The sequence below is a fragment of the Thermobia domestica genome, chromosome 12 (genome assembly GCF_964235325.1).
Source record: "Thermobia domestica chromosome 12, izTheDome1.hap1.1, whole genome shotgun sequence".
In the NCBI taxonomy this organism is placed as follows: domain Eukaryota; kingdom Metazoa; phylum Arthropoda; class Insecta; order Zygentoma; family Lepismatidae; genus Thermobia; species Thermobia domestica.
In genome coordinates, this window is record NC_137465.1 from 104580001 (window position 1) to 104650665 (window position 70665).

General features: G+C 36.7%; 1 protein-coding gene across 1 annotated transcript; it reads right to left on the bottom strand.

The window, feature by feature from the left end:
• Positions 1-30275: 30275 nt before the first annotated feature.
• On the bottom strand, positions 30276-60637 carry LOC145665766 (uncharacterized). The gene is made up of 4 exons (XM_081732893.1): positions 60490-60637; positions 44265-44458; positions 42596-42703; positions 30276-30925 (listed from the first exon to the last, which is right to left on the bottom strand). The coding sequence occupies exons 1-4, from the start codon at positions 60610-60612 to the stop codon at positions 30778-30780; spliced, it is 573 nt and encodes a 190-aa protein (XP_081589019.1). The 5' UTR covers positions 60613-60637; the 3' UTR covers positions 30276-30777.
• Positions 60638-70665: the final 10028 nt, after the last annotated feature.

Here is a 70665-nt window from a genome sequence, read left to right on the forward strand (position 1 = left end):
TGAAGAAAGAAAGTGGGAGGAAACGGGAGAACCCCGAGAAAACCCACGAGCACGGTGTTTGTCCACCACAAGGTCCACACGGCGCGAACGGATCGAACCAGAGACCCCAAGAACCGGAGGTGAACGCTCTACCACTAAGCCACCGCTTTACCACTGAGTCTTCTACTTGTTCGATTCCTGTGACTGCTTGGTGGACAAACACCGTGCTCGTGGGTTTTCTCGGGGTTCTCCCGTTTCCTCTCACTTTCTTCATTCCACCATTTCACTCATTTCTCATTATCACCGTCTCCTTTAGCCTAACCGGCATATCGTGGGACGTAATGAATGGTTTTGGAGTATTAGCGTACGATCCTGAGTGAGTGCGTGCATTCTTAAAAAAAAAAAAAAAAAAAAAAAAACAGCGCCCAAATTCAGATTTCATAATATCGTAATCGTATTAAGATACAATTGGATTATTTAAAGGTTGTTGTTGAGTGACACCATTCAGCTAATGCTATCCGACATCGAATGAATAAATTGTTTAATAAAGAATTTTCACAAACCTTTTGGAAATTTATGATTTGTAATTTATGTATTTATTCATTGTTTATATGCATTATAAGAATTTGGATGTGTAGTGGGTTGTTTACTTTTGAGAGTAGATCATATAGTAGTGGTTTTGGTGTAGATTTCTTAAATTTGTCATATTTCAATGAACCTTATTTTGTATAATTTCTATATTTGTTTGTTATATTTGCCTTTTGCGATCAACATGTCATACTCAGATTTATCGGAAGGTACGGCTTATATGAGTCTAGAAGATATTCCTGAATATTCGGTGGTTGAAATAAGAGATATTAATGATCCACGTTTAAGACAATTACCTGACGATGAAGTGATAGCACGAATTAATGCTTATAGGGTAGAATCATCATCAAGTTCTAGTAGTAGCGCATTAAATCCTTTAGAATTTAATGAAAGCGAAGAGTTTTTGCGAAATATGGCGGAAACTTCGTATGACTTGGTATATCCGAGTACTGTACGAGATCAAACGAGTGGAGCGACTTCTGACGTAACTAGTAATAGGCCAACTGATGTAAGTGAATTCAGAAGCATGAAATTTTCGGAGTTAAGGATTCATGAGGATAATAATGATGCAATTTTAGGAAAATTAAATACTATTCGTCATGGTACGTCTGAAGATCGTAAATATTTAGTTCAACCTAACTTTGTAGAAAAACTTAAGCAAAGACCAAATAAAATTGAACCTAGAGATGTTCAAGAAATATCGGTTGCTTTATCTGATTCCAAAATTAGCGATACAGAATTAAGATCTAGAATAGACTTGAATGAGCCTAGTAGAATGGTAAGTGTTGCTAAGCCAGGAAATAGGATGCCAGATTCTTTTGTGTGTGATAAGGTAAAACTTGAGAAAACTGAAGCTAGTAAGCTGGAACAACGTAATAGTCCTAGGGAATTTTTGAATCGAATGCCAAATATGAATAATATGGGGTCAGTTAATCCGTACTTAGAATTTTGGTCCGGAAATTTAAATCAAACTGAAACTTTGAAAATAAAAGGGGAAGACCCCGAAACTTGTCCTTGTTTGGCATGTAATAAAGAAGGTGTTCGAAATAGAGAAGGTAGCCCTTTAACATATTCTAATCTTTTGGGTCATCAGAACGAAATTGATTCTGGGATGGAAAATAATTTGAAGAAAAAATATGATATTAAAGGTAAATATGGAAATTTAGGTGAAACTAAGAAAACATCTCAGTTAAGATGTTTAAATTGTAATCAAGTAAATGATTATCAAAATAATGTTAGGGTTGGAAACTCTTCTGAATCAATGAATATGTATATAGATAAGTACATTTTTAATCAAATAAGTAAAATTGTTGATAAAAGACTGGCTCGTTTCAGCGTCATTGACGGCTCAAATGGTTTTCAAGTTTTCGAACTTTTATTAACGATTAATGATCTCATTTTTCATTATAATTTTCCGTTGAGAATGCTGCTATATGCTGTTTCAGTTAAAACTACTGGTCGCTTATATACAGAAATTATGAATGGCATTGGTAGTCAACTGTCTTGGATTGAATTAAGACATCGTCTGGTTTTCAAGTTTATTTCTATGATATTACGTAGTCATTTGGTGAATACCAGAGTTTATAAGATAATGCAAGCAAATGAAGGCATATTGGATTATATTGATAGAGTGTTTAATGCTGCTAAGGTTTTAGAAGTAGGACATTCTGAAACGGAAATTATTCAAATTTTATGTCATGGTATGAACCCGGAGTATAGGTTCAAGTGTTTTGGATACATGATGCCGAGATCAATTGAAGAAATGAGACAATTAGTTGATAATTTCGATCGGTATAAGGCATCTAAAAAGGAATTTGCTGAGCTTAGTGCTATTAAAAATAAAAATGCTAGACCTTTTGCTGCTATTAATATTCAACCCACTATGTCCAGAAATTCTAAGGCTACATATAATGGTAGATCTAAATATAATCCCAGCAATTGTAATAATATTAATGCGGTTAAGCATGAGGGAAAGAATAATACGTGTTTTGGTAATGATGGTAAGAATTTTGGAAGGCATGATACAGTTGGGAAAAAATATTTTTCTGAAAGGGGAAATAAAGACTTCAAGTATGTGAATAATACACTGGATAAACATAATAATGGTAATGAAAAGCGTGTTAGTAATGGTGGAAATAATTATCGATCTTCGAAAGATCCGGTCAGTGGTTCAATCGGTGGTCGGACTTTGAAAATTCCTTCAAGTGATTCGAATGCCTCAGCAGCTTTTGTATTGGGTGATATTGGACGTAATTTAGTTGCTGTTTGTGTCGACAGTGGAGCTAGTTTGTGTTTGGTGTCCTCAGACTTGGTTAATAAATTAGGAAACTTTATAATTAAGCGGAAAGACATTGAACCAAATTTAATTCTATGATGGGTCAAAGTGTATCCCAACCTATGGAAGTTACTATGCCGTTACGAATGGGAGGTCTTAAATTCGAAATTGATCTGGTGGTGGTTAGTGGTCTACCATGTGACATTATTTTAGGCACTCCATTTTTACAACGTTCGAAGGCTGTCTTGGACATTGGTAACCATATGCTGAGATTTCTTGAATTGAAGAGGTATGTTCCCTTGCGGAGTAATGAGGTGGTTCGAGAAATTATTAATAAATCTAAGGTTGAGTTGTCATCAGGCAATGAACAGGTTGTTAATCCGGTGTGGATTTATTTGATTGATAATCACGATACCTCGTCATCAAATAAAGGTACTGGGTGTGAAGGAATATCTGGGACATCGCCGCTTGCGTCAGACTTTAAAAACTTACCATCTAAACAGGCAGTGTATGTTCATGGCAGTTCTGAACTGATTGATGCAGCAGTACAGTGTAAATTGTTAGCTGAAACTAGGGAGGTTGGTTTGCAGTGCGATATTTTTTGGGAAGAGGAAGAGCAATACTCATCGGGAATTAATGAATATATTTTAACAGAACAAACTCATAATTCTATTGATCAGTGTGGCGGACTTAATTCAAATTTAAATTCCAATGATATTTCGGAAGTTTGTGGTAAGACTGGGGACCGTAATAGAAAAGATGAGATCAAGCGTGAAGATCCGTGTAATGAAACCGATAATAATTGGACTGAGTCATTTGAAGAGGAGTTTGGACGAAGGTTTCAGAATTTGAAAAGACAGTCAGGGATGGATAGTTCAAGTGATATAGTCATCCAAGGTGAAGAAATTCAATCCGAAGGTATTGGAAACAAGGAAATGAAGAAAAAGGAAGAAAATTTGGAAGTTATGGAAAATGATGATTATTGGTTGGATCCTGACTCGGAGTCTTTTGTTAGATCGATAAAGGAGGAGTATAAAGATGTGATTAATAATCGGGTTGGATGCTTAAAAAATTACAAATGTCATTTGTATCTTAGAGAACAGAAATACTTTAACCCTTAACTAGTCGCGTGAAAAAAGTTACTTAATTAGTCGCGTGCGGAATTTTGTTCCGCATAATAACTACATAGTAAAACTCGTGTAATATTTGTTTTTTTAAAATTTGTATTTAATTTTAGGTTAAAATATTTGTTTTAAAAGTCGTCTTAAGTTATTTTATGCTATTGACTAATTATCCTCCTCCTGCAAGTTCAGTCCTCCTGCAAGATACAGAAGGCCCAGCAAGGCCTTTACTTCTGTATATTAGTATTTTGAGCATCTCTTTCTCTGCTATAAGCGTCCCTATGTGTTTCAATGCACTGGTTTGTAAATTCAACGATTCTCTCTAGCATAGACGTACTAAAGAACAAACTCCAAAATTCGCTCGGCGTTTTCGCTTCTTTAGCATGTCCTTTGACTCCTGGTAAATGAGTCAAAATATTCTGACTTCTTCTTCGTATAATTTGCCGTGGAGCATGTGCGTACCATTTAGTGACATTGTCCTTTCCTAGAAGATATGGTCCCCGTGCAGTAGTATTTGAGAGTGATTTCACATGATCTGCTTGTGGCAACACTTCACCTTCATCTGCTAATTCTTCACTGGCAGAGATATGGTCGCTTTCTTCAATGATATCTTCATCGCCATCTTCCATATCCGGAACATCTAAATTGTCGTCTTCAGCCAGAACTTCCAGCAACATGTTTCTAATTCTGTCCACATCACGTTCATGATGATCCATTTTGAAAGAAAAGACTAACTCTCTTCTCTATGTATTTATTTTCAGAGCGCACAATGCACATATAAACCGCTTATAACTTCAGTTGCTTACAAATGAACTGTATCTGAAAATATATTTTTGTAAAATAAATTTTAAAAAATAGTGGTGGTGGCGCTTGCTTGTGATATGTTTCGTAGTCACCGAATCGCTTAATTGCTGTCGTCTAAAAACAATAAACTGAAAGAAAGCGTAGAATTTGTAGGAGAAAAAAAAGGGTAACTTATTTAGTCGCGCGCGGAACTTTGCTCCGCAAACTGCATCACTCCAAAATAAATAACAAAATATTCACTAGTGGCTTGGGCAACAATTCAAATATGTATTGTTGTTTAATCATGAAACTGTAAAAGACAGCTAGACAAAAGTTCAAAAGCATACGATCGAAAGTAAGGAAAACAAAAAGAGAAATGTAAAAGTGCGGAACAAAATTCCGCATGCGACTAATTAAGGGTTAATGATAAGCCGTTTCCAATTCCTAGAGAAAAGAGAAAAATTTTTGAAGATGTTATTAAAGATTTAGTTGAACAAGATGTTTTAGTTGAATGTGATCATTCTAGTTATGGGAGTTCTTGTTTTATAGTTAAGAACAAGGATGGTTCATATAGGCTTGTAGCGAATTATGTAAAATTAAATAGTTTGTTGGCTGACTACGTTTTTCCGACTCCACATATGGAAGAGTGCATAGGTAATTTATCTGGATGCCCTTTTATAAGCTCCTTTGATTTAAAGAAAGCTTATTTCCAGTTGCAGGTGGACGAAAAAAGTAGAGAATTAACCACTATAGTGACCCCTATAGGTATTTATCAATATAAAAAATTACCAGCTGGTATTAAGATAGGTTCAAGCATTTTAGCTAAATGCATGAAGGAGGTGCTAGGAGATCTTGAACAGTATGGGGTATTTTGTTATTTTGATGACATATTGATAGCAAATAAAACTCGTAAGGAGCATGAGAGAGCTATAAGAATGGCGTTGGAGAGACTTAGGGAAAATGGTCTTACTATTTCTCCAGATAAGTCTTTCTTTTTTAAAAAGAGAATTAAGCATCTGGGGTTTATAGTTGATAAGGATAATGTCTGTATGGATTCTAAAAGAGTTGAAGCTATTAAAAAACTTCCACCTCCCAAAACTAGGAAGGCTGTTCAAAAATTTTGCGGAATGTTAAATTTTTATGCTCGTTTCATACCAGGTTTTCAAGAATTAATTGCTCCGATTTCTGAACTGAGATCTACAACAAAAAAAATTTGAATGGGGTGAGGAGCAAAATAAGGCCTTTGAGGAAATTAAGAAAATGTTTAGTGAACATGTGATATTAAAAACACCAGACCTAAATAAGCGGTTCTTAGTCCATGTAGATGGGTCTAGTGTTGGTCTTGGAGGGGTAGTGTCACAAATTGATGAGACAGGAGAGATCAGACCTGTTGGGTTTTATTCCCGGAAAATAAGTGAAGCAGATCGTCACAGATCTATTTATGAAATAGAGTTTTTGAGTTTAGTTAAAACCATTGTTAGGTTTAAACATTATTTATTTAAGGAATTTGAGATATACACTGATAACAGAGCGCTTACTTGGGTTATTAATAATTCTAGAAGGCTTCTTAAATATGGCTCATTAATAGAACAGTTATCTCAGTTTAGCTTTAAAATCCATCATATTAGAACTACTGATAATAAAATAGCTGATTTCCTTTCTAGGACCTATGATGTTATGAATTATGAAATTAAATGCGATCTTAGTGATAGGGAAAATAAGGAACATCTTGTTATGGTGAATTTATGGAAATTGCCCTTTATTAGTGAACCATTGGCAGAATTGCAAAGAAAGGATCCTGAACTTAAGAATATAATAGATCAAATTGAAGAAGGTAGAGAAATTCCGAATTTTGAAATAAAAAAGGGATTTTTGTTAAAAAGAACTAAGGCCAGGGTAAATGAATTAAAAATTGTTGTCCCTAAAGATCTAAGGAAGAACATAGTGGAGTATTATCACCTTGAATATCTAACAGGTGGACATTCGGGAATTTATAGAACTTTGCATAAAATAATGAAAAAGTTTACATGGGAAGGGCTAGTTGACTACGTGAAAGAGTATGTCAAAGGCTGCCCTGAGTGTCAAAAGGCCAAACCCTCAAATCAGAGGAAAATGGGTAGATTAGGATCGCAGGTAGTCGAGAGACCTAATGCTAATTGGATGGTGGATATCATAGGGCCCTTACCGGTGAGTGATGGTTTTTCATATGTACTAATAGTTGTAGATAATGCAACTCGTTTTTGTATGCTTGAAAAGCTGAGACGTTTATCTTCTAAGAATATTTGTGATAAATTATATGATCTTTTTACTAAATTTGGATTTATTGAAAGTTTGTCTAGTGATAACGCCTCTGTATTCTCCTCTGATTACTTTAGGAAATTTTTGTTCAGTGTTGGGGCTAAACATTAAATTAAGCCCATATCACCCTCAAGCAAACGTAGCTGAAAGATATATCAAAACGTTGAAATACGGGCTTAAATCCTACTTTGCAGAACAGCAAAATAAGTGGAGTTCGGCTATAAAAGAGTTGCAATTTAATTTGAATCTATCTCAGCACGAGGGAATGAGATCAGTCCCTTCAGAATTGTATTTAGGTAGATCTTTAAATAGTCCGTTGGAAATAAAATGGCAAATTTGTAATGCTGATTTGCAAGGAGAAAAGTCTGAAGAGTTATGGAAAAGAGCCATGCTTAACATGAAAAATTATTGGGAAAAAAGAAAAAATTATTTGAAAATCAAAGAAGGGAAGTAAATTTACAATTAGGAGATAAAGTTTTGGTAAAAAATCATGAAAAACCATCACTAAAGGATAAAATAACTAAAAGTTTATGTTATACGTGGATTGGTCCTTTCATTATAGTTAAATTTTTGACTTATAACTCTGTGTTATTAGAAGAAGTAGGAAATGAGCAAAATGTGAAAAGAGCACATGTAACGGATATTAAAAAATATTGGGATCGTAGGAATGTATAAGTTGTTTAAATTAATTTGAATTGTAATATGAAACTGAATTTGGACACTTCAAAACCATATCATTGAAGGATAGTTGAATTAGCAAGAATTAGTGGTAAGGTAGTATTAGAATTAGTTTAGGGATAGGTTAAGTTAGGTTAAATATTAGGTTAAGTTACGCTATCATGTTCATTTTTCATTGTCATTGTAACATTATCGTTTCTAATGTAAGGACTCTTGCAATTCAATTATGTAAATAGATAATCTAAATTGAACTCTTCATTTCAGGAAGAATTGCTGTTTTATATAAGATGTGATAGCTTTTGTATATTTCAGGTTTCTCTAGAGGGTTTATCACAGTAAAGTTGTCCAAATCGGTAAAATGTAAGAAGTTGGTATTGAGGCATGATCCATGTTTGTTATGGTGGAGATTGGCGAAGATTTCCAGGACAAAAAAGCTGCAGCGAATTACATCTGTGATGTGGAAATCTCACCGGAAAAGGACTTAAAGAATGGAATATAGAATATAAAAATTTTTTTATGTGAATTTTTATATTTTCTGAGGCTTCGAGATTTGTAACGTGTGCACGTTCCAAGTTTAAAAAAAAAAGAAAATGAAATGCAATAAATCATGGACTTAAAATAATAACAGAAATGGAAAATAATGAAAAATCTAAGGACATTCAAGTTACATTGAAATGGTCGTTTATATGAAAATTTAAAAAAATATTCTTTTTTTTTACTTTTTAAGATTGTGAAAATAGCTTCTTTTGCTGAGTTGTTCTTCGAAGTAAAGGTGTTTTGTAAACAACTGCTCTGGAGGCAATGAGGTGTACGCGTGATGACATAGTGTCGGTTGCGCTGATCTGGCCTTGGTGGGTGGGCGGAGTCTTCCCTCCCTACCAGGCTTCGTTCATGCGAGCGAGCGACGGCTGAGTCATTACGCATGGAAAAAACATAGCAGTGAAGTTGTCTTCTCGGCTGGATTTGTGCCTCTAGTGCGAATTGTGTGATATTGAGTTTGAAGGGATTTGACTTTACGAGTTAAAAAGTTTCTATTACGGAATCTATAATATTAATTTTGATACTAAATCGGAGGTTAATTGTCTTTAATATGCTTAAATCAGATGGGTTAGTTTCCTAGCTTAAATAATTCGTGACTGAAAGTAAAAAAAAAAGGGGGGCTGTGATTCAATGTTCTTACTACATTAGTAGTTTAAAAAAAAGATAGGAATAAAAATTTAGTAGTGAATATCCGTTTAATTTGTGAGTTAAATACACTAAAATTAGCTGGTAATTTAATTTATGTAGGAGAATTGTGCCTAATTGGAGTACTCGGGAGGGGAGTTCAGACCCTTTGACCAAACTAAAACAAGCTTGTAAAATTCGGTTAAAACAGATAGTTATGTCGCTTTGTTACTTAACTAACTACAGTAGATGACCTGTTTGACTATCATAAATTTAACTTTAAACAGCAGTAATTTTGTTTAAAATTGATAAAATTGTGTTGAATTATTGTAGTAATACTCAATTTAATGCAGGTTATAAAACTTACAATTTCAAGAATTAATTGATCTTTATAAAATGGTTTGAATTAATACCTAAATTAAAAGTGTATAATATTCTATTGCGGTAAAATTCAGTAATTAAAATCCGGAAGTTTGAAGTCAATTATAAACGGAGAGCTCTGAATTGTAGCTATAATTCCTAGCTTAAAGTTTCAAATATTTTTTTTTTAATCCAATTAACTTTTTGACTCTAGAATGAGCTTGTAATTAAATCGTGAAATTTTGCAATTAATATTCTATTGGGGAAAATTGGGATTCATTCATTTTTGTATGGCAGTTGGTTTTTAAGTAGAGAAGGTCAAATTCCAATCCATGGTGGTGATGTGGAGTCTCTGGATAAAGGCGTAAGAATGTTTTTATATTAGATATTTGAATCTGGTGAGTATTACAGAGTATTTAATATTACTGGGTACGCTTGAGTAGAGTAGTGGTAGAGTAAGTTTTGGTAGAATTTCATCTCTCTCATTACCCAATTGCGTTAATAGTATTCATAAAAATAAACGTAATAGATTGCTGTCTGGTTGAAATAAGTAAAATATAAATTAAAATAAACTAAAACCGATTAGAGTCAAATCATCAATCTCATTTTCCGGGTGATTAAAATTATAGATTACGAAGAATTAAAATTGGACTCACAAAAAATTATACTTTATTCCTTCTAGAGCAGTCTGTAGTGTTTTTCAAGAAGCTATTGTAATTAAAGATTTGATGATATTAAGCTTGCTTCAATCCAGAGTTACGACCATTTTCCATTTTTTTTAATCTGTGATAATTTCCTTAATTTATTAAATTCAAGAGATATATTTAGTTAATTTTCAACGAAAAGTTTTGATTGGAATTTTTGTATATAGAAATCTCAATAATTATTAAAAGTCTTGAATTGAAAATAAAATTTTATTTCTACCTGAATAATTCAATCAGTGTTTGAAAGAAACGGGTAATGTTAAATGGAAGAGGCGGAAGAGTTTATTTTTGTGGGGGTTTACAGGTGCAGCTGAGAGGTACTGCTTCGGCTGAAGTCACTCGCACTTTAAATAATCCAACCAAAGAATTTCTTTTTTTGCTTTATTGCGAATTATGGTTGTAGTAAAGTGTGATAGCGATAATTGTGACAAACTGAAAGATTTCATTTCATTTTTCCTGTGACTGCTACAATTCCAACTTTCCGGAGAAAAATTTGGATTTTCCACCCATTGCTCCGTAAAGTAATCATTGAAGACTTCGACTTTTCGTCTAATCGGATAGCCTCCATGTTGATCAACAAACCATCAGAAATATACTCTACGGGTACTAGTGCCAGTGTTGCACACATCCAGACGTGACTGCGAATCTCTTTAATTTAGGGGTGGCCACATTTTTCGGAAAATGGCTTTTTCGGAAACGAAAAACGAAAAATTTTTCAAAAAACAAATTTTTTTTTCGAAAAACGAAAAACGAAATTTTTTTTCGAAAAAGCGAAAAACGAAAAATGAAATTTACGAAAATCGAAAAACAGATTTTTCGAAAAAGGCCATCCCTAGTTTTCAGGTATCCAGCTCTCAAGAGAATGTATAAGAAAATATCCGCAACTATGAACGTATTCTTTAAAACGTCTCTTCTCAAGCATTTCTCATTTCATAAACTATTCTGTTTAAACAGTTCACAGAAATTAGGATGGAAAATTGACAAAAACAGTCTACCAACATTTCAGATAGAACATCATCGCCATACACAATTACTTCGGAGAAAATCGCATCACCGTTCGCTCGTAACAATAGGGATAGAGAAGTGGAGAAATATGTAGAGGAGGAGGCCTCCCCACGTGCGTCACGCAGCAGCTCAATAGTTAATTGACACCTGAAGTTCCTTTATAGCTGTTTTCTTCCGCTGGTCATAAAGCAGTAAGGCGAACAAGAAAGACTGGTTGCAGTTTTCAGTAACAACTGCATAGGCTGAGCTCTATACAAACATATTTAAAGCTGAGAAAATATGTAGAAGCCCTAGACTAAAAGACACACATCATTTGAAATATTACATAATTACATGTATATAGAATAAGAAATACATATTACTCAATGATAATTAAATAATCCAATGTAACACCACTCTACAATATATCCAATATTTCAGGAACACCATCAATAAGACTGTTATATTACTGTTTTATTTATGGTTTATTGGCTCACTGGTAATTACACTGAAAGGAGAGGTTCCAGGGACGGCGCTAAGGGTGGGCAGGGGTGGGCAACCGCCCACCCGATGGATGGCCTCGCCCACCCATCCGCCCACCCCAACAGAACAGGGGTGTCATTAAAGGGGGACAGGAGGGGGCAATTGCCCCCCGCAAGATTTTGAGGAATACATATACTTTATCGATTGTCTACTAATATACTAGTGCAAACTGTGAAAGTCTTATGTTGTTGGTGTTCTTGCCCCCTCAAGCGAAGTCTGAAATGACACCCCTGCAACAGAAGAAGAAGAATAAAGGTGACCAGTGCCGGATTTCGGTTTGATGGGGTCCTAAGCTATTGAAGATAATGGGGCCAATTTATTTCTAGCATTCTTTTTCAGCGACAAAATTTCGCCTTTTCTGTTTGAATATATGCTATATGGTAATTTATGGACCTAATACATATCTATTAAGTAAATACGTTTTCGTGTATATTTCGTTAACTTAACTTACTGTTTTGAATACATTACAGAAAAACTGTAAAATTTGTAAAATTAGCGGTAGTTTAATTTGGTACCAATAAAGTCCCTTGCCGATCTTTTTGCACCAACTATGATCCACGCTCCACGCCATGCTTCTACAATATGTGGAGACCGCATCATTTCTCATTTCAAGTTGTTTCTATTTAGTTTGGTAAAGTTTGAAACGTTTCCAGGGATCCGTGTAAGTAAATGCAGTCTAAATATCATCCAGGGTTGGTAATTACTGCCTGAAGCTCAACTAATCGTGTGAGCTTTTTCCAGGTCAGGTTACTGGAGTAACTCAAAATGGAATGCAACCCTCGAAGATTACACAAGGTGTAATACGACACAAATTCGCTGGAACCAGAGGCGAACTTAGAAGGTTTAAACTGGAGAAGAGGCAACTAAAACCCAGATTATGATAGATATATCGTGAGTTTACTCTAAACTTTCAAAAATATGTAAGTAATGGCTTCAATTATTTTTGTCACTCAAAAAACTGGGATCGTAGACCTCTCCGCACCTGGATCCGCCCCTGCCTTTAGTGATCCATTATCGCACTCTATAGATCACTATATGAGCTCCTCCGTGGCTAAGCGGTTAGCGTACTCACCTTTGGCGTGGGAGACCCGGGTTCGATTCCCGGTGGGAGCTCATGTGGTTTGGATTCCACGTTAATCAGTAGATCCCGTCTCATGTAGCCTCGCTGCTGAAAGGGACGTTAAACTCAAAATCAACTCAACTCTATAGATCACTATGAAAATCAGTGCCAAGTTCTGAAAGTTATGAAAATACTTCTGCAAACTACTTTTCATACTTACGTACAGCGAAATAAAATAGCTATAATTTCGCGATGTAAAGATTATTGCCGCTTAGGGCTGTAATTCCTTTATATTTTACTATTATTTCGCGAGCTTGTCGTTTTATGCCTTCTTCTTAAGCATCCACTGTTACCAGACTCAATTTCTTGTCGAATTCCAAATAGTACAAGAAAGGATAGCACTAGAGTTCTATCCGCATACAAGACACTGTATCACTTATGCTGTGAAGTCTTATTAAAGTAGCTAAGTGTAATGGCTGGAAAACAGGGTCCCGATTACAAATGGGGCTCTGAAACAAAATCCCCATTACAAGCGGAGCTGGGAAACGAGGGTTCCATTATAAGCGGGACTGGGCAACAGAAATCCCATTGCAGGCGCGTTGGAAAACAGGGCCCTATTACTTGCTTCATGAGAGCTTAATACATAACAGTACAGAACACCGTTGTTGTATGTGCGTTTTATCTTATTTGCTTTTTCTTATTATTTGGAAATGACATTACAGCCACTTTTTCTTTAAAATTTTTGGGGCCCCCAAGAGAGCTATAGCTTGTTTAGCTTATACGCAAATCCGGCACTGAAGGTGACATCCTGTACTTCACAAGCAATAGGTATTACTTTTGATTGTAATGTAATAGGTTCTATGACTCTGTTTAACTCTGCAATGGACAATGATTTTAAGACAGATACTTGTAGTAATATAATGGATGCCAAAAGTCGTGATTAATGAATTGAAGTTTAACACACACGCACAATCGTGCTATTGAAACGCCAGTGTTTGTATGTGCTGTACTGAAAAAAAAAAAGTGCTTTCTAAAAAGCCAACTAAATAATGGACAGAGCTGGCCAATGTTATCTATTGTCTCATTTTGAGAAAGAGAGGGAGGACAGTAGTGCTTTGTGTCAAGGGCGCCGATCCTGGGGGCCCAAGGGGGCCCGGGCTCCCCCAAAGCCCATGTGCGCCCCCGCATTTTATTTATGAATATACAATATTTGGCATAATTTGAATTCAATTTGTCTTAAAATCCTCATGCATGCCTTCTGCATCTGAATGCCCCCCCCCAAAAAAATTTACAGAGAAATCGGCGCCCTTGCTTTGTGTTGGCGCGATAGCTTCTTATAAGAGGGTTCCAACTTGCAATTGTTTACAGCAATGTACCACATGTCTTACCCGTGTGGCATTAAACAGATTTGTAAAAACCCTTATTATAGCATTGTTGAGTTAATCTCTGTTGCGTTCAGAAGTCTTGGCGGTCGGTGCTTGTTCAGCTAATATGTCGAAAAAATTTAGCGATTTCTTCTCAGGCTCGGTGTCTTTCTCGTGTTCAAAGAAGCGCGATTTTCAATCCGTTGATGTTAGTGATAATCCTTCTTCTTCAATGGGGAAAAAGACAAAAAATACAAATACATGTGACAACCAGGATTCGCAATTTGAAGTGTTCGATTTCGAGGAAAGTGAAAATGAACTAGATGTTGGAGAGAGCGAAGACGACAGCACTGCTTCTGAAGTTACTCATTTATATTTTTTGCCTCTTGCTTTCTTGTAATAAATACTTCAAAGATAAAAATGTTTGCAGCAGCCTATTTTATCCTTGTTTTACTTTACCTACTTATTGTGTATTTTATGTTATTAACGAAAAGTAGAGTATTATCTGTTAGTCTGCGTTGTTTGAACCTTCTTTTATTTCTATGCATTCATGTGCATTCTTGGAGGGAGAGGAGTTAAAGCAGTCTTGAACTTCTTCGACTACACAGAACACACCGTTATTATTATTTAAAAAGCTGAAAGTAGAGGTAGTGTGTGTGCCACGCGGAATTCGGTAGGTCGAGCATATTGCCACGAACTCCCACAGCCCATCCTAAATCCTGCATTTCTTCAGTCTTACCAGGTGAATGCTGGAATGGCACCTTCTATAAGGCCAACACAGATGTTCCACATCCTTGTTTCTCCCCTATTTCGGTCTGAGCCTTAGCTAACTAAAGAGTATAAAAATTGAAATTTAATTATTGTCAAAAAATGTCTACATTGCCCAGTTCTCATTTTCGTTGTCCGCCCACCCAGCAACTAGGTCCGCCTCTTTCCGCCCACCCCATCAAGCGTTCCTGGCGCCGTCCCTGAGAGGTTCCGACTTCATCTGATCGCATGTAAATATTTTATATGGTTTCTTGCCTTTCACTCCGTACATTGTGTCGTTTATTATTATTATTATTAGTGAGTTGAGTTGATTTTGAGTTTAACATCCGTTCCAGCAGCTAGGCTGTATGAGAATTGGACGTACTGATTAACATGGAATCCGAAACACACGAGCTCCTACCGGGAATCGAACCCAGGTATTCCACGCCAAAGACGCGTACGCTAATCGCTTAGCTATGGAGGTGGCACTACTATTACTACTACTACTACTACTACTACTACTACAGGGTGCGGCACGTAAAACCGGCCCGTCGTAATATTCTGGTATATTGTGTTTTTGGCAACACTTAAATAATCTACCTTCCTACCAAGAGGTGGCGTGTCGAGGTCGGGTCGACTTACGTCACCTGCAGCAGTCACGTGCAGCAGCAGCCAGTGAAACTTGTCGAAACCAGTTGAGGAAAAGGCCTCGTTGTGTTAAGCCGGGTGAGTGTCAGTGTCTGATAATGCCGTATTCGATACCCGAGCGTGTTGCCATTGTTGAAGGGTTCATTCTCACTGGATCTTTTGTGAAAACAAAGAATTTGTTTCGGGAGAAATTTCCAGGACGTTCTGTGCCAGCAAAAAGCACCATTCAGGAATTGATTGAAAAATGGCGGCGTACAGGATCGGTTCAAAATGCTCCCAGGAACAGACGACCATCTGTCTGCACACCTGAATTAAAGATGCAGGTGGAGGAGATAATGACAAGAAGTCCTCTAAAGTCAACCAAGAGATTGAGTCAACAGGTTCATGCGAGTGAGAGAAGTTGCAGACGTGTTTTAAGGGGACTGAAGTTAAAACCGTACCGGATAAGTGTTGTGCAAGAACTGAAGGAGCCTGACCTGCAGAAGAGGGTGCATTTCTGTTCATGGCTGTTGAGCAATGTTGCCAGTGGTTTCTTGGATCCACTAATGCTCATCATGAGTGACGAGGCGTGGTTCCACCTGTCTGGGTACGTAAATTCCCAAAACAACCGGTATTGGTCGACAGAAAATCCACACGCAATCCACCAGGTACCCTTGCATGATGAGAAGATTGGTGTTTGGTGTGCCATTTCCGCCACACGCGTTATTGGGCCCATATTCTTTGAGACGACAGTGAACAGTGACGTGTATATGGGAATCCTGGAGGAGTTTTATACACACTTGACCGAAGAGGAGCGTCAGTTATGTTACTTTCAGCAGGACGGTGCAACATGCCACACATCAGCTGCATCATTGTCCCTTGTGCATGAGATGTTTACACCAGAGAGAACAATCAGCAAAGGCTTGTGGCCTCCTCGGTCACCAGACTTGTCCACGTGTGACTTTTACTTATGGGGACTGTTAAAGGGAAGAGTATGCGAAACAAATCCACACACAATTGAAGAACTCAAGACCAGGATCCAGGATGTCACCAATAGCATTACAACACAAGAACTGACAAGGGTATATATGAATCTCCTCAATCGTGTTCACATGTGTGTTGAAGTGGGCGGAGGACACTTTCAGCACCTGCTGTGAAGGCTGCTGTGAAGGTGAGTAGTCATATTCAATACATTACATTTCATTTATGTGTTGTAGTTAATCATATTCAATACATTACATTTCATTTTATGTGTTCACTTTACGGGCCGGTTTTACATGCCGCACCCTGTACTACTACTACTACTACTACTACTACTACTACTACTACTAATAATAATAATAATAATATAGAAATCTCGAAATTTTGAAAATAATAATTTTGGAAGAAAAGAGTTGTGGTGGTAAATTGAAGAAATGGGATTAACATTAAAAGCATTTGCGGGATTAAATGTTTTTATAAACTAAACTACTTCCCTGATATTCGAGAAAACCGCACTCAATGTTTTTAATTTCTTCATTTTTCCTTCTCAAAAATAGTTTCTTCTTTTTAATGCATTTTATAAAAGCTTTGCTTTGTTATAATTTCAGCATCATATTTACCAAAGGATTTACCAATGAATAAATAAGAAGTTTATCTATGGCCTCTTTCTAGTACCGAAGCTATATGCTGCTTGAAAATAGTAATGGTTTCAGGAGATTTTCCCCAGGGGTGAGGATTTTAATACACTAGGGGTGTGAAAAGTAATATTGTGGAAATGCTGGGAAATCCACATTTAACATGATTCGAGGTATGCCCAGAAGGAATTCAATAGCTCCAAGGGGCTCCCTGGTCACACTCTGAAATAATCACTGCTTGAAAAATGAAATATCTGAGTTTAGTACCACACAATTATGCTCCAAGGCTGAGGGAGATGGTAGTGAATGAAACAAACAAATGATGGTAAAATCTTGGCGATATGAAAAGCGGGAGGTAATGTAAGATCTTCGAGAAAACCCGTGCACATAGTTTTCATCCTCAACGAAACCAGCTTGGCGCGAACCAGGACCGAAGCTGGCACCATACAGCCTAGTCAGATCTACGTTAATGAGTTCAAATTTTAAAGCCGATCAAGAATCGAACCCGGAGCCTCTTACATCACGCTCGCTAACAACTAGAGCAGAGCTGGGACTGTAGGGGTGAAATACAAGGACCTGATCCCTATTAATTGTCAGGTTTGCTCGAGACGAGACGAGAAGACAGAGCCAATAGAAACACGTACTTCTGGAGACGAAATATCACTTTAACGACATATTTCAAGATGAGACAGTCTCAAATCTTGCCTCGAGCGCATCCCTAGTAGTGGTATTAATGATGCAAACCGTAGTTAGAGTATATTTAGTGATGAATAGACCACGACTCTGGAATTATGTTTACGAAACTTTTTTCCAAGATATCTTCCTGCAATTTAGTTCACGTCTTGTTGTCATTCGTAGACGTTCACCCTGACTGGCGCTAAGTCCTGGACAAGATTTATTTTTTGTTTATTTTATTGGTATTAAAGGTATGGACAGTATTGAGATAAAAAAAATGATACGTCAGGTGAGGATTCTAACATGGACGCTTCTCAGTTGCAGCAAGTGGCCAATAATGGCAGAACATTTATTATTATTATTATTATTATTATTATTATTATTATTATTATTATTATTATTATTATTATTATTATTATTATTTTATTGAGTACTATATGTTCACGAAGTTGTTCCTTGTTTATTAGAAACACTGTATTCACTGTATATGTTGTTTCTTGAAGATCGAAGTCGACCTTTTGTGAGCTCTCATATGGGCAGTGATGATTTCAGATTTGCTACGGAGAGATTTCAATACATTGGAGGTGAAAAGTACTACTGCGAAAAAACTGGGAATCCCCATTCAGCACGATATAAGGTATGCCGCTGGGGAAATTTCGTAGTTCCGGAAGCCATTCCCTGGGCCACACCTTGAAATCATTACTGCATAGAGCGCAAGTGACCGCAAGTTCTTGTTTTGCTGCGGATCTCCTATTGATTTTCCTTGTCAAGTTAGAAATTTTATAGAAAGCATCTTTACTGAAATATTTTTGCACAAAAAATATGCTAAAACAGAGAAATACAATAAAAGAACACTTGCATCCGTAGAAGAACGAAACTAATAGAAAGGTAGAAATCAAATGACATATTCGTTCATGCTTCACTCAGACTATATTCCCTTTAACATGCTGACCTTTAATATAAGATATTTGGAAACAAATTGTAAATAGAAAATTACTTTTCAGAAAGGGGGGGGGAGGATAAGGACGTCATATAAACCAGCCAACAGGAAATTACGTGTAGCACCAGCAGCTACAAAACCTTTTCCTGTCATCTCAAATGTATTTAAAATCTTTACAATATCAAGCAATTAGATTCTGATTACGTTCTTCTACAAAGACAATTCTTCTCAGAGTATAAACACCTCATCCAGTTCCTTGCCAGGTGGTAAAGTGCCAAGGACCGACGAGACGTTACCACGTTGGATAGAAACGGATATGCGCTGTATTAGATAGGATGTGGAGCGAACTTCGCCGGAAACACAAGAAATGCGTCTTCCTACCTCCCTAATGAATTCTAGACTTCTTGCACCCCAAGCACCACTTGTTTCAATAGCGATTGGAGTGAGAAATTATTATTAACTGGTTTTGTTTTGTTTAAACAATTACAAAAGAAAGGATTTCGATAGGTTTATACGAGAAACTGAAAAAAAATATTAATAATATCTAAAATGTTACTTGCCATTTTGCTTTTCAATATATATACAGGGTGGGCCATTTTAATCAATCCACGGAAATATCTGAAAAATGATAAAACATGGAAGAAATGTTTGAAGTACACGTTATATATTGCTAAGGGGGAAAACCAATTCCGCCAAAAGTACCCCTCCCTGCCCCCCGTAAATGGGGGTAACGGGGGGTAACTTTGAAATGTCAAATGGGAACATGGGTCGAGTAATACCTCGTTCGAAAGATCTTGAAAAACTAAGTAACGCTGTACCAAAAGATGTTTCATATGGAGCACTAGTTTCAAAATGGCCGCCATGATATGGTTCGGAAACTCCAGTACCCGTAGTATGAAAAGCATGGAAGGTAAATGAATGGAACAAAATTGAAATACGTAAATATCATAGGGCATATCGAATGGTGTGGTCCCTGTGATCCCAGTGGCATCCCTGAAGGGGTCTTGGGGGCTAACTTCAAAATTTCAAATAGTAACATGAGTCGAGTGGTACCTCGTTCGATAAGTCTTGCAAAATCAAACATCTTGCAGGAGAAAACGATTGAGGTGAAATGGCAGTGTTCTCAAAAGGCCGCCGAAACAGTATCAGTGTCAGAGAAAAGTTTTAGTACCCATAGTATGAAAGCGATTGGAGATAAATCAACAGAAGAAAACCTGGAGTAGGTAACGGACGTAAGGCACATCGAAAGGTGTTGTCGGGGTGACTCCAAGGGCCAACTGAAAGGTATCTGGGGCCAACTTGAAAATTTCAAATAGCAACTTGAAGCGAGTAACATCACGTTACATAGACAAATGAATATCAAACAGCTTCTGTAAGAATATTTTCGACATGAGACACCGCTTTCAAAATGGTCGCCAAGACATGGTGACTATGTCTAAGAAAACGTCTAGTACCCATAGTATGAATACGGTTAGAGATAAATGAAAATAACGAAAATTAAATAGGAAAACCATGGAGGCGTTCCATGGCTCGAGAATGATACAACAGATAAAAATGTGAGAGAAAATTGCCATAATGTATAGAGAGAAATCCAAGTCCTGCAAAGTAATCTCTCTTTGCGCTCTGTATGTGAGTGGGGTGGAAAGTAACTGTGAAAGTTCAAATGAGAACTCTACTTTAATTCGAAAATTAAGGCTACGCTACAAATAGGTATGGTGTGGTTGAAACATTTGTTTGTAAGAATGACGCTGTAGTGACTTAAAAAGGTGAAATTTTATTTGAATGGTAACGCATATCTGTATGGCTGACTATGATTTGATGCGAAAACAGAAGGAACGTTGTACGAAAGAAGTTGTGGAATAATGCAGTTGCTGGAACTTACAAACGTGTGAATTTGCTAATCTCGGTCGCCACAGAAACTTTTATGCAATGCGTGCTGGTTACTCGGAAAGCATTTCGGGGATATACGTACACACTGTTTCGTCCGTCAACCTCACAATATGACATGAGTGCTAATAGTTAATCAAAATGTAATGTGACCATCCGCATTAAACTCAGTGCACCAATTCTCTATCCATGAAGTCTGCCTTCCAAACAGCACTGGGTAGGTCAAGCGTACGCCCGAACCGTTGTACGGTCGGACATTGAAATTTTGAAGTTAGCCCCCAAGACCTTTTCAGGGAGGCCGCTGGGATCACAGGGATCACATCATTCGATATGCTCTATGATATTTACGTATTTCAATTTTGTTCCATTCATTTACCTTCCATGGTTTTCATACTACGGGTACTGGAGTTTCCGAAATATATCATGGCGGCCATTTTGAAACTGGTGCTCCATATGAAACATATTTGGCACAGCGTTACTTAGTTTTCCAAGACCTTTTGAACGAGGTATTACTCGACCCATGTTCCCATTTGACCATTCAAAGTTACCCCCCGTTACCCCCATTTACGGGGGGCGAGGAGGGGTACTTTTGGCGGAATTGGTTTTCTCCCTTATTTCTTCTATGTTTTATCATTTTTCAGATATTTCCGTGGATTGATTAAAATGTCCCACCCTATATATATATATATATATATATAGCTTAATCGATACAGAGTTTTTACAAGTTTTGGCGTTCGTTGGAGTGTATAATCAATTTGTAGGGTGGATTAAACGAAAGTTCAAAGTTCATGATAGTTATTCATTTATTTACTTATTCGTTTTAATGATTTTTTCGGAGCAATGTTCGAATAATAATATTTAAAGAAAATAAGGAAATTTTAGAAATATTTCAAATAAAATTGCACAAATACCTTAATTTCAAAACAATTTATCGCATCTATAATACCCTCTAACTTCAACGATAAGGAAGTCCTAAAATAGATCTATGGTATTAAACCTCGTTGTATGTGGCGAAATAACTATTTAAGGTGCCTTCCATTTCAACTCAGGCAAAAAAAAAAAAAAATAATAATAATAATAATAATAAAAATAAAAATAATAATAATAATAATAAAATAAAATAAAATTGTACCATCACCATCTCAGATATTGTTGAAACTTTTTTTATAGCAACTAGACGTGTTTTTAAGAGACCCATATTTTTTTTGTTTTGTCGAAAAAAATTTTCCCGCCAAGTAATGGGCCATCAAAGACGGGGAGTACAATTTATGAATTGTAAAAGACATGGAAAATGGTCAACTTCGGAGCCCCACCATTCAGCTATGGAGACAGGTAGAGCTATAATTCTTGTTGTGGTATGTACATAGGAATATAAATAAACTATATTTTATTGTAGTTCGGTTTGCGCATGCGTACCTTTTTGTACATAAATTAACAAATGAACGTCAATTTATCTGAAAAGTCGAAGTTTGCGAATTTTTTTCGAGCACTTCCAGTTCGAATTTTAAAATTCTGTTTTCACGGTTGGTAAGACCTAGTTACCCGCTTTCCGAAACAAATTTTGTATCGCTTCTGTGTGCAACCGTTTTGTCGCAAAAAATTCGAGAAATTGTAAAATTCTCAAAAATTGCCATTTTTGGGCGCCATTTTCTCGAAAACACCATCTTTTAAAATTCTGAGATTTTGTCAGATGGTTCAACTTTACATGAATAATAAACACACCAAATACCATTCTCGACCAATGCTTCATGAATTAACTACAGCCTTTTGAAGTTAGCGAAGTTTCGTTAACTTTGATGTCACAGTTAGCAACACTGGAAGCAATAAAAATGCAATGATTTGATGATGTTTGTGGTTCACATTAATTAAATGAAGAATAAAAGGTTTTCCTGACTGGTTTTTTATTATTTTGATCAAAAAAGCTCTCTGGAATAGTAAAATGAGCCTCCCCCTTACTCGTCCGTTTTCTTAAACCGAAGTAATCTGAAATGGAAATTACGATTACGAAACACAAATTTTAAGTTCACTTACTTAAAATGGTCTTTGGAAGCAAAATTTCACTGATTTTTTTTTCCACATGGACCAATCATTTGCTTGCTTGGTGTCTTCTTCGCTAATAGCAGTAGTACACTCACAACTCGTCCAGAGGTGGATCCAAGGAGTCGATCGCCCTCCCAGAAGAAACTTTGTTATTTTATATATAAATAAAACCCATTCCAGAGTTTGGAGCTCTTAAAAGTAGCTCTAAGTAGCAGTATTACACCCCCCCAGAAGTTCGTTCTGGATCCGCCCCTGCGTAACACATTGTCGATAATCACAAAACACTTATTTTCACTTCTCTTATGCTCTTCTGGAAACCTGTACCCTGCTGAAAGTCCATGTGGAAGCATAAACAGCACTTCAACTGTACGTAATTCATGATTTATTCATAATTCTGCTACGCACCACTGGTTATCCTAAGTATAGCAAGGGCGCCGATCCTGGGGGGAACCGGACCTCCCAAAGCTGATGTGGGCCCCATATTGTATTTATGAATATACAATATTTGGCATAATTTGAATGCAATTTGTCTTAAAATCCTCATATATATACCTTCTGCATCTGAATTCCCTCCCTCCCCCCCAATCTACAGAGAAATCCGCGCCTTTGCGCATATGTATGTAACAAAAGTTCCTTTTTGCAGACTTCTTAAATCTACACTTTGAATTGCAGAAGCTCGATTTTGGGGGAAGCATGAAGTTAGTTTATGGTGACCCGTTACTGCCATAAAAACTTCGCCATTTTCCGAAAGCCAAAGGTGACTTCGTTGAATACCAGTTACCGGTCGCATACTTTCCCATTCTTGCTTTTTTTTTCTTACTTCCGGAAGTTGTCGAATTAAGTTCCAGGCAACAAAACGAGAGTAATACCCGGAGTTTGAACTTGCACTATACTCACGAATTCTGCGGTTTTAATACTGTGTATCTGTTTTTGCCTAAGGTTATGCCGCGTTACCACATCCTTTACAATCCCCCCCCCCCCCAATACTGTCGCAGAGACCTAAGCATGGCCGGTTTCACTGCAAAACCACTGCTTTATCGGACCTGTCTGCATCTCGAACATCTGAAAGTGGGATGCAGCACCATCATAAATCACTGACACGGTTTGGGAAATTGTAGACATTTATTTCCACGTATTCGAACTTTTTTCTATAACCTATATTTTCGCTTTTCTTCGAGTATTTTTAGAATCTTGTCTATGGCTATGAGTACATGAGCCGAATCGTGTGTTTTGTCGTCGCTTATTACAAAATGTCAGTTGTTCCATATTCCGGTGATATAACTGAATTTCACTTTGCAGAATAACAGTCCAGTTTTCAGCGAAGTCCACATGAAGTAAAATTAGAATTTGTATCTTGAAATTTTATACGATGCTTTTCGGTAGCAATTAATTCTCTTTAAATTTTCTTGATGTAGTCATGAATTACAATTCTTACAGTTAAACCAGCAATGTACGATACGAGAACGGAAAGTGGCACAGTTTTTTTATTTTATTTTATTTTTTTTTTTTAAACGAGATCATTGTTTTCCTATATGGCGTACGTAACACTTTCATTTTCAGCAGGATCAAAGACTCCACACTTATTCCTTTCATTCCAGGACATTCACTACATTCTTGAAGAAGACAGCTGTCATTTTCAGTGGATCATACTACTAAAGGAAATAGGTCACTCATGACAGCTTCAATACAGGTTGCACCTTTGATTTGTTGCAACGCAGTAGTAGATAACTTAAAATTTGCAAAATAAACACACACACACACTTCCATAGCAGGTTGCGGACTGACCCACTTTAGTCGAATACTATAAAATTCCGAGTGACCCATTCTTATGCTGAGATTGTTCTGTTTAAAAGAAAGTCCGTAAATTTCTTTGATGGAACGCGTAAGGAATTGTTTCGATTTTTTAAAAACTTTTTTTCCTTTTTCGATCTCTGTAATGACATCGCACTTAATTGAGACTTTGTCTGGATCATTCCAAGTCATCACTGAGGTAATAGTTCAGGCTTTTTATAGATCATCAGAATTTATTGGGTGGCCATTTTAAGTAAACTTAAAATTTGTGTGTTTCGTAATCGTAATTTCCATTTCAGATTACTTCGGTTTAAGAAAACGGACGAGTAAGGGGGAGGCTCATTTTACTATTCCAGAGAGCTTTTTTGATCAAAATAATAAAAAACCAGTCAGGAAAACCTTTTATTCTTCATTTAATTAATGTGAACCACAAACATCATCAAATCATTGCATTTTTATTGCTTCCAGTGTTGCTAACTGTGACATCAAAGTTAACGAAACTTCGCTAACTTCAAAAGGCTGTAGTTAATTCATGAAGCATTGGTCGAGAATGGTATTTGGTGTGTTTATTATTCATGTAAAGTTGAACCATCTGACAAAATCTCAGAATTTTAAAAGATGGTGTTTTCGAGAAAATGGCGCCCAAAAATGGCAATTTTTGAGAATTTTACAATTTCTCGAATTTTTTGCGACAAAACGGTTGCACACAGAAGCGATACAAAATTTGTTTCGGAAAGCGGGTAACTAGGTCTTACCAACCGTGAAAACAGAATTTTAAAATTCGAACTGGAAGTGCTCGAAAAAAATTCGCAAACTTCGACTTTTCAGATAAATTGACGTTCATTTGTTAATTTATGTTCAAAAAGGTACGCATGCGCAAACCGAACTACAATAAAATATAGTTTATTTATATCCCTATGTACATACCACAACAAGAATTATAGCTCTACCTGTCTCCATAGCTGAATGGTGGGGCTCCGAAGTTGACCATTTTCCATGTCTTTTACAATTCATAAATTGTACTCCCCGTCTTTGATGGCCCATTACTTGGCGGGAAAATTTTTTTCGACAAAACAAAAAAATATGGGTCTCTTAAAAACACGTCTAGTTGCTATAAAAAAAGTTTCAACAATATCTGAGATGGTGATGGTACATGCTCTGCCTGAATTGAGATGGAAGGCACCTTAAGTGAAACAGGATTGGGCTGGATAGGCGCTCTAGTTCATAAATACCTAGGTATTAAAACATTCAGACTCAAGTAGCACTAATTGACTCTGGAATGTCTTTTTTCACTTTAGTTTGATATTAAGTTTTTCTATGTAGTGACAGTGCAACCTACTTTCAACTTTATACACGAATTGGGTTTTATAACTTTGAGGAAGGGGTTGCTAAACGTTGAGGCCGTCTTGCACTGCAGCGACAGTAGACTTATCCCAGCTACTGCTTCCGTGATGTATTTTTCATAAGTTCAAGTTAAATAAATTAATCTGAAAGTCATTTTAGATATCAGTTTGCCCGTAGTTGCAATGTAAAAATGTAAGTTATAGCTGTATTGGTAAAAGTTTTATTGCAAGGTGATTGATCAGGCGTAAAACCGAGAGTTGAGAAGGTCAAGGACAATAAACAGGAAATTACTGTATATTTCTGAGTATTGGTAGGTCAAGGAACATTTTGTTTCCTTAAATCTCGTATGTCCATGGTTATGAGATTTCAGTACCATGCCTGCTGAGAGCAACGGAGAGAGGGTATCAGAAAGCGCAAATGAGAAAGAATGACATAATTCTCTCAAATGTTCTGCACTGCCATAGCCTTCTATATGGTATATAGAAGGCTGTGGCACTGCACATGAATTCTTGCTTCAGACCAAGATGCATTTCGTCTAAACCTTGCACGGTATACTTTAGGATAAAAGAGTTTTCTTTGGAATTCCAACAGTCCTCTGAATCCTTCACTGCTTACGTATCTTCGCGACACGTGATAGAGATTATGACTCGTCTTTGTTGCTTCAATTCCTTTTTTCCAGAACCTTGTTTTGTCAGTTTTCTCCTCATATTTGTTGGCTGTCGCTAGTCACTATACAATCGGAACAGAAGTACACCTACAAAGAAGACTGACAACTGACATGCTTCGTCTAGCCGAAAATTGTGGGAGTAAATATGAATAGTGGCTGGGGAAGGTCAACAATGTCCAGAAAGATTTAACGGAAGAACGAATTTATCGCAGACATTGTAATGTATATGTTTGACCTCTCACAGGATGTCTAAAAATTTTCTAAACGCTATAGTCTAGAACTCAGAATTTTCCGTTAAGCGTTTGTTTTGCTTTCCGTTGTCCGCATAACATAGTTTCTGCTTAATGAAGGAACTTTTACGTGTTTTTACTCCAAACTTCATGGGAACGTGAAATATTTCCGTTTTTAGTAGTAACAGAAACCATTTTGTTTTGGTAATTAATTACTATATAGTAATGATACCGTTAAGTTAGAAAGTCCTGGGAATAACCTATACAATAATAACGTTAACGTTATTGATACATACTATATTTCAGTCAATCTTTTCTTAACGTTATTCAGTGGTAACAGAGAAAGTATTTCGTTCTTCTAATTCGTCACTATATAGTTATCCGAAAAGTATAGTAAATTATTATTTCATAACAAATGTAAAAGTTATAAATGGTACATAACGGAAAAATTAACAATATATTGCTATGCTTGGCTGAATTTCCATCTTTTTCGTTATTTTAACGTTTAGTTAAATTAATAAGGCTTGAGTATAACCTATAAAGTAATAAAGTTATTACAATATACCCTATACCTGTCAATCTTTTTATAAGGTTATTTAGCGATAACAGAAAGTAGATTGATCCTGTAATTCGTTACTCTATAGTTATCTGATAAGTAGAGCCCGGAACTTTGGCAAAATGCCTTTCTTTTAAAGATGCCTGTATCTGTATTTTTTTAAAGGAAAAATTCATTTTGTGTTCTTGTGAGCCTGTAGTGAAGTTTTTTATTTTGCCTATTTTGCCTTTTAATAGTTTCAACAACTTTTGGATGTGTAAATGCCTTTTTTTTTTTTTTTTTTTTTTGCAATTTTAGATACAAAAATTTCAAATTATAAATGCCCATTCTCAATTAGGAGTGTCATTTTTTCATTGAAATATCTCCGTAGTATGATATCATGTTCAACAATAACATTGACTTCAGGTTCAGGTTGATTAACAAAACGCTAGCTTAGATGAAAGTCGGCGAACTTTGGGATTGTAACAATTAATGCTAACAAAGGCGGTAGCGTGCTATCAGAAATAATATCTGCGCTTGCAACAAAGAGCGGCGATTTCCTTTAAGTTATTGTTCGCGGGGTCATTTTTTCCCCAGTCGACATCAAAAGAAACTGGACCTTCTGTAAAAAAAAAAAAAAAAAAAAAAAAAAAAAAAAAAAAAAAAGTTCAATCAACGAAGCATTCGAAGCAATATTCTTTATTCTAGATTCGAACGCACAAAAGGCCTCATCATGCCAAAATTTAACATACCGTTGAGCAGTAAGTTACAAGGATATGTCCGTGAATTTGGCGCAGACCCGTTTACTACCGATGGCGCAGTTTTGTTGTGCAAAGTATGTGGCAAAGCAATTAATCACGACAAGAAATACTTTGTATCTCAGCATCTAAATACTGCTAAATATAAAGATGCTGCTTTGAAAATGACGGGACAGAAGAAATTGTCCTTGATTTCAACAGCTATTTGTTCATCAAATAGACAATCACAATTTTCTTTTGACCTATGCAAGGTTTTCATGGCAGCGGGAATACCTTTCTCGAAGATGGAAAACAAGAAACTAAAGAATTTTCTGGAAAAATACACGGAGGAAGTTGTACTGTCAGAATCTACTCTAAGGAAAACATATTTAAATGCTTGCTATGAACAGACTCTGAAAAAGATTCGTGACGAAGTTTGTGGGAAAAAGATTTGGATTTCGATAGATGAGACGACAGATGCTACAGGAAGATACCTAGCCAACTTCATCATTGGACCCATGGAAACATCCTCATCCTTGTCATTTCTTCTGACTGTAGAAGGGCTCGAAAAGGCTAATGGCTCATCAATAGCTCAGTTATTCACAAATTCGCTTGTTCTGAACTGGCCAGAAGGAACACAACACAATGATGTCCTCCTTTTCATTACAGATGCTGCTCTGTACATGAAGAAAGCTGCGCGGGCATTGAAAGTGCTGTTCCCCAACATGATTCATATCACATGTTTAGTTCATGGCATACATAGAATCGCTGAAAAGATAAGAATGATGTATCCTAAAGTAGACAAGCTAATTTCAAACACACACACACACACAAAAAAAAAATCTGAAATCTCCTTCCCGATGTCGGATTTTTAAGGAAGTAGCGCCCGAGCTTCCTCTTCCTCCACAGCCGATTATCACGTGGTGGGGGACCTGGATTTCAGCTGCAGTGTACTATGCAAGCAACCTGGAAACGATTCGTGCTGTGATGGAACAATTATCAGAAGAGGATGCTGCTTCAATTTCCGTGGTGAAAAACCTTTTGTGCTGTTCAGATCTCAGCTGTGATCTTACATTCATTTCAGTGCATTATGGTAAGTTGCCAGAGACGATTACGATTTAGAGAAAAGAGGTGGAACCCTTCCAACATCCTTACAGATCTTTCAGGAAACAGTTGACCAGCTAGGAAAAGTGCCGGGGGAAAAGGGACTTGCTGTTTATGAAAAGTGGAAACGTGTTGTGGCAACTAACGAGGACTTTCAAAAAATGTTGAAAATTCGTGATGTTCTTAACGGTGAAAAGTGTGTTGATTTTGAAATGAGTCCATCTACAATAGCTTCAGTTTGTACGCCCCAGTTACTTCAGTTGAAGTGGAAAGATCATATTATATTGTAAAAACTGTTCTTTCTGACAGGCGATTAAGTACGAGTATGACTGTTGATAACTTAAAGAAGCATCTTGTAGTCATGTGCAACCAGCATACACTGTAAGTAACATTTTGTACACATATTCATATAACAAGAAAAATATCATGTAATGTTTGAGTATTAGAAAGTAACAACTTCTGTTTTTACCTTTTAGTGCCTATTTGTCAAATTTTAAATTCCATTTTGCTTGCCTATTTTACACAAAATAAATGCCTAACCTTCCGGGCTCTACTGATAAGTATAGTAACATGTAGCAAATATGTAAAGTTACAATTGGTACATAAAAAAAATTAACAAATGTATTGCTATATTTGGCTGTACTTCCATCTTTTTCGTTATTTTAACGTTAAGTTAAATCAGCAAGCCATGGGAATAACCTATAAAGTAATAACGTTATTACAATATTCTATGTCTCTCAATCTCTTCATAAGGTTATTTAATGATAACAGAAAGTAGTTGCTCCTTTAAGACGTTACCATTATAGTTATCTGATAAGTATAGTAACATTAGTGTTTCGTAACAAATATATGAAGTTACAATTGGCACATAACGCATTGTGTTAACAAATATATTACGTTACTTCCGTCTATTTCGTTATGTTACAGTTATGTTAAGTTAGTACCCTGCTTAGAGAACGAGTACCAGTTCCATGTTTACAGCTTTGCCCAAAAGAACGAAAGTCACATGACCAGCTTTTTAAAAATCATGTGGTAGGAGGGGTCACTATCACCTAATACAGTAACCAGTGGTATTATTCCTTTCATTTGGAAGTATTTGACTACGGTACGCACTTCAGTTTTCTCTATTTTTACAATTCAGATGCGAAACAGAGAACACAACTAGTATCAATGACGTTGCCGGGTACTTTGGCATACACACTTGTTAAGATTTAGAGTACATAGAAGCACAGTATTTTGTTCAAATCCATGTATATCAGGGTCAATAATTGCTGGACATAACTCGTATAGTATAGTATATCTAGGTTATTGTTTAAAAAAAAGAGCCACTGTTGTGTTGTTGAGAATGAAATATCAAAGAAGGGTGTACAAAATATATTTTTGATACATGATATAATCACATTGTTAATATTTATAAGGTAATTTTGCGTAGAAGGTTTCTATTACAATTTGTAATTTTTCTTTGTGCATAGTAGGCTATCTATATAGATCATTATTTGACCGAGACGGGTCCTTAGACCTGATATTATTCTATCAGGTTAATAGAATAATATGATATTTTTTGCCAATTAGACTTTTTGTAAACGAAAATATAATTTTATGGAAACTTTATTACTGCATGATTTTAAGTAAAATTGGTCTGTAACGACGTTTAAAACGAACAAAAAGGATGTTTTTACTCTTTCAGTTATGCACATTTCTACTTTGCATTGATTGGCGTGGGGTTACATGCGTTTTTAAGCAGGATGCTTACAATGAAGCCATTATTTTCAAGTCATTGTTATTGTGACGTTTCTCTATAAACACTATTCAACTTTCAATCTTTCTCATGTATTTAATTGTAAATGTCTTTGCTATCATGTTCCATCATTCGGTTCTATCACATGAAATGATAATTAGTAATCCACTATTAACAAAATTGCAACTATATAGAGTTTCAAGTCACTATTACAGAGAAAAGATCAAGAAGTCCTTGTGTGCAGTCCCTGTAAATCCGCTTACAGTTGCCACCAGATTCTCCATTTAATTCTGCATTAAGAAACTCCTGAGGTAAATCTTCATTTACTTTCTGTGTAGTTGAAGGCCTGAAAAATGAATGACATAATGTTTATTTATTTAATTTAGTTATTTCTTGCAACATGGTTATTTATATACTAGATATGCCAATTTAATTCCCGGGGTGGATTAGGCGTAGCACTATGGTTGTGCAGAATGGCGCGTTCTGACACTTCTGGAAAAGCGCTCGAAAAAGTCAAAGGCCGACTGACTCGAAAGTTCCTAGCTCAGAAATTCTTTTCGAAACTTGAGCAACTACACTATTGTCCTAACTTAGTACCATGCAATTTTGTCTAAATTCAATGGTATTCCGAACGTCCAGTGCACAGCGATAAGAAAAGCGCACAGTGTTTTGGAAAACGATCTCCAGGAATGTTACCAGCAAAGGCACTTACCTAGCAAATTGGGTTGCTTCACAGCGCGATTACTTTCATTGACAGAATCTGCTACTGTATAGAGAACCAAATATTTTGTGATCAGCCTATTCTGGGAATTAAATTCTATCGCACCTTTATATATATATTTAACGTGGAATTTATGTTACTGAAACAGTACCTAAGCTTTAGATAATAAGTACGTATTCCAGTGACAACATAAGGGGGCGGGTGCTCCCGCCCCCAGACGTGTAATGTAGGTTAAGTAATATGAAATTATTTCCGGTATTCAAAAAATAACTGCCCTCCCAAAGTGTGTCTTCTCCTGCGATTGCCTCCCCTAATTAAAGCTGGCGTCGTCACTGACATAATCACGTATAGTGGAAGGTAGTTAAAGTGCGTGAACCCCTGTAGAGATAGTACTATATATATATTATCAGTAGCGTAGCGTAGTATTTCTAAATGGGGTGTCAAAGTTAGTCACTTGTGCGATACAATACTACTGCAATCAGCAATACATAACTATTCCGAGGGGAAATGTAGGGTTGTAAAAAAATTAGAGGGCCAGAACCCCCTAATTGTGGGTCTAGTGGGGTGTTTAGAAGCAAATGCGTGGATTACGTTAGAAACTAATAAGCATATGTCTGAGCTCCTTCTTGCCACTACCGTTGTGACGACAAAACTCGGCCCACAGTTGTATGAACATTGTTTTCAGTATAGTTCCCTTTATTTCTTTCTCGTGGGCAGCTTCCTTCTCCACATACCATTCTTCAATCTCGTTCTTAAAAAACATGTCGCCCCTAGAAATTTGTCATCTTGGGTTCAGACGTCAGATACCCCTTTGCGAATATGGGACTGAGTGTATATATCATTTCAAGATGCAAATAGAAATCACTTAAAACAACTCTGGGGGCCTGTTTCTATGTATCTATTTCGTTGTCAAATATCCAGATACTGAAGGTGGCGGCAGACAAGAATATGGAGGCACTGGTAGGAAAGAGGGCTTAAGTTTAGAGTTGCCCCTCCAGTCTGAAGGTACCCTTGGACTTTGCAACATACAAAAAACAGTGCTTAAAATATTAAAAATTGTTACATTTCACTTAACGTCAGTACTCCGTGTGCTTCACAAAAAATTAAAAGGTTTATTTTTGTGCATCCGTTACACCTGTTCGCCATATTCGCCATATTTTACAACTACCATGCTGCTGAAACTTTCCGCAATGCTTCCGCATCCGGCAAATAGTACTAACTTCCACATATCTTTTCTCGTATTAAACAAAACTCTCCTGCTGAACTTACATTCCTAAATATCAAATTATCATTTCTTACCTAATTTCTCCTGTAAATTTTCCTGATTTTTATAAAAAGCGGAGTTGTAATTCTAAACTTAACCCGGAAAGAGTTTTGAGGCTCCCCGTGTAGAGAATAAAATTAAGTGTGAAATTTGTGACAAAACCGAAACAAATAGTGCTCAAAAGGTATGTAAGCCATGTGAAATTAAAATTAGAAACAAAAATACAATTATCACAAGAGCAACATCAAGAAAAATGCTAAATTCCAGTTCAGCAATGACAAATGACAATCAATGTGTAATGGAAAGTGTTGAAAGCAAATGTAACACATCTGAAATATTGAGTGTATTATATGAAGAGCCATGTGCTTTAAAGTTTGATGTGGAATCTTTGAAAGTTGAAAACATGGAATTAAAAAAGAAGCGTAACGAAGTAAGTATACAAATTGACTGCTAGTACAGGATACTGCTGGACACGATAAGACAGAGGTACGACATAACAAAAGGGGAACAGAAAACATGGTATTTGAAAAAAGTAATACGCTGAATGAAGGAGATCTGTCTGCAACGTTATATTCTGTATCAGTGAACAATAAGTATGATGTTCTATACAGTGAAGTGGTACAAAATTCAAGTGCAAGGAAGAACTGTGCCCTTACACACTTGAGAAAAACAACGGTAATTATTCAAAGGAAATCTTCATCTCAAAAGCATCATCGTTTGCACTTAGGAAAGAATAGTGAAAACGAGAAAGAAAAGAACGTCGCCAAAGAAGTGAAACAAAACTCAGAGGTAAAAAAAGGAGTAACTCCGAGTAAATTCGATTAAGTGTTCAAACAGTGTTGATGTTTATGGATTGTCCAGTAATCGAATTAAAAAAGTTACTGATTGTATTCTTTTGCCGCTTACCCATTGCATTAACCCCTTCGGGATCCTATGGTACAATTTGTACCATATGCACTTTTCATGGTACATTGCGTTATTTCTCTTCTATTTGAGCTTTTTCGTCCGTTTTTTTTTTTGTTGTTGTTTTCCAAGTCCAGAGGCCTTGCAGAAGACATTACGTGTGGTTTCAGACCGTCCTGCGTCCAGACGTAGGAGGTGATGACGTCATAAGTCAAAAATTTCTTTTCTCATTTTCTAAGCGTATGTTCAATATTTTTTGACGGGCTTATTTTTCAACGTAGAAGATTGAAATTTTGCACAAACATTCAGTCCACGGAGTAGCATGTACCAGATTTTTTGTTCCGATGTGAGTGCTAAAACAGGGGGGAACCAGAGGGGCAAAAGGGTAAAAATATGGATTTTTTAACCCCAAAAATCCCGTTTTTCGTCATTTTCCCGCCTTACATACATGATAGGACACGTGAGTCATACCGTCTGAAAGGCAGTTCCATTCTGAAGAGAACGACGGTCGAATTATTATCCTAGGGTAATTAGGGATGTCTCAGGGAATTTTTAAAAAATATACTTCTATATAGGGTAATATGGGGCATTGTCGGTGTATATATTTTTTGGCGGGCTTATTTTTGAACGTAGAAGATTGAAATTTTGCACAAATATTCAGTTCACGGAGTAGTATTTACCAGATTTTTTGTTCCGATGTCAGTGCTAAAACAGAGGGGAACCAGAGGGGCAAAGGGGTAAAAATAGGTATTTTTTACCCCAAAAATACCGTTTTTCGTCATTTTCTTGCCTTACATACATGATAGGACCACGTGAGTCATACCGTCTGAAAGGCAGTTCCATTCTGAAGAGAACAACGGTCGAATTATTATTCTAGGGTAATTAGGGCCGTCTCAGTGAATATTTATCCAAATATACTTCTGTATAGGGTAAAAGTGGGGCATGGTAGGGAAATTTTTTCTGGCGGGCCTATTTTTTCACGTAGAAGATTGAAATTTTGCACAAACATTCAGTCCACCTAGTAGTATTTACCAGAAGTTTTTTTTCGATTTATGCGTAAAAACAGGGGGGTCCAGAGGGGCAAAATTTGAAAAAAGGGAAAATTTGCCCCCAAAAATCCCTTTTATCAGGAATTTCCCGCCTTAGATACATGATGGAGACATGTGAATGGTACCGCCTGAAAGACAGTTCTATTCTGAAGAGAATGATTGGCGGATTATTGTCCTAGGGTAATTAGGGATGTCTCAGGAATTTTTTCCCTGAGATCATAGTGTTTTATGGTACTTTGGGGCATTGTGGGAATTTTTGATAAAAATTCTCCCGCCCTTACTATTCAAGATAGAAACTTGAAATTTGGCACACACATTCAGTATACCAAGTACTATTTATCAGATTTTTTTGATGGCTACGATCACACAGGGGGGCCAAAGTTCGAGAAAAAATTTTTCCCTCCGAAATTTTCACTTTGACATTTTTTTTCCGCTTCTGGTATATGGTATGAGCATGCAAGTGGTACCATTCGAAAGCCAGCTTTATTCTGAAGAGAATGAGGTATGAACCACGATCCTAGGATAAATAGTGACGATACAGTAGCTGCTTGACTGAAAGTCTAAAAAATAGCCCAAAAAGCCAGGATCCGGAAAGGGTTAACCAATGTTTAACACAGGGAATCTTCCCCGAAGTTTAAAAATTATCACGAGTTGTGCCTGTCTATAAAAAGGGGCCAAAAAATTGATCATCTAGTTATCGACCAATTTCTCTGGTACCAGTCTTCTCAAAACTTTTGAAACTGTGATACATATGCAGTTGTGATTATCTTAAGCTTAACGTAATTAGTGATTCACAGTTTGGTTTTATAAAGGGTAGATCTACTGTTGGAGCGATCGATTCGTTAGTAAAGAAGGTTATTAGAGGCTTTGGAAACAAGGATTTTGTTCAGGCAACATTTTGTGATTTAAGTAAAGCTTTTGATTGTGTTGAACACACAATTCTCCTTAAAATTTAGCGTACTACGGTATCAAGGGTTTAAGTTTTAGATTATTCAAGTCTTACTTAGAAAACCGTAAACAAATTGTTTTTGTAAATAACAATAAATCTGGTATTGCATCAGTTAAGTACGGAGTGCCTCAAGGTTCAGTACTTGGGCCACTTTTATTTTTACTAATGATAAATGATCTACCTTACCTTTTATCTGCTTACTCTATATTATATGTTGACGATACGACCTTCCTAAATGCCAGTCCTGATCTTAGTACACTTAATGCTATAACTGAAAATACATGGGATCAGAATGTGATTTGGTTTAAGGTTAAATGTTTTTTTACTTAACGAGAATAAAACTCAACATATGACTTTTAGTCTAAAAGAAGTACCTGTTGAGAATAACTCAAAATGCGTGAAGTTTCTAGGTATATAAAGTTATCGTGGGAGCAGCATATTAATTATATTTCTGGGAGACTCTCGAGAGTAATATATCTGCTAAAACAACTAAAAAAATCATGTTCCTGACAACTATGTCACATCAGCTTACCTTGTTTTTTTTTTTTTTTTCACAGTATAATTTTGTATGGTATATTATTTTAGGGTAATAATTATCATGTAAATAGCATTCTTTTAATACAGAAAAAGGCCATCAGAATTATTTCAAACACAGACAAATTAGCTCATTGTAGACTTTTATTTATCAATCTTAAAATTATGACAATAATCAATCTATACATTTACAGAGTACTCCTCTATATAAAATGTAATCACCAAAATTTACAACTCAGGCAAAGCATCCATTCGTATAATACTAGAAGCAGTAAATTCATAAATGTCCTATATTAACGAATGTCCAAATCGTTAAATACTTATAAGACACTTGGAATAAAACTGTATAACAAGTTGCCTGCAACACTAAAAGATGAACATATAGGTAGATTTAAAAGTAAGTTATACAATTGGTTAGTTGCAACGCCCTTTTATTCTTTACAGGAGTATTTTAATTGTTCAATAGAAGTGTAACGTATTTTCTGATCTCGTCTTGAGCAAATATTTAAAATGCATATTGTTATTGTCATTTATTTTGTAATGTGATTTCATCATTAATTTAGTTAGAGATCATTTTGACGTTGTCTATTGCTATGTATACCTTAAGGACAATAAAATTTATTATTATGATTATTATTATTATTATTATTATTATTATTATTATTATTATTATTATTATTATTATTATTATTATTATTATTATTATTATTATGAAGAACCCAGCAATCTTTGCGAGGAACGGAGGGTGCTAGCTCTCTTGGCCTACCACATCGGTGATCGTGAACCTACAGAATGCTTCATATTTATGCTTGTGTTTGTGAGCCCCCTCGAAGAGTTTCTGGCTACACCACTGGGCATATTATGCATTTATGATGAAGATTAATAGTTTGCCTTTAATTACGATTAAAGCATAATTTTTTATTCTATCATTTATTTACTTATTGTATATTGAACACAACAGGTGTATACATAGTATTCAGTTGTGATAGTGTTCAGTAGTATACATAAATGATTAGTACATTACACAATATTTATTCTACATGCTAAACTATGTAGTCAAAGTATTTTTTTAAGTATACATCAAATATATCTGTTGCAGGGCATTTTATTTGGACACTAATATATACTATGCGCATTCTCCTAATAGGCGATATACTTGATGCATTAATACGCTAGGGTGGTTCATGAAATGTTCGTAGCCGCGAGCGCATTTTCCTGTTCAGAACCTGAAGGGACATTTTGGACAATAATATTGGCGAATCTATCTTATTATCTATAAGTTTATGCAAAAAACACAGAAGGAAATTAGTTCTTCTTGCTTCAAGAGAATACATTGAATAGCTTGGTAAGAGTTCAAGATATTTTTCATATCGAGGATAGGCAGGGGTGTAGCCAAGGGGGGGCCCATCGGGGCCAGGCCCCCCCAAATGATTTCCTGCCCCCCCCAAATGACCAGCTTTTAAAACATCCTAGTAAAATTATCTCGCTTCATTCATTTAAAAGTAACAAAGTTTATTGACAATTAATAATTTACGGTAACATAGTACGGAGAAATATTGTTTTTCCATACCGATCGAAAAATAGTATGGTATATCTCCTTCCTTATACCGATCGAAAAATAGGATACTTTTGTGTGACAGCAGATTACACAATTTACTGCGATTTATGTTTGACAGTTTGAAGACAAACGTTTTAACAAGGTATTATAAATACAGCCATAAAACAAAGGTACTAAACTGATTTGTAAGTACAGTATATTCTTATATGGTTTAATAAGTGTTTTAAAAGACATAGAGGATGGAAAATTTGGTAAGAAACAATGTTTTTATTCAGTTTGGATTTCATTCGCTCTCTCTTTTATTTATACTCAGTGTAAAAAAATAATTATGCTTTTTTTAGTCACGAATAATAAATAAATATTTTTGTCAGCAAACCGTAAAGAAATTAAGTGAAATTTCAAAGAAAATCAATCTTGTGTAGATAGGTTCTGTATACAAGGTCTTAAATTTAAATATAAAGGTAACCAAGAAAAGTTTTGTTGCTTTTTCACCCACCACCTTCGAACATCGATATATCACCTAACCTGGAAGATCAAAAATAGACCCCATCAGCATCGACGACCTTCTGGAAACGTTCTGGAAGGCCATGGAATCCATCGCAGTAGAACTTGGTGGGCCGTGAAAGCAAGAAGGTATCAGGTGCATTTTGGACTTTTACTAGGGATTTGAACTGGCGTCCTCTAAGGTGATGCACGATGCACCAAACATACAGAAGGACAGTCTTCTGGTGCAGTTCTGGTTTCGGCTGTTTTGAAATCGGTTCATGAGATGCTAACCAATGATGATGGCGCCGTGCAGCTTCGTATAGATCCACTTTTTTTTTTTTTTATCACATGTCAACACCCTGTCCAGAAATGGCTCCGAAACAGTAAATAAACACAGACAACTGCCGCGTTGCTTCTGGCCCGGAGTCAAAATATGTGGGACCCATCGACCCAACTTGTAGTGCTTTCCAAGTTGATGGATGTGCTGCCGAATGGTTTCTCCACTCACACTGAATTGTAGTCCCAGTTTCTCTTTGTACTAGTGTTGGTCTTCCGGCACGTGGTGTTTCGGGTGTTTCGTCATCGTTCTTAAACTTGTTAAACCATTGCTGCACTGTCCGCGTCGTCGCGACACCCTTACCAAAGGCCGGGCATATCTTCTGTCCCGCTACAGCGGGGTTTGACATCCATTTGAACTCCGCTCTGTGGATGTCCCATGTTCCCTCAGTCTTTACGCAAGTTCACGGTGTATCTGAATTACCACAACCAGGTAGTATGTTGGATATACCCACACCAATAACTGACGTTCGCCTTATCTCCACTCGCGTTCAAATCACGGTGTGAGGTCCAATTGAACACAGACCTCCACAAAAAGGGGCAGAACTTTCTTGGTAACCTTTATAGTTATGCACAAAAGTATAGCGTTTGGTCCCGGGCAGTAGTTCTTGATTAAGCATAATAAAAACTACCTTAAATATAATTTATGGATAATAATAATAATAATAATAATAATAATAATAATAATAATAATAATAATAATAATAATAATAATAATAATAATAATAATAATAATAATAATAATAAAGAAGAAGAAGAAGAAGAAGAAGAAGAAGCTAAAATAGTATTTTTAGTTTTCCAGAAGGAAACCAAAACTTTCCTTTCTTTCAGGCCTCAAAAACACTAGCAGTAACACATTTTTTTTGGCTTTGTACTGTACATTGTGGCTGGCCCCCCCTCAAAAACGACGGGCCCCTCCAACACAAACCTGCTGGCTACACAGGATAGGTCCCTGTGTCTTTATATATTAAATAGCGAACAAATTTTAATTGAATTGCTTCTAATTGGTGTGTATATTTTTGCACACTAGGATTCCATATTATGGACTCGTATTCCAGTTTGGTACGTACATATGCAGCATATAGAATTTTAAGAACATTAGTATTCTTAAATTTACTTCCAAGTCTCATTGCAAATCCGAGATTTATGTAAGCCTCATTTACAATTCGATTTAGGTGAATATCAAACGAGAGATTTGATCTTTTCTATACACCAAGATCAGTTATTTGGTCATCATTAATAGGATATTAATACTAAATTCCAAGTAATTTCTTTTTCTTGTATAAGATATTACACTGCATTTCTCAATGTTTAGTGGCAACTTGATAATTTCACACATTCACGAAGTGAATTGATGTCATTCTGAAATCAATGCAGTCTCTTTCCGAATGTATCACTCGGTAAATTTTTAAATCGTCTGCGTATAACAGTTTTTGTGACTTTATTACTTCAGGCAAATCATTAATATATAAGAGGAATAGCAAAGGTTCTAAGTTGGAGCAATGTGGAGCACCTGAATGAACTAAAAATTCAGTGATAAGGAGATATTTGTAGCGAATACGATGTCTGCGTTCACGGAGATATGACGATAAAAATTTACGTTGGGTATGAGAAAAAATAAATGTTACCAGCTTGCTAAGAAGAATATCGTGATTAATAACATCGAACGCCTTACTGAAGTCTGTATAAATTATGTCAACTTGATTTTTATTGTCAATTTCTCTTGCTAATAAGTGAGTGAAATCGCAAGATTAGTTACTGTTGATTTTCTGGGTATAAAACCACGCTGACTTTGCGAAATAATAGGAGAGACATGGGAGTATATTTTTGCCTGAATAATAATTTCAAATATTTTAACAGGTGCGGAGAATATAGCTATTGGTCTATAACTTTTTACATCAGTATTATTTCTGCTGGTTTTAGGAATTGGACAGATATCAGCAACTTTCCATCTCGTTGCGAAGTGAGAACTAGCTAGTGATTTATTATATATGGCCTGCAATGGATGTTTAAGTAAATGGCAGAGGTCCTATTTCGCATTCGAGAAACTATGGATGGTGGTCCTTATCTGCGTAAAGGAAGTTACGCATACGCAATCGAAAAATGCATATTTATTAATGTTGAATAGATGTACAGAGTATTCCATGCAGGGTGAAATTCCCAGACATGCCATCAACCGAATTTTAAGATATGCTTTGACTTTATGATTGGTCCAAAGTAGGCAAACGATAAGCCTTGATAGTAGTGAACACGGAGTCCTTTGGTGCGGTGTCTTAAGTGTTAAGGATCGTCAGCAGCACGGTCTCCCGTACTCGGGAAAACGCATGCTGTAGTGCTTCCTTTCACGCTTATAAATGACGAAAACGTGAAATATACCACGACGAAATATATCACACGCTACCCCGAACACACACACACACACACACACACACACACACACACACACACACACACACACACACACACACACACACACACACACACACACACACACACACACTCACACACACACATGGAGCTGCCGGTTGTCAACACTTTCGACTTCCCTCCGAAGCATTGGATGTCTATTGTTGTCAAAGCTTACCTCCTGTCACTTTGGACTCTCCTTAAAATCAGGGTATATATGAAGACTGTATTGAGGGCATACCTGAGAATTACATCCTATAGGGAATACCCTGTATACGTATTGCAAATTGACGAAATATTCACTTTTGGATTGTGTATGTGTGGCTTGATCAGGACCACCATCCACAGTTTCTGGAATTCGAAATAGGGCCTGTCGAAATTTGGCTTTTTCGCAATTTTGGACAGCCCTAGCTCTGAAAGTATGCACTTTTCGCCATAGGTCCATATGAACTTTTCCTCTTATTTTGATGTAAGGAATCAGCTCTTACAGTTTGTCGGTATAGTTCTTTAACACTCTGTATATTTATTAACACTGTAATTTGAAACACATATAAAAAACAACTTAAGTAATACGTAAGTAGCTTCATTTCATATACCGTATAATAATTTTTAAAATAGGAACCCGATAATCTTTTCATGATGCATTGAAATTCAACCTTCTGTTTAACGTGGAATCTGAATTATCTATGCTCCTTCTGGGAATCGAATTCTCTTATCCGCTGCTGAAGGCGCGTTTGTTTTAAAACGTGAAAAAGTTCCAAAATATACGTAGTTTCGTAACCGACCGAAACCTAATTACCGCTATGGAGACCGAATTTACTGATCCCCTTTGAGTGTTCCCCGCCTTAAACCTATGCTACATGATTTGACAGTTGATTATTCTTATTCATTTTCATAATTATTTACTTGAATTACAGGTGTAACACTCACGTATTTGTCTGCTGTGGCTTCCATGCTTGCTTTCACAGTAACGTTTTAAAAGGTAAAGCAATTTAAAATTTAGTTCAAGAATATTCACTCGCATAATGCTTGAAAATAAAATAAAAGGAAGTTACCCAAATACATATCAGGTCTATTAAATTCCGGAATTGTAAAATGTATTAAGAGAGTATTTTGTTTCTTCATAATAATTTGTATAGTCATGGACATTGCAAAGTATGCAAATCTACTGCGGAGTCTCTCGTCCTTGAAACAATGTGTCAGTCTTTCTTCTGCAAGAAACAAAATCTTTGCTCCTTCATCACAAGAATCGCACGTTAGCGCAGTGCTGAGAGGCTCCATCTTATCTCTTTTCCCCACGTACCGCAAGAAGGTAGGTAGAAATCACATTTCTTCAGTCACATTAAAAGTATGATTACATTGTGCGTAAGGAGAGGCATTTAAAGAGCTATATTGAGTCATGCAAACCCAAGAAAGAGCCAAATCACAACATGTGAACAGAACGTAACACCAATCACAGTGCCTTACGCTACGTTGCCAAATCTCTCACTGACACATCAATCAGGGTTGCAGAATTCCATATTACACTAATTAAAGTTTTGTTCTGTCGTTCTTCATTCGTATACAGGAATAAATACAAATAATTGTTTTTTTTTCTTAAAAATATTTTTCTTGGTATTAATTGGAAAGGCACGTGACTTTATGACTACATTACAGAGCTCCCCGTAGCTCAGTCAATAATCCATAGTTAGAATACAATTTGAAGAGTATGCTAAATTTCTTTAAGTGCCAAAGTAATGACTTTGATCTATCTTATTTTTTAATTCATTAAGGATGGCAAATAAACAATAATAGAAAGAGTAAACGATACCTGAGAAGAACGTGGAGAATTTCTCCCACAAGGCCATTATGTAACAACGGTGCTTCAGCTGCTTCACATATAGTTCTCATCACACAATCGCTGCCAGCAAATCCTTTTCTAGAGATAAACAATACTACAATTAGTTCTCTATTAAATACAGAGAAGCATATCCTATAAAACTACATGGACTGCCATGAAAATGAAGCTCTTCCAAAATCTTCATTTTCGTAACAAGATGAAATGACACTATAAGTGCGAAACACAACTTTACTCTAACACTCGCAGTCTGACAATGACACAAGGCAAGATTATGTAATTACCGTTAAAATGCTCGAGAAAAATCCCACTACGCACCCCTGGAAACCAAAAAGACAAGAATAGTTTCGAAAGTAGTATTTTTTAGAAGTTCGATCTCTTCCTAGACAGGTCTCTATTTTAATCAAAGGTTCTATGAACACACCAATTATTATTATTTGTAGTTCGCAATAGGAAATCTTATTTTTTGTTACCTATTCTACATATTCTGGAAGTAATGAAAGTACATATTCCAAATATGTAAATTAAACGCATCCTTGAAGTTTATGTAGCTGCCCCGGAAAAATAGACTAATTTTGTACATGGCTGAAAGACCCGGATGAGCGAAAGCAAAAATTAACAAGAATTAATTTGGTTAATTGGGCTTTAGCGTCCCTTTGAGCACCGAAGCTGTATGAGGCGTGGAACTACACTTTAACGTGAGGTCCAAACTATGTGAGCTCCTACCTGAAATTAAATAGAAGGCATCTAAGTTATAATAGTGTCCTAGTGCTTCATTACATTCCAGTTTGCATCAATGCATTACAAAAGTTGCGTCTCAGTTTGCCATAAATGGTATTATATATTGGTATCGATTGTGTGAATTTGTGATTTCACGTCAATAGAGCAGAGTTTGTTCTGCAATCATCTTGCGTACCGATATACAAATTGTCATTTGCGACCGGAGCTCTGCAATTTCTTTTGCATACTATACACCAAAAAATTGTTAACGAATATTTTGCGTTGCATTGTGATCACAATTCGTGCGAAGACTGATATGTAATGAGGTTCCTGAAGTCCGCACTTCTATTACTTTGTAACTATGTATTTCTCAATAAACTATAGGGTAAACTTCCTTTTCGTTGCCGGTCATGTAAGTTAAGTTCGTGGTTATCTTTTATACAAAGTATATAAAAAGTTACATCAATTTCTACTCATGCAAGAAGTTCGTAATATTTGTTTTAGCCAGGGGTAAAATATTATCATATCAGTGATAGACAATAATTTCTTAAACCCATAATCAGTTAGAAAGGGATTTTTTATCACAATGCTCAAATTAACTGCTGGGTCTATTTCTCTAAATTACTAGTATTGTAATAAGTTTCTACAAGTTGTAAAAATGTCATGCAGTAATAACAGCATGTCACTTCTAAATACCAATGCCGATACTTTAATTTGTCATAATTTCATGCTTTATACATTTGTAGAATATTTGATTTTGAAAATCTTTACTAGTATTTCAAGACTAGCAGTATTGGGAAAAATGACCTCTGTCATTGTACTACTTGCATAAATAAAATCAGACGTGACTGTTTATAAATATATTTATATCCTACAGGACTTAATATTAGAAGTATTCGATAAATATATACAAAATAAATACTTCTTCATTTCGTTTCCTAACGTTGAGTAAATGCTTCGCCTAGCTTTGGATCGTTCACTACCTCGACCTCGGAATACATATTTGGACAGAAGCTCTGAACCATTGTTTGGCACAGGATATTGGTATTGGAATCCAAAACTGGATCTGATCTTGCGATCTGGTATCTTCACGGGAACTCCTACGGAAAATTTTATCTGCAAAAAAGATCAACAAGAAAATAGAACAGTAAAATCGTCTTGATATAATAGTTCTGCAAGATTTTATTAAGGTAGCATATTATATTTAATATTTTATTTCAATAACATTATATACGGTATTTAGTACACCTGTCTCTATAAACAGGCACGTAGCCAAGGGAGGGGATCCAGAACCCCTTCGAAACCAGAAATGAAAAAATTAAGGAAAGAATTAATAAAAAGAAACGAGAAAAAGAAGAATCAGCGTTAAAAATAAAAAGCTACAGCAAGCTTTTGGTTACTTTTTCTTGTGAGGTGATTTGTATTACTTGCAATACATGATTGCGAATGAGCAAGATATCCTGGAAAAAGTCAGTGAATTTGAAATTTCTAGAAAAGTTACGGAACTCTCAGAATTTTTGCTACTACTCAGGTAAACTTCAAGCTTTCGGAAGCATAGTGCCGTTCTGTAACAGTGTGGACATTTTTTATAATTTTTCGCCACCGCTTCTCTGCAGTATCGAACATGTTATTTCAGAAACAGTTTTTTACTGCTCTTTTAACCTGTCATTAAGAGCAGACAATAATTGACGGAATAATGAAAACAAAAAGCTTATGTGGAAAGAAAGTTCTGTTAACGTTTGATTCAACAGAGAAAGGAATTCAAATATTGTAAAATCTTTTTCAATGCCTTCTTATATTCTTTTACTCGAAATTTCTTCATAGTTTGTTATTAACTGTGCACTGTGGAGTTAGTCAAGGAACGGTCTTAGCACCGATTCTGTTCTCTATGTACATAAATGACTTGTCTCAACAAATTCGCCACCTTAAATATCACTTATATGCAGATGATGTTCAAGTATATACTTCGACAGATCTTGGAGACATAAACGACACTATCTCACTCATAAATTTAGACCTTGAACGCATAAGTGCCTGGGCCCAATCTAATAATTTACATCTAAATCCCAATAAATCTAAATGTATCATAATAGGTTCGAGAAATATTCTCTCCAGACTGCAGAGCACCGAACTTCCTAAAATTACATTAAATGGCACACATATAGCTTTTGAGGAAAAAGTGAAAAATCTGGGCCTCATATTTGATCAGAATCTTCTATGGGCGGATCATATAAATCATGTATGCAAAAAGGCGTTTGGTGCATTGCACTCTCTATACCGTTTGAAAAATATGTTGCCTTATCCAATTAAGGCATCTATAGTACAAAGCCTTGTACTATCACATGTTGATTATTGCATTGGAGCTTATGGCAACGTAAATAAAGAAGCGCTAAGAAAGTTACAGAGGGTTCAGAATGCATGCGTCCGGTATGTTTTTAATCTTAAACGTTCAAATCACTTGACGCCATTTTTTAATGAATTGGGCTGGCTAGATATCCATGCTCGCTACATATATCAATCAAGCCACAATCGTGATACTCGCTCTAGCAGATCAACACTGCTGTCGATACCTCGTCATAATACGAATCAAATGGCTAATTCATTCACAATCTCTGGTATTAGAGAATGGAACAGACTTCCACCAGATGTAAGGAATTCACCCTCAATTGCGACATTCAAAAGAAATTTGAAGCAATATCTGATAGCCCAGGGGCGGATCCAGGACCGACTTCTGGGGGGGGGGCGGTGGGTTGTCATAATGCTTTTTTTAAGGGCTCTAAACTCTGGGATGGATATTATTTGTATATATAAAACAAGAAATGTTCCTCTTCTGGGGGGGGGCGATCGCCCCGATCGCCCCCCCCCCTGGATCCGCCCCTGTGATAGCCTTAGCCAATGTACACCAATCTCGGGAATGATTTTTTTTTTCATAAAGCTGAGCAGTAGCAACCAATTGTAAACAGAAACTTGAGGTATGTATCTATAATACTAGGTTAGTGGGGAGGTATGGGGGAGGGGGGAATGTAAGGTAGTATACTTTTAAGAATATATATATCGTTCTGTGTATGCTGTATGTATAGTTTTCTTGTTTTTATGATAAATAGTATGAGGGTATGGGGGGAGGGGGTATGTAAGGGAGCAGATTCGTGTGTAGGGGTATATGTGTGTGTAGGTATATATGCATTAATGTAGTAATTGTATTTTTCATGGATTTGACATCAATTGTAGTATGTATATCTTGTATACATTTAAGTTGGTTGAGTGTAAGAAAAGGCAAACATAGCCTTAACTCTGCCGTTAAATAAATAAATTAATTAAAATACTTATTAACATATCCTCATTTTATTCTTCTAACAAACCAATATATGTTGCCAGTAAAGTAGTTTATATTGATCGACTTTCTGGGCCTTCAGCATTTCATATCTTGTCCCCCTCCTCCCGCTCATTACGAAATCCTGGCTAAACAAACCAACATATATTCCAGTAAAATAGTTTAAAATGCTCGAGCCTCTGATGTGATGACCACTGTATTTCATGTCACTGCCCCCCCCTCTTTCTGAAATCCTGGCTACGTGCCTGCTATACAGCAAAAATAAATAAATAAAATAAAAAGTTAAAAAAACAATTTTAACACAGACAAGTGGTCTTAGCTTGATTACCACTTTGGCATGTTATTTGAACACCCAACACCAGTGGCCTGGTGTATTGTGGTTAACATAGGGCTGGTATTACCGATTTGACTCGGAGACAGTGTTGAGCTTTGTGAAAATAACATTGTGACGACGTTACAGCACTAGGTACACGAACGAAGGAACGCAGAAATAGAAACAGTGTGGTATGTTGTTTACCTGTATGGTTTGTGTCCTAAGAGAGTTATATCTATCTGCCTATCTATCCATGTACTCTCTCTCTCTCTCTCTCTCTCTCTCTCTCTCTATATATATATATATATATATACAGACGTGTTCAAATTATTAGGCTCAACATTCAGTTTCTGAATATTTTACTCTTCTTACAATATTACGTGAGAAAATACATTCGAACTTAGTCCAAATTACTACTTTGTAACTCCGTCCTAATTTCTAGTGGGTGTGGCACATGCTTTTCAATATCAATAAAACAAATGCGTATGTAACATTCAAATCCAATTACTATAAGCTGTGTATATCCAAATTGGAAACAAAATATGGAATGGAATACTTACAAAAAATAAATAAATAAAATAAAATAAAATAAAATAAAATAAAATAAAATAAAAAATAAAAATAAAATCTCTCTCACACAAAGATTAATATTTCTTATGAAATCCCTTATTCTTTATTAAGTCTTTTACCTTTTGTGGCATCCTATGTACGAGTTTAGCACATTTTGCCTTCAATTCGGCATCATGATACCACAAATTGTTGACCTCCTTGATCAATTGAAATTTGGTTCTAATGTGCTTCTTCTCTAGCTTTTCTTTCATGAAGCTCTAGAAGTTTTCAATGGGGTTCATATCAGGACTAGTGCCTGGCCACGCAAGAACACTAATTTTGTTGTCCTCGAAGAATTTTGTCACAGCTTTGGGCCAGTGGCATGGGGCTCCATCATGCATAAAGATGAATTGTACGCCATCAAACCAGAGTGCAGTCTGGGAAAGCAGTTCTTCTTGAAGAACTTGTAGGTATTAGTCCTGCTTCATTGTCCTCTCTACTATATACAGTCTTCCAGGCCCGAAGATAGAGATCACACCTGAGACCATGACTGAAGTAGGATGCTTCACGGTTTATTAAAGACATTCCAACTTGAATTCCTCCCAGGTCAACGTCGCACATATTGTGAACATTCATCAGACACAAAGACACATGATTCATCACTGAAACACACTATTCTCCAATTGTCAGCAGTCCAATTTTCTAGGCCTCGTGCCCATTCGAGGCGTTTCTTTGCCATGATTTGAGTAGACTCTAATTTTTGTTTCATTTCTTGACCGTGTGCTTTTATTCCCTCGGCACAAAGAATCCTTCGAACATTTTCAGGCCAAATGTCTGCGCCATACTCAGCCGTTTTTATGCTTAACTCTATTAGAAGTTGCACTTCTGTTTCCCAGAGCCAATCTTTTTAGTTTTCTGATATCTCTTAGCGACAGCTTTGGTTTTCGCGCACACTTCCCAACCCTCTTTTCGCTCTTGTTCAATTCAACAGAGATTCTCCTCACAAATTTTTGTTCTATCCCAACTCTACTAGCAATGTGTTGCCGTGTAGGCCTATATTTTATTTCCACCAGAAGTATGTTGTTAACTTCCATTTTACGCGGAGAAAGGTCTTTTGCTTTTCCTATTATGCTGCAATTACAGGACTACACAGAATAAAAGATTGATGCACGAAAGACATTACGATCATTTTATACTGGCCCATTCGAACTGTTGAACGCTTTGAATGTAGTTAACTTCTTACGACAGCAACCACAACACTTCAGACTGTAACTTGTTGATAGGAACCACAATAGCTACTATATACAACTGAAACAGCACTTTTAGAATCCCCCCCCTCTCCTTCACTAATACCATCTGATGTTCGATGGTGATATCATCACTCCAACTGTACAGTAAACAAATGAAGGATCATATATTGGCGGTTTAACCATTAAATTAAATGTTCTAGAACTCTGAAATTAGGACTCCTACATCAATTTTGCATTTTTCAAGCGTGAGTCTAATAATTTGAACACGTCTGTGTTACTGTTAACTTTCCCACTATTTAATTATACCAATTGGATACAATGGAGAGAAAACAGTTACTTCCTGATTATTTATTTCAAAAATAAAAGTGATGTTCAGAGCACAATGAAATAAGGATTGGAAAGCATACTAAAGTGACTTGTGGTGAGGAGCATTTTATCTAAGAAGAAAAAGTGTGGGCTACCATACTAAACTATCTTGCTCCTATTGCACTAGGCAATAGCTTTTTTAAATTTTTCGCTTCCGAGATAATAGTAATTCCTTAACGAATCCAATGTGCTGAACGCTAATATGATAAAGGATGAGCTGAGTTGGCGGCGTTTTCTTTGTAATGTGCAGTGGTGGATATAGAAGGTAGAAACTGGTGGGGGCAACCAGAACCCAGACAACGATAGGTATATCATGAATTTACAATAAACTTTCAAAAATATATAAATAATAGCTTCACCCTTTTTGTCACTCAAAAACCTGCGGGAGGGGGGATAGACGCTCGGCCCTGAACTAGATCCTCCTTTGGTAATCTGTAGGTATTTTTGAGACAATACATATTGTAAATATATGAGAATACATATTGACCATACCTTAATCTTAGTCGAACTTTCAATTGTTTTTGGACTGTAGTTTGTAATCGACGTGGGGAGCATCTTTCATGAGCTTCCAAAAATAGTCAGCCACTATTGACGTAGAACATTTGCCCTGCTGCCGTTACAACTTTTTGGCAATGTCCTGATGAAAGCGATGAGATTACACTCATTTACTTGCTTGCTACACTTTCGGCAGTGATAACTGAGTCAAGAAACACACACTTTTGGGCGCTTCACAAAATACGGACGAATTGAAGGATATTAACTCTAACGAAACGCTTTTACACACGAAATATCAAGCCATCTTCCGGCATTAATTTCGCGACGCCTTTATTCAGGCTTACTGCATATGATGCACGAACCTCTTTGATTGTAGGAGTGATGCAATATGAGGCAAACGTATGTGTAATTTTATTATAATCTAATCAATTAATTATATTAGGAGTAGTACCTACACCAGGATTTCTCAACCTGGGAGTCGCGAAGATAAGCTGAAGAGATAAATATAATTAGAATCTAATACATGAAAACATTTTTAAATGTTATCCCTGGAATACAGACAAAAAAAGCTTACGTGAATACTCACGCACCCCATATACTTAAACGCTACTAAAATTATACTGTAATACACGAACTTTACCTATTTATTTCACTTTATCACTTACAAGAATACACAATAGTAGTTTGTATATAATTTTGAACAGACTGTACGAAATCAGACTTCCTTTCTGTGCTCAGCACAAACAGCCACTTTGCATCTGATACAAAAATGTTTAGTTTTTCTGTCCTTATTCCTAGGGCATATTCGAAATGGTGCTTGGTTCGGAAGACTAGGTGTTGAACCAATTACAATTGATGGTTCTTCTTGAATACCAAGAATATTTCTGATACCAGTAAGCAAATCAGTGGAAAGATTCTTTCTTAGGGGCTCCATCATGTAGGGTCTAGCAACTGCATCCCTAGTTCTTTTCGAAACTCCGAACGGGTGATTGAGTACTCCATATATGACCGTTTCTCCCTAATATAGAGGCTCCCCTTATGGCTGGGTCATTTTCGATCTTACCCTCTGTGTCACTCGTATCACTTGTACTAATTTCATCATCGACTTCCGATTGTACTTCAATATTGTCATCGGACTCACTGAAATTACCATCAGATTCATAATCTTCTTCTTCTAATGCAGGGATGCAAATAACCACTTGCCCACTCGCCCTGGGCGTGGGTTCATCAGTGCGGGCGAGTATTTAATATCATACCGAAAGTAAGTAAATGATTTCTATTGTGGGATGTGGGCTAGTAGCTTTTTTCTTGGGCTAGTAAATATTTGTTGCTTATTTACATCCCTGTTCTAATGTGTTTAGTACAAAGTCTGTAAACTTGCTTGAACCTGCTCTCAGTTTCACCATCATGCAATTAAACAAATATGCACGCAAAGTATCTAAAACGGATTTCGTCAAACATTGAATTTCACATACTTAAATACACAGGTGGGGTGCTGCAGAACCCCATCCCTTGAATATATTCTCTTCTGAAACGAGACAATTTACTTTACACCCATCACCTTGAATGTCACGCTCCAAAATGAGAATTACCTAAAGGTAGACGGCAGGAGGTACCAGTAGTAATAATTTACTATCTAAAGGGTTACGTTGGACCGATGCAAAATAACCCCGTCTCTAGAAACTTTCTCTTTACAGTTCATGGGTTTACCGACAGAGAACTGTGCAATTTTTTTCGTATTTTGTGCAAAGTTAACCCTGAAGTGCAAAGTAATCCCATCTTACGGTACTTACAGATTAGTTAGCAGTTTTCACATTAATTTTAAAGGTGGCAACAGGAGCCTAGGGCTGTCCGATATTTCGATCGAACGATTGATAGTTTCAAATATCAAAATATCGATATCGAAATTTTTGATTGATATATCGACTTTGATCCAGGGAAGAGAGGAATACCAGATTGAAGTTTCGAATAGATTCTCGGCTTTAGAAGATTCGGAATGCACTAGTGTTGAGGATACCTGGATTGAAACTAGAGATAGCATTAACATTTCAGCAAAGGAAAAATTGGGACATGCGGAAATACGTAGGAACAAACCATGGTTCGACCAGGAATGCATTAAACTAGCAGAGAAGAGAAAACAGGCAAAATTACGCTGGCTACAAAATCCGAATGAAATAACTACACAAAAAGTTTTAGAACAAAGAAACGCGATTTTTTGAAAGCTAAAATTAAGGAACTTGAAGATAATAGTAAAAATAAAAACATGTATAAGGGGATCAGGGAATTTAAGAAAGACTATCAATCTCGTGCTTATATATTAAAGAAATCTGACGGTACAGTTCTTACTGATACAGATAGCATCTTAAATAGATGGAAAGATTCCTCTTACGATTTGCTTAACACGCAACCAAAAACTAGTGTACGTGGAGAAAAGGAGATACACACCGCAGAATCGTATATTCCAGAACCCAACCGAATAGAAGTAGAAACCGCTATAAAGAAATTAAAGAAACACAAATCTTCGGGTGTAGATGAAATTCCGGCCGAGTTAATTTTAGCTGGAGGCGAAAAATTGCGGAACAATATACACAAACTCATTCTCCTTATCTGGAACAAGGAAGAATTGCCAAAAGAGTGGAAAGAATCAATTCTTGTTCCAATTCACAAGAAAGGAGACAAAACTGACTGTAATAATTATCGAGGCATTTCTCTTCTGTCAACATCCTATAAAATCCTTTCAAATATTCTATTAGCAAGATTGACCTCATACGCAGATGAAATTATTGGAGAGTATCAGTGCGGATTTAGACGAAATCGATCAACTATCGACCAAATATTTACCATTCGCCAAATACTCAAAAAAAAAAAAAAGTGGGAGTACAATACCCCGGTACATCAACTATTTATTGATTTTAGAAAGGCGTACGACTCGGTTAGGAGAAAAACATTATACAACGTTCTTACAGAACTTGGAATACCGAGAAAGCTAATTACATTAATTAAGATATGTTTAAATGTATCCCAAAGTAAAGTCCGGGTAGGAAAATTTTTGTCCACGAGCTTTCACGTCAAAAATGGCTTGAAAAAGGAGATGCGTTGTCGCCATTATTATTTAACTTTGTTCCGGAATACGCTATAAGGAAAATCAAAGATAGCAACCAGGACCTAGAGTTGAACGGTATTTACCAGGTTATGTCATATGCTGATGATGTAAATTTAATAGGGGATGATAGGAGAACAATAGAAAGAAATGCAGAGATCTTATTAAACGCTTGCAGAGACATGGGTTTAGAAGTAAATGCAGAGAAAACTAAATACATGGAAGTGCGTCGGGACCGGAATACAGCAAATCACGGATGCGTTAAAATATTAAATAATACTTTTGATAAAGTGAATAGTTTCAAATAACTAGGATCAATATTAACACAGTAAAATCATATTCACGAAGAAATTAAATGTCGACTAAAAGCAGGGAATTCGTGTTACTATTCGGTTCAAAGTCTCTTGTCGTCGCGATTTCTGTCGAGGAATTTGAAGCTTAAAATAAACAAAACTCCACTCACTGGACAAAAAATTAGTCAACCTTGTGCAGAAGGAGAGATGAATCGTAATGCCTGTACAGATGGCGCAGCAGTCGAGTCACGTGCACAACTGTGCGCGCACTGCCTCTACGGAACTATAAGGCAGCTTCAGTCAGTGAGACAAGTGTGTTGCAAGTGGACAGTGTCCGTCAAATTGGGTAAAAGTAACGATGTAACAGAGTGGCAAAAAGGGGCAATCATGTTTGGCCGTGCTGAAGCCCACACAGTGATGGAAGTTGCCCGATTTGTTGGTGTTTCGCGGCGGACTGTTCAACGTGTCTACAAGCAGTGGTGTAACACACGTGGCAATGAAACACGTCGCCAGAACTGTGGTCGCAAAAAGATCCTCACAGATCGGACCCGAAGACGAGTTGCCAGGCTTGTGAATCGAAATCGTTTCCAGACCCGCCAGGAATTACTGGAGTCCGTGAATGCACGCCCAGTCCAACCTGTCAGCGAGAGAACATTGCGACGGGAACTGCATGCAACGAACATATGGAGTTGGGTACCTCGCTCACACATGCACATAAAGTTGCTCGTCTGCAGTGGGCCAATATCCACCAAACATGGACAGTAGCAGACTGGCGCCGTGTCATATGGTCTGACGAATCATGATTTTGCCTGTATTCGAATGACACCCGGCGTTATGTCCACCAACGGCCACATGAAGCATTTCACTTGGAGTGTGTGGAAGATCAGGTCCAGGCCGGGGGTGGGTCTGTCATATTCTGGGGGTATTTTTCGTACTATGGGGCGGGCCCACTCATTGAGGTGTTCACAAACATGAACCAGCACGTTTATTTGAACATCCTGGAGGAGCAGGTGTTGCCCTTCAGTCACTTTCATCGCGATGACTTTGCTATAGACACACCCATTATTCAAGACGACAACAGTAGGATTCACAGAGCTGAATCCATATGTGAGTGGTTTGAGGAACACTCAGGTATCCTATCACAACTCGAATGGCCCGCAAAATCACCGGACCTCAACCCAATTGAGCATCTGTGAGACCAATTGGAACAGCAGGTGAAACGTCGACATCAGCATCCCCAACGTTTGGTGGAATTTGCGTGATCTTATCCTCCGTGAGTGGGTTCAACTGGATGTGACGGCCTTGCAGACCCTTGGGGACTCCCTTCTCGACCGCATCCAGGCGGTTATCCAGGCCAGGGGCGACGCTACACGGTATTAACGTAAGTACCCACGGGGGTGACTAATTTTTTGTCCGGTGAGTGTATAATCATGCCTGTTGTTCTGTATGGTTGCGAAACATGGTCGCTTACTCTGAGGGAAGAACATAGACTGAAAGTATTTGAGAACAAGACCCTGAGACGAATATTCAGACCCGAGAGGAACGGGAATGGAGAATGGCGGAAACTTCATAACGAGGAACTACATAATTTATACAGTTTACCCAACATTGTTAGGGTCGTCAAGTCAAGGTGGCTTCGGTGGGCAGGTCATGTAGCTAGAATGGAAGAAAGTAGAAATGCTTTGAAAGTCTTGACTGGAAGACCAATCGGAAAACGACCATTAGGAAGACCTAGGCGCATATGGGAGGACAATATTAAGATGGATCTCGCAGAGATTGGAATACAATGTAGAAACTGGATGCAATTAGCTAAGGATGAAAGTCAGTGGAGAGCTTTTGTGAACGCGGCATTGAACCTCCGGGTTCCATAGGCCATAGAGTTAGTTAGTTAGTTATATCGATATTTTCGATGTTTCTCATATTTTTTATATTTTCGAATTTTGATATTACTTATATTTCGATGTTGCTGTATTTTTCGATATTTCGAACAAGTTTCAATAGTTTGCGGTATCGATTATTATATCTAAACTATCGCAAAGCCCTATCAAATCCCCTCCGAAATGAAGTTTTTGGCTATGGGCCTGATTAGAGATGCGCATGAAATGAGAAGAGACAGAATTTTCGTTACGAAATTTGAGACGAGACAAAGCTCTTTCAATAGAACCAGATACAGTTTCCGAGACGAGACATAACTTTCGCGGTACCTTATCGACAGGAGACAGTCTCAAATCTTTTCTCGTGCGCATCCCTAGGCCTGATCGTGAGTTATCAAAAAGCATGTTAATGAGAATAACAACATGTAAATACATTATAGGTAGCTAAAAACATTTTTGTTTTCATTCTTCAGTGCTTAAAGTAATGCATTGTAATTATTCTCAGTATTTTATAGTGTATCCTTAAGCTTAAGGTGATGCATAATTAACTTTTAAATTCAGTTAACTTATTTTGTTTCTCAAATTGTTTTAAAAACGTATGTGCAAATATGTTTATTTTCATTCTTGAGTGCTTAAAGTGACGTATTGTTATTAAACATAGTATTTAATATTGTAGTCTTAACGTTAAGTGATACACAGTTAACTTTTGAATTCAGTTAACATTTTTCTCCCTGAAATTGCTTTAAAAAGTATGTAAAAAGTTTTTATTTTATTTTCTTGAGTGCTAAAAGTGATGCACAGTTATTAAGCTTAGTACCTTATACCCTATTCTTAACCTTATACTGATAAACAGTGAGGTTTTGAATAAATTATGTCAAGTTATGTAAGTGACTGGTACAAAACCCTGACGATCACTGGAACATTTCGATTTTGAAGTGACGACTACTGCTGCAATACAAGGGATTTAAAAATATTGTTTTTCCTTCAACGGCTACTCGATTTTGAATTCTGACTACATGGTCATATACAGGAAGTGTCATTGTTTTTCCAGCAATGGTACAGCTCCGACAGATTCACGATGCTCACAGAAGAGACAAAAGAGTATGTTTTCAACCTTAAAGTGACGACCACTGGTGTTTTTACCCTACTATGCAAAAGTAAGTGGGTACCCTAATGGGGTTCTGGGGTATCATGCGGTACCTAATTTCTGCATTTTTGATATATGAAAATACATGTCTCTAAAAGTAAAGAACTGATATTTGTTTACCGAAAACTGCAACTCGGTAAGCCTTATGGATACCGAGATATTGGAAAATAAAAAGCGACACCATAGGTACGTGTGGCTTGCATAATTGACGGTACAATTTGGAAAATGAATTAAAATATGACTAGCATCTATGAAGATATGGTCAAATAAAGGGAGGACCAATACAGTTATGGGGTTTTCGTGTTAGATGGTAAATATCCGAGATCGGTCATGGAAAGTTAATAAGCATCAGCAGCAATTTCATCCTAAATAACTAGATATCTCCATGGGAGTAACAAGATTAAATGTTTAAAGCTTTTGAAAATATAACTTGACATTTGTAAAGAATATTAGAAATAGGTATTTACTCAAAACTTCCAGGCAGTACATCTAACATCTAGAGAAACGCCATGAAATAAAAGCGTATGATATCTTGAAATTTCGGAAATAATTATTGGTCGCAACAAAATTAAATAAGATGGTACTTCTATGGGTTAAGTGAGTACCTCAATACAATTTCGATCGAAAGATTAGTTCTAGGTTTTCTTCAGGCAATTCCAAAGGTTCATCGACCTGTGTAAAAAAGTGAAAAATCTTTGCCAATATCTAATATAGTAACCAAGATATAAGGAATTATATGTTTTATGACGTAGAAATAAAGATCTTTATGGATTTGTACTTTTGGGTCTTTGCTAATAAGAAGAAATCTCAGAAAGCTACTGTATATACCTTAATAGACAATTAAGTGAGCAGGGGTACAGTAGCTTATTGGTAGGGTGTTTACCTAGTCTTTTGCAGAAACTATACTGGAATATTCACTTAATCCATAGAGATACAACCATACTTAACTGCCCATTTAATTTTAAAATGAAATAAAAGGAAATATTTCAGTGTTGTGACCCACGATTATGCCTCTTAGTCTAAGGGAGACGATGATTAAGGTAATTGAATGTTGATGAGAGAATTGATGGAATGCAAAAGTAGGTGGAAACTAGAGTACCCCGAGGAAACCCACGAATACGATGTTCACTACAAACTGATTTGGCCGCAGATGGAACCAGGGACCTAATACACAATAATAATTGTCTACTTAGGTATATACGATAGTTTTCTGAAATTTCTTCTTCTTACAGCATACGACCCATAAAATGTATAATTCCTTATACCTCGCTTGCTGTAATAGATATTCACAAATAATTTTTATTCTTTTTCAAAGCTCGATGAACGCTTGGAATTACCCGAAGAAAACTTAGAGCTGAATTAATCTTTCGATCTAAATTGTACTGACGAGTATGAAGTACTCACTTAACCCATAGAAGTACCATATTATTTAATTTTTTTTGGGATCAATAATTGTTTTCTGAAATTTCAAGATCTAATATGTTTTATTTCACGTTGTCACTCTAGCTGCTAGATGTACTGGCTGTAAGTTTTGGGTAAACATATATTTCTAATACTCTTTACAAATATCAAGGCATATTTTCCAAAGCTTTTAAAATTTAATCTTGGCAGACCCCATGATGTTCTAAACCACTATGGAAATACCTAATTACTTTAGGATGAACTTGCTACTTGTGCTTATTAACATTCCATGATCGGTTTCGAAAATTTTACCATTTAACACGAAAACCCCTCAACTGTATGGGTCTTCTTTATTTGACAATATCTTTATAACCGTTAGTCATATTTTAATTAATTTTCTAAATTGTACCGTCTAATATGCAAGCTCCACGTACCTATTGTGTCGCTGTTTATTTTACCATATTTCGGTAACTGTTAGGCTTACCAACTTGGGAGTTCGGCAAATACACACCTATAACGTTCTTTAAAACTTTATTAAGACATATTTTAGAATGTTCAGAAACGGGAGTCTGCGAATCCCATGGTACCGAAAACCAATATAAGAGTGTGTGTAGTGTATTGGATTGAAACTACTTTTGAGATTGTTGTTAGTCCTCAGTAATTACGTTTTAGAAACCGCACCATCTAGTTCGCAAACCCCACACTTCTATAAGGTCGCTCTTTATTTTTCCATATCTTGGTATCCATAAGGCTTACCGAGTTATGGTTTTCGGTAAATAGATATCAGTTCTTTACATTTTTGAGATATATATTTCCATATATCTAAAAATGCAAACATTAGGTATCCCATGGTACCCGCGAACGCCATTGGGGTACCCATTTACTTTTGCATAGTAATACATTTTGAGTTGTTGTTCAGCATCAATAAACTTTTTTTCAAAATTCATCGTTTTTCTACCCGAAACCCAAAAGTTCATACTCGACCGAACAGACTTTGTTCATTAATCTCAAAAACGTTAAGATACTTTGTTTCGTTTAGTACAACCAAGTTAAGCACACTGAAGGTAACATTTTAAATATTTTTGGATTTTTGTTTCTACATATTCTACATTAATATAGAAGTTCAAACATATTCTGCTTTTATTACTAGGTATCGGCCTGGGAACTTTGGCGCAGCTACCCTGTCTCCTTCTTGGTGTTGCATTTTTAATGGCGAGCACTGTGTAGGAATCATCTTGCGAGGGAACACACTTTTGGCTGACATATTTTTAATTATAGCGACATTTAAAAAATAACTTATCTGTTAATTAAAATGTACAGAGAAGTTATTTCTGGAAAATTCTATTCAGGCCTTTTGTGGTAACAACTTCTGCATTTTGGAAGAGGATACTATTATGAAAAAGAATGGGTTAAAGTCGTCTTTATATGGTACAAGCAATGGATGATAACAGCTTAATAAATGATTGTACGTAAATCTTGTTTGAGTTTGAATATAGGATTGTACATGGTTGCGCATTTTGCGTTATTATTGAAGTGCTGCAGCTAACTTATTGCAAAACGTATGATAAATTCTTACAATAATATTCTCACTTATTAATTAACTCTGTATGAAAACGAAAATGGTTTAACATATGGTTAATCCTCTTTGTGTCAATAGTTTTAAAATTAACGCTTGTGTCACTTTTCAACCCTTGGCTTGCAGTAGCTTTCCAACGAATTAGCAGGAAGTCCATACTTATAGGACATCCTACAGGTAAATATACTTCTCTGGACAGTTTCGCTGATCCAAACTAGGTTTTGAAATATGTAGGATTGTTAATTTTATTATTATTGACATAAAGGAGATCAACTATATTTTAAGCTACTTTTGTTTTCATACAGAGTAAAACAGTATGTGACAACATTAAAGTAAGAATACATCATACATTTTGCAGTATGTTGCAGCACTTCAATAATGGTGCACTATACGTACAAGCCAGATCATGCGTATGTCCAATCCATATGTTACAACGCAATACGTATATGATACAGGTAAAATCCGTATATTTCATATGGACAACCTATAAGCTACATGCATCCAATCCATACATTACATATAGCCAACCAGTACGCGACATACGTATAATCTATATACTGCATGCGGATAGTCTGTAAGCAACATATGTGCTCTGTATGGTGTATACGGATATTCTGTATGCTGTATTTGGACAAGCTGTGTGCGACATGAGGAAAATCTGTATAATATATACGTACAGTACGTATACTGTATCTAGTCATGCGTACGGGGCATATGCACAATATTGATGCTGTCTCGGGGTTGAACGCAAGAAACATACGTATAGAACGTATATTGTATACTTCTTGAAATTATGCTCCGTCCTGATAGTCAGTGTGTGTCATTATTATTAATCCACATGCTACATACAGTCCTGACGTCACAAAATTAGATGTTACCTCCATATATACTTGTTACTGCAGATGATGTCACGTGACTGACGTCATTGCACTTACGCGGACAGTACGTATAGTACATACTCTTTCAGCTATACATTTGCTGCAGCATGTTATATATGTTTGTACGTTAAGTCCAAAAACTACAGGAATTACGAATGTAACTTACGTTTTTAAGTACGCCACATACATTTTTTTCTCAGTGTAGTCTCTTACACGAGATTCATTTAAATAATACAAACGTTTACTCTCAGATTTTGCATTTGTCTCATCCTTCGTGGATGGAGGGGCGGATCCAGGGGCCGATCGGGGCAATCGCCGCTCCCAAAAGAGGAAACTATTCTCTCTTATATATAAATAAAACCCATCTCAGAGTTTGGAACTCTTAAAAAGTACTCTAAGTAGCAGTATTGCCTTTCATTGCCCCCGCTTCCCCAGAAGTCCGTCCTGGATTTGCCCCTGTATGGATGTGTATATATCCAGATAAAATTAAATTGCTATTTTTAATAAAGAGAACAAGCGTCTAGAATTTGCTTTGTTTTTGTTAAATATGAGAACAAAAAGTACGTGTACTCACCTCAAACTTTGAATCTGGAGGAAAAACCAAATAACGCCTAACTCGAGACAACGTTGAGTGACTTTGATGATTTGGGAATGACAAAGGAAGGAAGATTAAAATGATCCAACTTCTTGTGCTCATTCTACATTAACCTCTTCCAAAAACAGGAAAAACCTAAAATTATCATACTGTATATTGAGAATTGTACGTAACAATTTCAGTTAAATACATAATCTAGTATAACAACTGTTCTTTGGAAAGTTATGAAAATGGCAACGTTACGTTGGTAGTCACTTTTGCTGTTTGGTAGCAAAACTATAAATTATCTTGTTATTTCATTTTTGGCATCAATTCGATGTACAGCCGAGTATATATATATATATCATGTAATACCAATGGGCATAGAAATAAATGCTCATATGTCTGCAAGAGCTTCAAATAACCTATTTACTCGTATTATTACACAATATGAATTTCTTCCAACTTATCTGAGTTACGATATAAAGCAGTTTAATTCCAAAAGAGTCTGAACAAAAGGGCGAGAATAGAGGATTCCAGGGGATTCAGAAATGTTCTGGTCAAAACTACTTCACATAAAAACTGCTCGCGTCAAAAGAGCCTGAGTTAAGAGAAACTGAGGTTGAAGTATCAAAAGTGTTTATACGTAAAATAAACTATTTTCTTGTAATTTACCATTTTTTCTGAAACAATGATGAAGCTATAGGAGAGCCAGACCCCCCTATTTGAAATTTTGACTCCAAGTGGGGTTCCTTGCTCAGTAATGATCATATTTTTACTAAGTAAAATATTGAAAATCGTAGTATTGCACGATAATTACTTTGGGGTATTGCTACGTGTTGTACATTCGTGACGACGTCAGTCCTTTCGACCTTTCGAGAATTATGTATCAGCTGGATACTTCATGTCTCCATACCACTAGGGCAATCCACTGTACTCTACTTCATATACATCTTCTACGCTGGCCTATTAGGTCTCCGGATTGAGCATAGATCATGTGTGAAATATGTTAAGACGGCGCTTGACTATCAGCTAGGCTTGGACAATGACCATCCCTGGTCTACACCAAGACCTATAAGAAGAGTAGGATATCAAACTAGACAGACATTCATGATGCACACGGGCAGTTATCTGCCCGGACAGCCGCTTGTTTGGCCGCTGGGGCGTTTGAAATACTATTAAGTTGAATAATGTATGTTTTTTAAACAGCAATCCATTTAATCCAATGTTCTCGGCATTGCTGTCACAGTGAATGTTGCTGTGCTGAGCTTTCGTTATCAGATTTTTCCGGTTGTTTTGGTCCGGTGTGTCGCAGGTGTTCTTTCATTCTGTCTTCAATATTCCTTCCCGTTTCGCCTATGTAAGTGGCGTTATATTCACATGTGATTCTATAGAAGTCCGGTGTTTTTATTCCCATTGGTTCTTTTGGGGTTGGTAGTAAACTCTTGATCTTCGATGGGGGCAGTGTACCGTCTTGATGTTGAATTTCTTAAGTAGTCTTGCTAGTTGATTGGAGTTTTTTTTATGTATAACTGCAATATTTTCCTTATCTGCCGCATTGTCCTCTTTTGTGGCGCAATTTCTGTTGCTGTATTTTCACATGGCTGTTTCGATCTGTTTCGACGAATATCTGTTGAATTTAAATATCGTTTCCAGGTGAGAGAGCTCCATGCTTGTATTATCTGCAGCTGCTCTTTGGTGTGCTCTGCGTATTAGAGTATTTGACACCCTCATTTTTTGTGCAGGATGATGAAAACTGGTACACTCGAGGTAGAGATCCGTGTGCGTGGGTTTCCTGTAGATTGAGTCGCCTAGACTTCCATCTGGTTTCTTGTATACGAGTATATCCAAGACCGGAATCTTCCTTCTGTTTCCATTGTGAACTTAATGTTGTGTATAGAATCCAGATGATGTTAAGAATTCGTCGAGTTTCTGTCTGCCATGGGGCCATATGACGAATGTGTCGTCTACAAATCTGTAAAATACCTTAGGTTTATATGTTACCGCTTCCAGTGCTTGGTGTTCAAAATGCTCCGTATAGAAGTTTATATTACTGCAGAGAGAGGAGAACCCATTGCCACTCCACCACTTTGTTGATAGAAATTGCCGTGGTAACTAAAGTAGGTAGACGTTAGTGTGTCTGAAGAGATGTACTATATCCTTGTTGAAGTGCGATTCCAGGAGTTTAATAGAATCTTCTAGTGGTACCTTCGTGAAGAGAGAAACCACATCAAAGCTCACGAGTATTCTTCTGTGTTCGTCTTGATGCCGTGTAGTACTTTTACAAAATGGCTGGAGTTTCTGATAAGGTCTGTACACTCTTCTGTTAGTGGCTGTAGCAGCCCTGTTAATTTCTTGGCTAGGTTGTGCGTGGGGCCTCCTATGGTGTTAATTCTGGGTCGTAATGGAACTTCTTTCTTGTGTATTTTGGGAAAGCCGTAAATTCTTGTTGGTATTAAACCGGAAGGTTTAAGTTCCTTCTTTTCTTTTTAATTCAGACTGAAACATTGCATTAATATGGAGGTTTTCATTTCGATGGCCTTGGTTGGATCTCTGCTAACTATTATGTATGCTTGATCTTCCAGTAGGCATATCAATTTTTTAGTGGTATTCTTCCCTGTTCAGAATGACGGTTGCATTCCCCTTGTCTGCCGGTAATATTATGATGCTGTCATCTGCTCGTGGGTCATTGAGGGCTTTTCTTTCCTCTCTGGATAGGTTGTATTTCGGGTTCTGCTGCTTGGCTCTCATAAGGACCATAACGGCTTGTGCGCTTATGTGTTTGCTGCTTCTTGGTCTAAGTGGTTTATGGCCTGTTCAATACCGCTTACGGTTTCTGTGATGGGAAGGTGTTATGGTATGTGAGCAAATTTCAGGTCTTTGTATAGGAGACTTGTAGATACTTCACTTAGTCTTTTGCTGGAAAGATTCTTACATCACAAGAGAGAACAATACGGCAGATAAGGAAATTATTGCAGTTATTTCATACATGGGAAAATCCTCCAATCAACAAGTAAGACTACTGAAGAAATTCAACATCAAGACGGTACACTGCCCCCATCGAAGATCAAGAGTTTACTATCAACCAAAAGACCCAATGGGAATAAAAACACCGGACATCTATAGGATCACATGTGAATGTAACGCCACTTACATAGGCGAAACGGGAAGGAATATTGAAGACAGAATGAAAGAACACCTGCGATACACCAGACTGAAACAACCGGAAGAATCTGCAATAGCTGAACACTGCATTGAATTCAATCATACGGCTATGTGGAACCAAATTGAAGTTCTAAAGAAAAACAAACAGTTCTGGGACAGGAAAATACATGAAGCTCTATTAATTCGTACATACAAGCCCTCCGAAAATAATGGAAAATAGAAAATAAATTCGTTTCCTTGAGTGATGCACCATCCTATATCTACGTGCACCTCCTACATGCAGTTAGAAGATCTAAAGCAGCATGTCGAATTTTGTGTCGCGTCACGGTTTTTATCCAAAGACATTTACCGGAAAGTGTGTATTAGAGAAAGAAAGAAGGGTAAAAAGAAAGAAAATAGGAAAGCGCGTGAAGATTTTTCGCCTCATCATTGGCTTGGGTAGTAGAAAGAAAAACCCGGAAACATATGGATTCCAGGAAAAACCCCTTTATCGGTCATGCATGTGCTCAAATATTTTCATGGCAAAACCATACTAAGAAGGTGCGGTAAAATCCATGTAAAAGCATCTTTACTGTCTGTATTGATTCTCTAACTGAAAAGTTAAGTGTGAATTAAACTATTGTGTTAAGTTGTCTGTAGTTTGGTGGAGAAGTTTTGTTAGTGGGACTCTTTTTTTTTTCATGCAAATCGGTCGTCTTATTCATCCTTGGACTGCGTCAATCTAAAATGAGACTAACAAGGAGACTTACGGAAGTGCCACTTACCGATTTGAATGAAACTTAGCACATTTGTAGAACATCGAAAAATAATCGACACGCATTTTTTTATTTCGGCAATGGTGCGGGTTTAAGGGTAGAAACTACCCTTTGAACCGTTAGCGGTGGTGTCGAAGCATATACAAAAAACAATCATTTGATGTAGAAGAAAACATAGTACCAGGGAGTTTAAGAACGGCTGATTCAGAATCTGTCGTCAAAATTATAAAATTCGAAATGGCGGATCCAATATGGCGATTACAGTTACAAAAAGTCTTCTGGTTTGAAATGTTGTACTTTTAACCAAGAACAATCATAGTTGACAGGAATTACTGCGAGGAGGTTGCAGACTGATTTGAAACCCCTTTCTGAACTATTTTAATAAGATGCTTGATTAAAGTACGTCTCTATATCTTCACAATTGGGGGTGCGTATTTAAAGTGAGTCCCCTCCCCTCTCCCTATTCCGGGTGCTCATTTAAAGTTAGTTCTCTCTCCTCTTACTATTTCGGGTGCGTCTAATGCAAAGTCGATTTTGTTATTAGATTCGTGGAGTGACCACAACTCATCAACTTTTGAACCTATTTTAAGAACAAAAAAGAACCTCAAAGTAGAAACCATTTCTCCAGGAATAACTAGTAGGATTCAGCCTCTTGCTGTGTTGTTCTTTAGGCGACAGAAAAAAAAAAACTTCTTGAGACACTTTTCTGACATTGTCCTTCTCTACAAATATAACATGACTTTACACCTCCGTAATAATATGACTAAGATTCAATCACTGATCGATAATAAGTATTCTTCTCCCAGATTGGCAAATCTTATAAAGTATTCGTGATATAAAAGTTTATATATATATATATATATATATATATATATATATATATATATATATATATATATATATATATATATATATATATATATATAAACACCTGCATTTGAAAATCACATAAGATTTTGTTTCAAAGATTGGGCAGCATTTTGCAATTTGGGTACAGTTATTGCTGTAACAACGGTGTAAACAATGTTTATACATCACACAGTTGTTTTTACGGAATATCAGTACTGCAATACGTTTTCTTATTATATTCATAATTATAACAATTGAAGATAGACTATGAAGTTCTGACATAGTGAGAGGCGAGGGGACTCACTATACATAAATGAAATGAAATGAAATCTTTGAGGTTTACGTCCCACGATTATGCGGGCTAGGTTAAAGGAGACGGTGATAATGAGAAATGAATGAAATGGTGGAATGAAGAAAGTGGGAGGAAACGGAAGAACCAAGAGGAAACCCACGCACACGGTGTTTGTCCACCACAAAGTTCACTTGGCACGAGCTGGGACTGAACCAGGGACTCCATGTACCAGCGGTTAATTCTCTACCACTGAACCACCACGACCCCTCACTATACATAATCACCCCGAATATTGGGAGGTGCAGAGTCTCACTTTAATCAAGTACCATGTTAACATAAGTAAGGAAAGGGGTTTTAAATCGGTCTGCAACTTCCTCGCAGTAATTCCTGCCAACTATGATTGTTCTTGGTTAGCAAAGCATTTCAAACCAGAAGACTTTTTGTAATTGTAATCGCCATAGTGGATCCGCAATTTTGTATTTCGTAAATTTGACGTTAGATTCTGAATCAGCTGTTCTAAAACTCCCTGGCATTATGTTTTCTTCTACATTAAATGATTGCTTTTTGTATATAATTCGAGACCACCGGCTCAAAGCGCAGTTTCTACCCTTAAACCCGCTCCATTACCGAAATAAAAAAAATACGTGTCAATTATTTTTCGATTTTCTACAAATGTGCAAAGTTTTATTCAAATCGGTGAGTGACACTTCCTTAAGTCTCCTTGTAAGATATATATACATACGATTATGTAGTATTTAGGTATATTATACTATCTGTGATATGGTTGATATTAGTATCCTATTGGACTTGTCAATTTTGTTAATATGAGTGATATTTCAATAACTTGAATAAGATCTATTAGTTTTCTCTCTGCCTAACAGGCCTCGTCATACCTTTTTATTTACATATTTACATGTTTTTTTTTCCTAATTATTGTCAGAAGTATTTTTGAATGGATTTCTAATTTAGCGCATGAAGCGGACGTTTGTATTTGTAGTTGCCTTCTGGAATTGTATAGCTACTCAGAGAGTTTATAAGGTCATTGCCTATTGCTTTTACAGACTGGTAGAAGTTCCTTACTAAATATTATATTTGGTCTTCAATCAGAGTCAACCCTAGACGCTGCTGTAGGCGCAGAACAGGCAAATATCGGGGATAATGTGTTACTACGCGTACAGTATTATTCTGAAGTCTCTGCAAAGCCCGCGTATAATAAGCTGCGGTGAAAGCCCATGCTGGCGCACCATATGTGACTGTTCCTCTAACTAGCATTTTGCATAATGTAACTTTGCTCTGAGTGTTGAGGGCAGGTGAGCGGAAAAGTCCGGCTGGGTTTCGTAGTCTAGCTCTAGCCTTATATCTTTGGGAGTTCATGTGCTATTTAAGGGTAACCCTTTTATCTAGTATTACTCCCAAATATTTAACTTTATCTTTCCATTTTATTGGTATGTTATATAGAGTTAGTTGGTGGTTTGGTTTTCGTTTGTATTTTTTTACAGTTAGTAAACTGTATGGCTTCACACTTTTCAGCATTGACTTTGATTTTCCAAGGGGAAGCCCTCCATGACCAAAACCCTAACCGAGTGCTGTGTTCTCATCAAGTACTAAGAACAACAGTGTGGCCCTTTTCAGGACCAAGTGATTACATATCAGAGACATGCCTCGACCCAAGAAGAAGACTTCGACAAGGAGAACAGCGAGTGTCCAGTACCCAGCAGAAGATGAATGCCCACCAGAAGTGCCGAACACCCCGGTGAAGCTTTTATGCGTCGGGAGCCAGTATGAAAGCGCTGAGGACGTCAGACGAAGAGTAGGAAGTACGATGCAGACTAATGATGTGCACATTCAGAAGACTGGACACAGACAATTCACACTAAGGTTTTCCACCACAGAAGCAAAGTACATATTTCATCGTATGTTCGTAGGAATAGAGTCTGGACCAAAATCTTACATGGAAGAGGTTAACGAAATCACACATACTGAAGACAAAAGCCCACAGGAAAACGGAGAAATTGGCCCAGAAAGTGTATCAGAGAAAAACCTAAACAGAGAAGAGAAGTACATACAAGTAAAAAGCCAAGGTGACCCAAACTCCCAATCACAGAAGGAAATTGCAGACAGGGAAACTCCAGAACCCACAGATGGCTTCACATTAGTGAAACAGCGAAGACAGAAGAAAACAAATCCCAAACAAGAGGAAGAAGACACCCGTGAAGCAAACCCAAGAAGCTCCGGCCCTTCTCAGGACCAAACAACTCAGAAGAAGACGCCAGTTACCACCCACACAGCTGCACGCAAGAAAATCAGTAACACCACATTTAGATGTGTCGTTAAGGCTATTCCCACCGAACTAGAAGTAAAAGACATCAAAAAAGAGCTATATAAACAGAAACTAAACATTCGAAATATAATCCGCATTAGGAACAATAATGGACCCACACCTTTCCTCAGGATATTTTCGGACGATGCAGAACAAGTGAACCACCTAATATCTCATGGAATAATGATTCATCAGAAACACTATGCAGTTGAAACGTCAAGGACTCCCCCCAGACCCCTACCATGTCATAATTGTTATCAATATGGTCACCTCCGAAACTGGTGCCAAGCGAAAAGAGTATGCAACCGTTGCGGTAAATCACATGAAGAAGAATGCAGCAAATCAAGAAGGAAAGATTTTTGCGCCACCTGCATCAGTGAGGACCATCGCACCGGCAGCAGCAAATGTCCTAAAAGACCAAAAACTCACCAACCAAGACGACCACCCACGCTCCTAACCATAGCAGACCTAGAAAAGAGCAAGATAACCGGCTCTTTGCAGGACCACCATCAATCATTACAAGAGCTCAGCCCTAGTGAGGAATCATCCACAAACGAAGTGCAGAGATTAATAACAACTGAAATAGAAGAAGCAACGAACAAAATGTTAACCTGGATAACATACGTGTTAACCACTACAACAAAACAACAAGAACAAAAGAACCTATCAATAGCCATACAGGCAGCATCTAGGAAGATTTTTGGAAAATCAATTCATACATTAACAACAACAACAGGGCAACTTTATGTCACCAGATCATTTGCAGAAATAGTCAACAAACAGGCAACAACAACAACCCAGCGGTCTGGAGTAAACGGGAAATAACATGGATTCTACCAAACCGATGACAACCAGGCGAGACCATGGCACATGATGACCGATTGCATGCTTTAAAAAGAATAGCAGATGTCCCACTATCAATACATTCCCCCTTACAGACAAACACAGATTTGATTAAAATAACATATTCAGATAGGTCTGTAAAATTACATATTGCGTATTAATTTATTACTACAGACTTCTTTACATGGATTTTTGCCACCCTTCGTATGTGCTTTTGCCATGTAAATACTTATGCATGCAGCACGACCGATTTAGGGTTTTTTCCTGGCTTCCAGGATTTTTGTCCCTCTCTCAAATCAAAATAATCTTCTCTCGCGCTTTTCTTTCATCTATTTTACCCTTCCTTCCTTCTATTTACACAATCTTTGATTCGCGTGTATATGTCTCCGTCTAAGATAGAAGCCGCGACATACACTCCCACCCGACAGATGCTATAGATTACTAACTGCATGTGAGGAGAGGCATGTAGACAGATGGTTGATGCCTTACTCTCTATCAGGACGTGGGCTATCCTGAGGGGCGTCCTTATTTATAGTTTTTCTGTTTCTGTTTCTGTTCCAACTCCTAGCTCTGAAGATGTTACCGCTGTATGGTAACGAAAGCTGAGCACAGGAACATTCACTCCGGCAGCAATCCCGACAACATCGGATTATAAGTAGACGCCAGCAAAACTTCAAGCTCAGCTTGATAATATGTTCAGAATTTCCCAGTGTCTCCATGTTGAAATCGCTACCACTTACCGTCACCTTTTTGTGTACTAAGTTTTGGTCGGATCCATTATATATTCTATGAATTTCTATTCGGTGATCTAGAATGGATTTCAAGCAGTCTGTATCGTTAAGTGCGTTACTCATACCCACATTTAGGTATTTTACTACTTAAGGTCCAAGAAAATTTTGTTCTCTTTCTTTCCCTTATTTCTTCGTATAAGTTATCTGTAAGCTAAAATAAAAACAAACTGAAAAAAGACAAAACATTATACATAGTGTGTCTCTAGGATACAGAACAAAAGCAACGAGAAAACTCAGTCGTGCTGTGATATCAACATTATTTTCATTATAGGTTTTCTTAAATTTCTCTCTTACATTTTTTTTTCTGATACCATACTTCAATATGGAAATCTGAAGCCAAGAGTTGCTTTTATTACATTTCAGAGTTTCTTAAAGTTAGAAACATTAAATTTGGTATTTGGAATTTTCATTAAAAAAAGTTTTTCAGCGTTTTTTGAAAATACTTAATCAAGAAGAAAAGGGGTGTGGGGTGGTTCACTAACATGCCCGTTACGAGGTGGTCAAATTTCATACGAGACTTCGAGTTCAGGCAAATTCTACCTATATGAAAGACGCAGAAGGAGGAACGCAAATGATTATCCCAAATAACACATGGGGCTGGTGCGAGTATTTACTAGCTGATCTATATAATAAAAATATAGCCTAATACATCATTACGACAAAAACGGCTGAACCGTTTGAAATTGATTTTTTTTGAAAGTAGTTCGAGCGAGCTTTTACCATAGCATTTTCATTAAAATAGGTATTCTGAAAGGGTAAAGGGGCTCAAATTTTTGTCAAAAAATATAATACCTGAGGAGTCTCTCAAATTAGGGAGATGAAGATGAGCATATACACACATAAAAAAAAAAGGTATGTTGGTATCTCTTTTAAAGGAAGTCACTTATTTGTTTGCATATTTTAACTCATTCCTCCCATTTAATCGCCAAACCTACTTAAAAAAATAAAAATTGAGAGAAGAAACTTTTCGTTTATACTATAAAAAATTTATTTTCTTTGATGAGATTACTCATTGAAAGGAAAAGTGGTAAAATACTATAATTTCGATACGTCGTAATATTTTGATAAGTAGTTTATTGATTACTAATGTATATTTATGATATTAATCTACCATTGTGTATAAAACTTAACAAATGATAAGCTTACATATTGGAATTTAAG

Excerpts from the sequence above, each read along its gene's own strand:
- LOC145665766 (XM_081732893.1), bottom strand. The coding sequence starts at position 60,612 with ATGAGCACAAGAAGTTGGATCATTTTAATCTTCCTTCCTTTGTCATTC. Across the intron at positions 44,459-60,489 it reads CTCCAGATTCAAAGTTTGAG|ATAAAATTTTCCGTAGGAGT; the intron begins GTGAGTACACGT and ends TCTTTTTTGCAG. Across the intron at positions 42,704-44,264 it reads TTAGGAAACGAAATGAAGAA|AAAAGGATTTGCTGGCAGCG; the intron begins GTATTTATTTTG and ends GTTTATCTCTAG.